This window comes from Zea mays, chromosome 2 (assembly GCF_902167145.1).
Source record: "Zea mays cultivar B73 chromosome 2, Zm-B73-REFERENCE-NAM-5.0, whole genome shotgun sequence".
In the NCBI taxonomy this organism is placed as follows: Eukaryota; Viridiplantae; Streptophyta; class Magnoliopsida; order Poales; family Poaceae; genus Zea; species Zea mays.
The window spans coordinates 169,419,082-169,491,170 of record NC_050097.1 but is presented as its reverse complement, the minus strand read 5'-3'; the positions used below and the strand labels follow the sequence as shown (position 1 = coordinate 169,491,170).

General features: G+C 43.7%; 2 protein-coding genes across 3 annotated transcripts; one reads left to right on the top strand and one right to left on the bottom strand.

Moving 5' to 3' along the window:
* The first annotated feature begins 35,739 nt into the window (after positions 1 to 35,739).
* On the top strand, positions 35,740 to 37,731 carry LOC100285779 (uncharacterized). 2 transcript variants are annotated; one of them, XM_008669928.4, is made up of 2 exons: positions 35,740 to 35,925; positions 36,160 to 37,731. In XM_008669928.4, the coding sequence occupies exon 2, from the start codon at positions 36,287 to 36,289 to the stop codon at positions 37,445 to 37,447; it is 1,161 nt and encodes a 386-aa protein (XP_008668150.1). In that variant the 5' UTR covers positions 35,740 to 35,925; positions 36,160 to 36,286; the 3' UTR covers positions 37,448 to 37,731. The 2 variants fall into 2 exon arrangements, with proteins under 2 accessions (XP_008668150.1, NP_001152141.1); NM_001158669.2 differs by lacking the exon at positions 35,740 to 35,925 and adding an exon at positions 35,948 to 36,059 and having other exon boundaries at positions 36,160 to 37,695.
* Positions 37,732 to 45,248: 7,517 nt separating this feature from the next.
* On the bottom strand, positions 45,249 to 50,499 carry LOC100283614 (calmodulin-binding heat-shock protein). Its single transcript, NM_001156515.1, is given in 5 exon segments — positions 45,249 to 45,705; positions 46,560 to 46,695; positions 47,082 to 47,210; positions 49,296 to 49,354; positions 49,446 to 50,499. Coding segments are annotated over 5 exon segments (1,359 nt in total). The 5' UTR covers positions 50,160 to 50,499; the 3' UTR covers positions 45,249 to 45,384.
* Positions 50,500 to 72,089: the final 21,590 nt, after the last annotated feature.

Sequence of the window (72,089 nt, the reverse complement as noted above, 5' to 3'; positions counted from 1 at the left end):
AAACCTACGAATAATGCGACTGCAAATAAAACAAGGGTATGATTAGAGTAGTAAATATGGATTAAACATGAGAAAATACGTTTTCCAATATTGTTTCCTGTTGGCTTCCAAAGAAAAACTTGAACCGGAAAGAGAAAGAAGATGTCAAGAATATGCTATATGATTTAGAAATGCAGTTGGCTTCCAAAGATAAACTTGAACCGAAAAGAGAGCAATTTCACCTGCACTAACTTTTTCATTTTCCATTCATTTGGTAGCGCCATGACAATACTTTTAGATGAGATTAACTGGCAAAAAACTACAGCAAGAGAAAGAAGATGCCATAAAGATGCTATATGATTTGGAAAAGCAGTTAGCTTCCGAACAAAAATTTGGAGCAGAAAGAAAACATGTTTTCCTGCACTAACTTTTCATTTTCCATTCATTTGGTAGCATATTGACATTACTTTTAGAAGAGATCCGACCAACTATAGACCACGTATAAATAAATTGGACTTAACGAAGGACATGAAACAGAAGTTATCCGTGTCCTACTACTACCTCAATGACTAATGAGGAAGTGCATGTTACCTTCAAAAGAGACCCAACCAACAATAGTTTTGTGCAAAAGAACTACATCACCATCCTTCTGTATTCAAGTATTAGTAGAAGAAATTGTTAATGGAAGGAAATAATCTATGAATAAGCATCATTGATTTTGAGTTAAAAAATCAAGGTCGAATAGAACCCTGCGTATATACAGCCATATCTGTTTGGCATTTACATGTCCACATTGGTAGATAGGATCATAACAATCGGAATAACATTGATCTGATCCAAAGTAATGTAATGTGTGATTAAGACACAAAGCAGTAATGACAATTTAGTAAGCAGTGGAGCCAATAAAATTCTAGACCAACTATAGGATGAGCAAGGGACGATAAAAAGGGGTCGTTGTCCCATCTCTTGACATGCGTGTGTTGTCCCATCTCTTGGCACTTGTAGGATGAGAGCGACCCCTTTTTATCCCTTGTTCATCCTACGTGTGGGATTAAAAAACATTTACAAGTGACAAGGACACTGTTATGTAGGAAATGAGAAGAGGAGCAATCAAACCTTAGAAACAAAATGGAATACTGATAAGCTTGACCGTAATGTTAAACAGACCGTGGCACCACCCTGATTATTTTTCAGACCATCTGAGTTCAGGTTATTGTATATGTTATATTCAGATCTCAGCCAAGAACAGAAAAAAGATTTCATACTGGATGAAGATCAACTGAATGTTGTTCACAACCAATAAACTCGTGTGTTAGAGAACAAACAGAAGAATAAAACCTATCAGTTGAATCCACCTGTCGAGTCTATTGAATTGAAGCTACTTAACATCTTCTAATAAATTTCACTAACATGCAGGACATAGGCAAAGTTATTGATATTTCACATACCATCAGAATGCTTCCTTGCAATGATGGTCACACTGGCTGTAGAATAAAATACATCCAAATCTGTAAAAAATAACACAAGCATGCCTATTTTTTAGTATCTACAGATCAAATTTGTACTCCTCTCATGTTCCCTTGTTTGCATCTTATTGTGATACTATTGATTTACAATGTGTACGGAGAATGAAATAACAAGGTAATTTGACTTCATATCCAAGCTCAATGTAACTTCTAAACAAACAAAGAACAAGTGGCACAAAAAAATATTTTGGACCTCAAAATTTCCTATCTAGAGTTTCTTTGCATGTATAACAGTTGATATATAAGGATAATGGTACTTATGCCATAAGTACAAAAGAAATTTCGACAATGGACATCCAAGAAAAATCACACTTTTGAAATGATCTAATGGCCTTGTTTCCACATCATATTTTCAGCCCAAACAATTGTTTCTAAGAAGATTATAGCATGCAATTGCACGAATCCTGTTGCTAGGCCAATTAATAATAAGTATGCTCCAACTGACAAGTCTAGCAATATATCTAAATTCTTTAACCTAAATCAGAATGACAAGCATGTACCATCCAGAACGACAAATAGTGATACATCAAAGCACCCATCAGCGCTTTCCATCTTGATGGCCTGCCATTGGTTACAATCTGGTCCTATCTGATCATATTTGTTTGCGAGGAATTCATGTCACACCTTATAATATCCGAATAAAATTTCTTGAATAAATAGTCAAATCTTGAACATAATTATCTCCCACTACCCAAACACAACAGAACACCCCAAACATTTGTAGTCCTTTAACTTACGCACTAAGATCCATGGATAACCACATGTTCTCAATTAACGATTTCCAGCTACAAATCAGCCTGGCAATAAATCAAATTGGAAAGCAATGCATGATAGGGCTAATCAGATATGGTCATTAAAAAATACCTAACCCAGATCAGGGTTGTTCTCGTGGAGCAAGAGGTGTGTACCTCGTACTCGCTACCGAGCGACTGGCGGTCCTAGAAGGCGAAGGTGGCTTCGGCAAAGGCGAATCTTGGCTCTGCCATAGCGGCTGACTTGCAACTCCATCGACGAGGGCCTCGCTACCGCTACACCACCTGTCGTTGTCTCGCACCTCACGGTATGGTCGTCGCACCAGGCACCGCCTTGCATCTACTGGAGCGCGCTGGTCTAGGCAGGCACGGACGCAGCGGGCGGCGACGGAGAGAGGCCCTGGCTGGGGAGGTCGAGAGCCACGGTGTGGATGCCGCATTACCGCGAGAGGAGAGCGAAAAGAGTACATGGCCCGGGGCGAGATGCAAGGAGGAGAGTAGGAGAGGAGGGGCAGGATGTAGGAAGTGCGAGGAGGGGTGTCGGCGAGGTTTCTGCGAGGGTGTCAGCGAAGCGCAGCTCACCATTGTGTCATTGGCTGCCTTCCTCCGTGGTTCGGCCGCCGGGTGTAGACTGGGGCGCCCTCCACCGTGTCCGTTGTGCTCCCCCATGGCAAGGAGGTCGAAGCACCTAGGGCAGGGCGTGGTGGAGACGAACCTCCCGCATTGCTTCTTCAGGTTGGGCATGTCGAGGAGGCCGACACGGCGGGGGAACGGGAGGGCGGACAAGGAGGGTGGATAGGGGGAGCGGGACTTGGGATCCAGGCGACGGGCGTCGCACCGCCGCCGCCTAGGGTTCGAGCGGAGGATGTCGCTTTGTTGATGGAAGGCTAGCGTTGTCGGTAGAAGAGGATTGCGGGGGTGGCCACGGACCATCACCACTTCCTTGGATGTAGCACGGGATCTGGGAGGTGAATGGAGAGCACGGGATCTGGGAGGTGAAGGGGATCGTGGGGGCAATCCCGTTGATTGCGGGGGCGGCCGTGGACGTGGAGATGAGCGGAGGATGTCGCTGGAGGAGGCAGAACCGTAGGTGTGGACGCCTACACTGTCTACTTAAGAGTAGTAGAGATAACTGGGATTCAAAATATTTCCTAGCAATGCAAAAACCTTGGCAATCATTTCTTTAAGTGAACTGAATACTGAAACATAATCTCTATGTGGAGTAGCTATGTTATTGGAACTAACAAACTGCTCTGATCTGTAGTCTTCAGATATGCACAGTCAATAAACCAGACAAAACACTCAGTAGTCAGGACAATTATTCCATATGAAAAGTGTCCCAAATTAGCAATGAGCTAGACTTCATTATTTGCCAACAGTCTCTTCTAACAATTCAATCTGCATTTGATGGTCCAGGGGGCATTTTGATGAGCTTACTCATTTTAGATGCCATCTAATTACCTCCCCCTCAGATTTGAAGATTACTTCTCCAATCGTGTGAAGCAGCTAACATTCACGTTTCCTGAAGATGCTGCCACTAGCATGGGAGCCCATTTCTGGTGTGCTCCAAAGCGTTTCCCTCACCCTCTGGAATTTTCAGCTGCTGATTCATCACACATTCAGTTTATAATGTCTGCTTCCATATTGAGGGCATTGTCTTTTGGAATCTCTATACCTGATTGGGCAAAGGACACTAATAATCTGGCTGATGCAGCAGTAAAGTTGCAGTACGATTGGATCAACCCATTTCATCCCACAAACCAAACAAAAAATAAGGAGCGAGAAGATAATGAACTAGCTTATTCCTCAAACCAAACACTTTATATGTGACTGTAATGTCCGTACTTAAAGTGACATATAATAATAATAACAATAATAATAATAATAATAATAATAATAATAATAATAATAATAAATTTGGAAAAGAGAGCACCGGTGTAAAGTTACATGTCAGTACTCAACTCGACATGTTATTTACCTTAGATTAAGCTTAGAAGGTACTTTTTGACTGTGCATAAACTATTTCTAGCCGTAGCTAATGGCACTGAATTCGTCTTGTCTATACTTTACATGTTGGGGGTCGAGGTTTTCCATTTTTTAATAATTTGATATATCAAACATATATGCATGTTGCTGTTTGACTACAATTGTGTCTGCTCTCTTTTCAGTGATGACAAAGATAATTAGGTGCTGGTGTAGGAACGTGGAACTTTTGCCTTCACAGTTGCAGCCATGTGTAATTAAGGGTTATCATCTATTTCTACTTTTCTCAAGTTGTTGTATATGTGTAGCATCCCAAAAATTCAAATCTTGAAATTTTCTCAAACTCGCTCTAAATTCAAAATGAATTTCAAATTTCATTTCAAAATGTTTGTTTGCAAGTTGATATCAGCAAATAAAATATAGTGGTCTATATTCTCTCTAAAATCCTCCTCAAAATATCCTACAAATATTTCCCCAGTGATCACCCTCAAACTCTTTCAGAAATACTGCCCAAATATTCCACCGATATATGTCCAAGTATTTTCTTCCTGAGAAATACCTTCAGAATCATTTTTCAAGTCCCTACAAATATTTTCTCCATAACTTTTCTCATGCTCATACGTATACGTATGCCTCCGGTGTCATACGGTGAGCTCTACAAGCTAATTACACTCATATAAGACAAATCCATGCTAATCTCCCACTAATCCTCTCATCCTCCCACTAATCCTCTCATCCCTCCCCCTAATCCCCCCCACCATGGCTATAAATAGAGGGGCAAGGGCCTCCTCTCATCCCACCCCAAGCCATTTCATGGCAACTCTCTTCCCCCCACACACACACGCACTCCATGTTCCACACAAGCACACACTAGCACAAGGATCGTTCTTCGATCGTTCGTCCCCCTGTTCTTAGTTTGTTCGTTCGTTCGTCCGATCGTTCGATCGTTCGTCCGATCGTTCATGGTTCGTTCGTCCGTTCGTCCGATCGTTCGATCGTTCGTCCGTTCGTTCGTCCAAATAATCTTTTTCCTGCCGTTATGCTGCCGAAATTCCGATCGTTCGTTCGTCCGATCGTTTGATCGTTCGTCCGATCGTTCATGGTTCGTTCGTCCGTTCGTCCGATCGTTCGATCGTTCGTCCGTTCGTTCGTCCAAATAATCTTTTTCCTGCCGTTATGCTGCCGAAATTCCGATCGTTCGTTCGTTCGATCATTCGATCGTTCAATCATTCGATCGTTCATCGTTCGTTCATAGTTCCTATCCATCGTTCATCGTTCGTTCATACGAACTATTCACCATCACTATTCACCGTTACTATTTACCGTTACTTTTTACCGTTACTTTTTACCGTTACTATTCACCGTTACTTTTTACCGTTACTTTTTACCGTTACTTTTTACCGTTACTTTTTACCGTTACTATTTACCGTTACTTTTTACCGTTACTATTTACCGTTACTTTTTACCGTTACTATTCACCGTTACTTTTTACCGTTACTTTTTACCGTTACTATTTACCGTTACTTTTTACCGTTACTTTTTACCGTTACTTTTACCGTTACTTTTTACTGTTACTTTTTACCGTTACTATTTACCGTTACTTTTTACCGTTACTTTTTACCGTTACTTTTTACCGTTACTATTTACCGTTACTTTTTACCGTTACTTTTTACCGTTACTATTTACCGTTACTATTCACCATTACTATTCATCAATCATCCGATCACCCCAAATTTCAACTACTCATCCATCATGCTGTCCAGTCCACCTAAGACCAGCCAGACCCATATCCCAGTTATACAAACTCCGGTGACTGTGATTTTCCTTCCAGTGGGAACTTCCCATATGGTCACCCATCCTAGGTTTCTCCAAGTTGAGCACGCTTAACTTGAGGTTCCTTCGAACCAGGCTTCCAAACTCAGATTCCAATAATTCTCGTTTCTAAATTCTTATCGAATTATTCCCTATCCAACCATGTCATCCCATAAGCATGGTTCATAATCCAGAAAACTCCTAAAATACTCTTATCCCATATTCTGCCTATAATCTCTCTGTTCAGACTAAGTCAGACGATTCATTCGTCACTATTCTCACCAACAGTGAACTTCACTGTGCTACACCACATACACCCAGCTATAAATACACCCAGCTACCCTCTCCCTCTCCACACACACTCAACACCCTCAGCCAAGGCAAACGCCCACCCACTCAGTTACTCCGCTCTACCGGCTACACGCATAGTGTCGCTTCGCCTCCAGTCCACCCTCCTGGTAAGCACCTCCGCTCCACCACTAGTAGTATCTCAACACCACATGACGCAGATTCTACTCAAGACTCTACCCATCCATATATCTCTATTCTGGCCACTATACTAAATATTTGTTGGTATACTTGCTTGTTTGTATGTTTGCTTGTTCATGTTGCATAGTTATCGGAGCGTTCGTCCTGTCTCGTGGAGGCCAGATCTACAAGTCTACGCCAGGAGCCAGAAGCCAGTTCCGCGAGCTCTTCTTCCCCCTTCGCCGGATAAGCACGGCAAGCTCACTAGATCCCTTTGATGCATAAATTACCTATGATTTTTCAACCACAACCCTCAGCCTGTTATTTTATGCATGATATGATTTTGAGACAAGTTATTATGGCCACCCAAGCCGCTTGCCGCAATCAATCCTTAATATATTTGTTACAAATGATTTGAGAAAAGGTGTGAGTTTTTCAAAAGAAAATGCTTTTCAAAATGTGTATGATGAAGGGTTTTCACCCTTATCACCTTGTGAGTGGGATAATCAGGGACTCCCTGGTTTAGGGGAGGGCCTAAGGTGATGGCTCAGCTGGTTTAGGCGTGAGCAGAAGGATTGTCCCCTCGTATAAGGACCGGTTTGTCATCTTTCACTACCTGTACTCATGATAAGTACAACCACTCGAGACTGTGTGGGCAGTCACTCAATCTGAACTCGTACGGTCCAACCCTAGGGTTATGAAGGCTGGGGAGCACCGGGAGGATAAGGAGGGGGAATGTTTTGTCCGGTTTGGACATGGTGGTGGCCTGAATCCTTCCGGTATAACCGTTAAGGTTAGGACGTGCGAGGAAAGAAAGAGATTCGGATTCGGGTCTCACTAGCTATGGGATCGCAGAGCCGAACTAGTGGGTAAAGTGTACACCTCTGCGCAGAGTTTGAAAACCTATTTGAATAGTCCGTGTCCACTGGTATGGACGAGTCTGGTATGGTATGGCAATTAAGGTTTTGTTTTTCAAAAAAAGGGGTGCTTTTGAGAAAAGTGATTTTTAAAAGGTCCGGCGGTTGAGCCGTGAGCTATGGTGGACGGGAAGTCCAGTAGCTGTTTTTGAAAAGGAAAACCAGTGGGAAACTGCTGAGATACCTGGATGGTTTAGTCCAGGGGATTTTGTTATAATACTGAAAAACTTCCTGCTCCTTTGGGAGAGGATGCGCTTTGAAAAATACAAAATGTTTTACAAAACAACCCTGCATAAAATATTGTTGTTTCTGCAAAATATCCTGAGCTCCAGATATTCCATGCATTATATCTGATTTCCCCATTCCGCGGGTGAAGGTGGGTTGCTGAGTACGTTTGTACTCACCCTTGCTTATTTATTTTTTTTCAGAAAAAGGAGATCGGGTAAGAGTTACGACTGTTCCCAACCTTGCCTGTGGCTGTTGGACCGCTGATTTGCTTCGCTGCGTATATCGGGCTGCTTCAGCCCCACTCTGATGATATGTCCCGAGTTGTGGACCAACTCTTAAAGTTGTTCGCCACTTTATAGGTTTGTATCGTTTAAGCAGATCTGTAATCATCTGATGTATAAATGTGTTTACTAGCCTCCTGGGACTAGTAATTGTATCACATTTGAGTTCCAGAGGATTGGGGACGCTTCAGGTGGTATCAGAGCTGTTAGGTTGGCCGCAGGACGTAACCCTTAGCCTGATCAAAAGTTTTTGAGTCAAAACTATTTTCTTAAAAAGAAATTCTTGCTCTCATCCGTTCATTTCAAAAATGCTTTCCCCCTTTTCTTCTCTCAGAAGTCAGATGGAGGTCCGCTGCCAAACCAGCTTTTGCCAGAATGAAGATGGTTTCCCCAAGTTGTTGAAATCATGCACAGTTCGCCTCGGAATCAGGAGCCAGCCGGAGTATGATGGTCGTGAATTCGTCGAGCATGGCACAGAGAAATGTGTCGTGACTGTGTACATTGGATCCAGTCTGCACCATGTGGAATGGAGTGTCACTGCTGCAGGGCACAGATTCAAAGACACCTGTCAAGTCGTCGCTCGCAAGGCATTGAGGGCCCTGTGTCAGATCTATGAAGAAGAAGTGGCCGACACACCGCTCGGATTCTTTCCGCCCTTTCAGAGAGACCGTCCAGTTTGGATGGCTAGGATGCGTGCATTGGAAGAGCAGCAGCTGCTTGAGGATGACCCCACAGTCGTGTACCTCACTGCATACCTGCTCACCCTGGATGCACAGTATGATTTCTTGGCTCGGCACCACCGTCAGATGATTGCTCGAGCAGAAGATGAAGAGAAGCGCAACCGTCAGCTCTATGTGGATCTCACCACAGCTCAAGCCCGTGCAACTGCCTTGGAAAGTCGTGAAGTCATTGCTGTTGAAGCCCTGAAGCAAGCCAAGGATGAGCACGTCCAGAAGTTGATGGAGGCCTACTTGGTAACCCATAACCAACGTAGAGCCCTGCGGATCCAAGAGCCCGCTCCATCCAACCCAGTTCAACCAAGGAGAGCTGAAGACCCCCAAACTCTTGAAGGTCACCCGGTCTCTATCAGAGGAGAGAAGAAGTCTTGGGAACTACCGGAAGAAGCCATAGTCTTGGAAGGAATTCCAGTCTCCCCTCAGGCTATGTGTAAGCAAGAGCACCACGAGTCCTCCCAAGATCCCCCACCAGAGTTGTTTGAGCCCCTCACCATGAAGAAGATTTCAGCACCATCCCTTGAAGTCAAGGAAGAAGCTGCAAGCACCCCACCAGCACCGCCGCCCTCTGAGGAGTTACAAGAGCCAGTCCCGCTTGAAGAAGAGTTCGACCCCGTCTTGCCATCTCAGTCTCCGCCAGAAGAATTCATCAACATCAGCTCCCTCTTGACCCATCCAGGAGATGTCTCAGATTGAAGTTGTGTGCAAGCCTTGCCAGAAGAGAAGTTGTCTGGTCTGAAGCTAGTTATGCCCAGTCCTCTGCGTGCATTGGGTAGTGAAGTTTTTCTTCACTTTGGCTAGAGTCCTGCATGTATGAGAAGTAATCGTGTAGAATCGTGTTTTGCAAAACTCTAATTGTGTGGCCCCCTAGGGCATTTCAAAATGAATTTCGCTTGATGTTTTCTCCTCTTTTTGAGTGCATATGTGATGCTTTAACGTTAGTGCTCATAAGTCGCATTTAGCATAGTTCTCAATTCAGGAGCCAAGCAATAGTAGTTATGCTTAGCCCCCGAATCTGAGTAGTCCGTGCTTTGGAAAAACTCTATCCTTCCCTTATTCAAAACATTCGATTTGTTTGTGCTTATCATTGCTGAGCTTGTGTGTTTTCCTTCTTTTTAAGAAAGGTTTTCTCTAAAAACATAGATCACAAATTAGATCCAATCCTTACCTTATGCTCCCATTCTCACCTTAACCCATCTCAAGAGAAAAGTGCCTTATCGAAGAAGATACCAGGAAGCTTACCCTTGAAGCCTGGAATAAGCTATAGAAGAAACCAGTCCAGCTGCTCAGTCAAAAGGACCGACCGTGAGAATCAAAGCACTGCCCCTGAGTCAAAGTAAATAGAAAAAGAGGACAGAAGGAGTTATTACCATACAGAGAGGCAAAGATTCTTGGAACCAGAGACCACAAACATCAGGGTCATTGACCCCACCACTCACCTGTGCCCCCCGCACGCGTGCTCGCCTCCATGCGCACTACCACCGCCCCACGCCCCCTTTGCAGCGCACCCACTACCACCATCGTCGCTGGCAACAGCCCCCCCTTCCCCTTGTCGCACCTGCTGCCTTGTGTCACCTACTCCATCACTACCACTCCACCCCCCCGAGCACCCCCGCTCGCCTATAAATCCTCCCCACCAGCTCCCTCAACTCCCATCTCGCTCAAAGCAAAGCACACTCCAGATAAATACCCTCTGCCAAATAGCAAGCAACCCCATTTCCCACTCCCTCGCCCCTAAGATCACAATGCTTGGTGATTCTTGGGTTGAAGACTGTTGTACATGGTTCAACATCTTCGGTTTCCTCCTCTGTATGATGGTAATACTCTTTGATAGAATCCTCCAGTGGGAAGAGCAAAGAGAAAGAAAGAGGCAGTGAGAAGAGAAAAGAAGATAGTGAAGAGAAGATAAGAAGAAGGTTCTCCCGGAATCAACCCTATGTCAGTCATCTCTCTGCAGCCTGCTCAAGCAACCCGAAGGATCCGTAACACCCTTGTTATGAGGTACTTCAAGGAGTTCAAATCCCCAAGATTCAAGAGTTCTACCCTCATTCTTTTTAAGTGGGGTAGTGTTCCAGCAAGGTTCCTGCTATGGAGAAGAAGAAGAAGGCATGTAGCAAGCTTGTGGAAGACCAGATCATCAAAGCATATAAGTTTCTAGATGAGAAGTGGTCACCCAAGTTTTGTTAGTAAAGCACCAGAAGACTAATCAAGGAAGGAATCCATGTGGGAGTTCGCAAGAGAAAGGTTTGTATGTTAGCATCGATGCTTCCTCAATAAGCTAGCTGCCAAGCGAAACCTAGAAGCCTGAAGATGATCTTTGAGTAGCCAGAATCAGCATTTGCAATCAGCAACCGGATGCCCCTCAAAGGCCAGATTTTGTTGAAGTTTCATCTCCTTGAAGAGTCTGCAAAGTGAAGATATGTAGCTGAAGTAAAGCTATACCCATAACCCTTCTAAGCCGAATCTCGAGGACGAGATTCCTTTTAAGTGGGGTAGATTTGTAGCATCCCAAAAATTCAAATCTTGAAATTTTCTCAAACTCGCTCTAAATTCAAAATGAATTTCAAATTTCATTTCAAAATGTTTGTTTGCAAGTTGATATCAGCAAACAAAATATAGTGGTCTATATTCTCTCTAAAATCCTCCTCAAAATATCCTACAAATATTTCCCCAGTGATCACCCTCAAACTCTTTCAGAAATACTGCCCAAATATTCCACCGATATATGTCCAAGTATTTTCTTCCTGAGAAATACCTTCAGAATCATTTTTCAAGTCCCTACAAATATTTTCTCCATAACTTTTCTCATGCTCATACGTATACGTATGCCTCCGGTGTCATACGGTGAGCTCTACAAGCTAATTACACTCATATAAGACAAATCCATGCTAATCTCCCACTAATCCTCTCATCCTCCCACTAATCCTCTCATCCCTCCCCCTAATCCCCCCCACCATGGCTATAAATAGAGGGGCAAGGGCCTCCTCTCATCCCACCCCAAGCCATTTCATGGCAACTCTCTTCCCCCCACACACACACCCACTCCATGTTCCACACAAGCACACACTAGCACAAGGATCGTTCTTCGATCGTTCGTCCCCTGTTCTTAGTTTGTTCGTTCGTTCGTCCGATCGTTCATGGTTCGTTCGTCCGTTCGTCCGATCGTTCGTCCGTTCGTTCGTCCAAATAATCTTTTTCCTGCCGTTATGCTGCCGAAATTCCGATCGTTCGTTCGTCCGATCGTTTGATCGTTCGTCCGATCGTTCATGGTTCGTTCGTCCGATCGTTCGATCGTTCGTCCGTTCATTCGTCCAAATAATCTTTTTCCTGCCGTTATGCTGCCGAAATTCCGATCGTTCGTTCGTTCGATCATTCGATCGTTCATCGTTCGTTCATAGTTCCTATCCATCGTTCATCGTTCGTTCATACGAACTATTCACCATCACTATTTACCGTTACTATTTACCGTTACTTTTTACCGTTACTTTTTACCGTTACTATTCACCGTTACTTTTTACCGTTACTTTTTACCGTTACTATTTACCGTTACTTTTTACCGTTACTTTTTACCGTTACTATTTACCGTTACTTTTTACCGTTACTATTTACCGTTACTTTTTACCGTTACTTTTTACCGTTACTATTCACCGTTACTTTTGACCGTTACTTTTTACCGTTACTATTTACCGTTACTTTTTACCGTTACTTTTTACCGTTACTTTTTACCGTTACTTTTTACCGTTACTATTTACCGTTACTATTTACCGTTACTTTTTACCGTTACTATTTACCGTTACTTTTTACGGTTACTATTTACCGTTACTATTCACCATTACTATTCATCGATCATCCGATCACCCTAAATTTCAACTACTCATCCATCATGTTGTCCAGTCCACCTAAGACCAGCCAGACCCATATCCCAGTTATACAAACTCCGGTGACTGTGATTTTCCTTCCAGTGGGAACTTCCCATCTGGTCACCCATCCTAGGTTTCTCCAAGTTGAACACGCTTAACTTGAGGTTCCTTCGAACCAGGCTTCCAAACTCAGATTCCAATAATTCTCATTTCTAAATTCTTATCGAATTATTCCCTATCCAACCATGTCATCCCATAAGCATGGTTCATAATCCAGAAAACTCCTAAAATACTCTTATCCCATATTCTGCCTATAATCTCTCTGTTCAGACTAAGTCAGACGATTCATTCGTCACTATTCTCACCAACAGTGAACTTCACTGTGCTACACCACATACACCCAGCTATAAATACACCCAGCTACCCTCTCCCTCTCCACACACACTCAACACCCTCAGCCAAGGCAAACGCCCACCCACTCAGTTACTCCGCTCTACCGGCTACACGCATAGTGTCGCTTCGCCTCCAGTCCACCCTCCTGGTAAGCACCTCCGCTCCACCACTAGTAGTATCTCAACACCACATGACGCAGATTCTACTCAAGACTCTACCCATCCATATATCTCTACTAGTCGGTTACCCGTGCGTTGCGACGGCTTACAACAATACCCATATAAACTATCCACACAAAAAATAATATTTTTTTATTGATTGTCTCCGCTCTCTGTATAATATTTTTTTGATTTGACTAACTGATGTTATTATTTACTCCATCCAATATGTCTTGTTACAACACAGCCAATGAAGTGAGCGATTAGAAGAGAGTTCACAACGACTGACTGAACGAACAAAGACTATAAAATGACATAATTCCACCATATAGAGACCAAATAAGAGAAAGTTTGTGAGCTCAAGTTTTTAAAATAAGTCACATAAACTCAAACTTATAAAAAAGATAGATCAAAATATGGAGTGATTACTAAAGTCAGGCATCAATAAAAACTGAATGTGCTCCATATAAATATACTACTTCGTAACAATTACTAACGTTTAAAACCAACAAATAACCTTTCATTTTACTATTAGTGTGACAAATCATTGTTGTTACATCCAATTCAACATCCTCAAACACCATAGTCTATTGCGTCAATGTGGTCTGAGAAACGACCTAATGCTTGCAAGAGCCAAGAACGTCGTGTCGTGCTTGGGCTATAACCTCGACCCGTAGTGTTGGTCCAGCCTGACACGATTATATTTTTTGTATTTTACAAAAAAACGTATATACATACATATAATTTATAGCCGTTTGGTCATCTATAGGCGTGCAGCGAGTTAATTTGAAATAGTTGTAAGAGGTTATTTGTAAAAAGATGACGTATGACGACCGTTGAAACTGGTGTTTTAAATATAGTATAGATTCTGGCCACTATACTAAATATTTGTTGGTATACTTGCTTGTTTGTATGTTTGCTTGTTCATGTTGCATAGTTATCGGAGCGTTCGTCCTGTCTCGTGGAGGCCAGATCTACAAGTCTACGCCAGGAGCCAGAAGCCAGTTCCGCGAGCTCTTCTTCCCCCTTCGCCGGATAAGCACGTCAAGCTCACTGGATCCCTTTGATGCATAAATTACCTATGATTTTTCAACCACAACCCTCAGCCTGTTATTTTATGCATGATATGATTTTGAGACAAGTTATTATGGCCACCCAAGCCGCTTGCCGCAATCAATCCTTAATATATTTGTTACAAATGATTTGAGAAAAGGTGTGAGTTTTTCAAAAGAAAATGCTTTTCAAAATGTGTATGATGAAGGGTTTTCACCCTTATCACCTTGTGAGTGGGATAATCAGGGACTCCCTGGTTTAGGGGAGGGCCTAAGGTGATGGCTCAGCTGGTTTAGGCGTGAGCAGAAGGATTGTCCCCTCGTATAAGGACCGGTTTGTCATCTTTCACTACCTGTACTCATGATAAGTACAACCACTCGAGACTTTGTGGGCAGTCACTCAATCTGAACTCGTACAGTCCAACCCTAGGGTTATGAAGGCTGGGGAGCACCGGGAGGATAAGGAGGGGGAATGTTTTGTCCGGTTTGGACATGGTGGTGGCCTGACTCCTTCCGGTATAACCGTTAAGGTTAGGACGTGCGAGGAAAGAAAGAGATTCGGATTCGGGTCTCACTAGCTATGGGATCGCAGAGCCGGACTAGTGGGTAAAGTGTACACCTCTGCGCAGAGTTTGAAAACCTATTCGAATAGTCCGTGTCCACTGGTATGGATGAGTCTGGTATGGTATGGCAATTAAGGTTTTGTTTTTCAAAAAAGGGGTGCTTTTGAGAAAAGTGATTTTTAAAAGGTCCGGCGGTTGAGCCGTGAGCTATGGTGGACGGGAAGTCCAGTAGCTATTTTTGAAAAGGAAAACCAGTGGGAAACTGCTGAGATACCTGGATGGTTTAGTCCAGGGGATTTTGTTATAATACTGAAAAACTTCCTGCTCCTTTGGGAGAGGATGCGCTTTGAAAAATACAAAATGTTTTACAAAACAACCCTGCATAAAATATTGTTGTTTCTGCAAAATATCCTGAGCTCCAGATATTCCATGCATTATATCTGATTTCCCCATTCCGCGGGTGAAGGTGGGTTGCTGAGTACGTTTGTACTCACCCTTGCTTATTTATTTTTTTTCAGAAAAAGGAGATCGGGTAAGAGTTACGACTGTTCCCAACCTTGCCTGTGGCTGTTGGACCGCTGATTTGCTTCGCTGCGTATATCGGGCTGCTTCAGCCCCACTCTGATGATATGTCCCGAGTTGTGGACCAACTCTTAAAGTTGTTCGCCACTTTATAGGTTTGTATCGTTTAAGCAGATCTGTAATCATCTGATGTATAAATGTGTTTACTAGCCTCCTGGGACTAGTAATTGTATCACATTTGAGTCCCAGAGGATTGGGGACGCTTCAATATGTTAGTTGGATGATGGAGATGTGGTACATACTTTTGTCCGCAATAGCGCTAATGGTTTGCCTACACAAACCTGCCAAGGTACATATCTTTTATCTTATATCAAAACAGTCATGGACTGTGACCTATGATGCCCACGACTATTTCGCTCTATTCTTTTACAAAAAATGTTGTTTCAAAATAGTCCTTCACAATTGTACATGTTCAATGAGGTATTAATTTTTTGGTTCGATGTTGGCTTCTTCCTAATCACAGTAATAAAAATCAATTCCATATTTCATAAGGGATTGTATATTGTTAGTTGCCTACTTACAAGGATGCGCCTATTGGCTAATAGAGTTTTATCAGTATTTTGTATAGTTTTTTACTATGTGTATTCTTTTGGTAATATTGTCCAACTGTATTTCAGGTTAACTTTGATCAGGATGCTACGCCTATCACGCTTTTCATATCCTGGCGGCCAACGTGAATGCATCTCACTTAAAATCGTGTCGGTTACATTTCCTCCCCTGATGTTCATCCTTAGTGACTTGTACTATGTAGTGGTAGAAGAAAAACCTACTCTTTTGTATATATCAACTGCCTGTTGTTAAACCTTTTTCTACATTGCACGGCTGCAAACTGTGCTCTACTTATTTGTGTGGCTAAAGTCTTTTGGCAACCTAGAAATGCATTTTATTCCATGACTAACTTATATGCTACCAATGCCGTATTTTTTTGCACCTCTAGAGGTTGGTAAAAAAACTCCCTCATCTCTTCCCTTCTCTCCGACTCCCCAAACTTTGAGGAGCATGTAAGTACCTGTTGTTTTCACCTCATTTTCTTTAAAACTGGCTTTCAGAATGCTTGTCGTTGTGTACCCAGGTTTTGAATGTAGCGTCTGGTGGTAGTGTATATTTCATTTGTGATTCTTGTATCCGATTAATTAGTGCACCCATCCCATAATGAAGCTAGCTGATCCGGTTAGCCTGAAATGCAGTATGTTGTTCGTTGGATTCTGACCCCTACTGGACGCCCCTTTCTACATGCGTGTTTTATGCCGCATCTTACTTTTTTTGTCCCATCACAAGGATGAACGGGTGGGGCATGTGTGTGTGTGTGTTTTTTGCCGTGTGTGTATGTATACAACATGCGATTGTATGTGTAGATCAAGCTATATATATAACAGATTGTGTGTTGTTCTATTATTGCCCTCATTTCAAATAGGCGACAAGTATAGCGCCCGATAGGGCGCTACCTTATTTAGTATAATTAAACTCACCTAGGCATGTCCCAAATATATGTGACCATTTCCTAGCTATGCAATACCTGAAGCTACCTAAGTTATTGACCAAATTTGCTGAGCAAATAAAACAGTGATTGGAAAATAAGAGCTTAATTCTCTCATCTTTGTGACAAAAGCAACAAGTATTGTTCCTTTACCAATTATGCTTAGCTAGATTATATTTAGTTTGCGCTATTCCCCTATGAATATACCATAAAAACATTTTGATCTTCAAAGGATTTTTAGCTTCCATAATCATTTATTTAAATTCGGCACCTCTATGTGTATAAGGGCCTCGTAATGTGATTTCACAAACAAGTGCCCATTTTTCATTAGATTCCAGCAGAACACACTAGTTCCTTGTGTAGAATCGAGATGGTAGACTAGAGGGAGTGAATAGTCCATTCTAAATTACAATGGCTAACTGAAATGAATGCATAATTAATTAAAACTATCCAGTCTAGCCAAGATTACACCCCTCTATCTATCACAAGCACCTTGCAAAAGATCTTAATTGAAGCAACTAAGGTGTCGAGCTAGTGAGAGCTCTCCTGCACATGTCTAGTTATCAAGCTCGCACAAACCTATGCAGCTAGTATTCTAAGAATAACGGGAGCTCCAACACATACTAGTAAGCAAAGCACAAAAAACATAAGCACTACTAGCACTACACTAGCACCACTTCACTAGTTGCACTACACAAGCACAACTAGAGAGAAACAACTACCTAGCTACACAAGCTAAAGCTAAAAGGATTAGTTACACGGGCTAATAACAAGTGAGCAACTACTTTACAACATAAGTATGACTAATTATACAAGAGCAACAAGTACTCACTAGCATAAGTATAAGAACAAGTAAATACAAGATAGTAAGGGGAATTTGCAAACCAATGGGAAGACAATGACACTTTAACACAATGATTATTTTCCGTGGTGTTGATGACTTGTTGGTCCGCCCTAATCCACGTTGAGGTGGATTCAAAGCATCCAACCGCTCCTCTATCAAGTCTCTGCTTGATCTATGAGCCAAATTGGTCAATAAACCTCTCAAACCTTGATTCCATTAGAGTTTCTTTTTACCACTTCGACGAGGCAAGTATGACGACCCTCACAATCACCACCATGACTTCTTCACAATCTTCTTTGAAGACCTCGAGGGGAAACCATCACCAAACCGTCTAGGAGGCAGCAACCTCCAAGAGCAACAAGCCAACGACATTGCTTGATGATCTCCCTAGTGACTTAAAGCTCATACACTTTATGCAATGCACTATGTTGCTCTCAATCTCACTAGAATGCAATTCCATGCAATATGGGAGAGAGAGAGAGAGAGGAGAGAGAAGGCGCCAATATACTCACAAGTGTTCCAAATGGCCTCCTTTTAAATGTCTAACCCTGGGCACCAAGTATATATAGTCCCCCTCTCTAAAACTAGCTGTTATGGTCACTTTTTGAGCAAACTAGGCATTCTCGAACTGTCTGCGGTTCCACCTAGGCCATCCTAACAAGAACCAATGGGTATGAATGACTATAAACATGTCAGAGTAGCCAAAAAATACTTGTGGATGCTCCGCCTCACAAGGTTGGATGGTCTGCAATACATAAAATTGCATAAAACCGAGGCATAAGAAGCTCTGTAGATTAAGCTTGGTTACAAAAATTTGTACTGCAGAAGGTCCATAGTTCAAAATAATTAGTATTGTAGACGGTCCACACCTAGACGCCAGACAGTCCACAGTTCAAAGTAGAGAATCAAAATAGAACTTCCTAAGTTCTGTCCAAACGCAAGTCCTTCAACCGCGGACGGTCCAACATGTGGGCACAGACGGTCCGCAACACAATGTGACAAAATCACACAGATCCATGTCCATGCTCTTGATGAGTATTGCAGATGGTCTACACCCATGTGTTGGATGGTCCAAAGTTCAAAGATATAAACCAACATGAACCACAACAAACTGGTGGGATTTTGAAATCACAACTACAGATGGTCCGCCCATAGAGCCCGAATGGTTTGTGGTACTCGACATATGCACAACACAAAAACTAGAAGTTTCTGCCCACTTCAAAGATTAGCCCTGCGTATGGTCCGCCATACTGACCTAGATGGTCCATCATACACAAGTTCAGACCATTTTCAAAACAAGCTTTCTAACAAGAATTTCCTTTCATAATCTAAATTGTTGTTAGCCCTCATGCAAATGTATCAACTATATGAACAAGGAGGCACTAATGACATGTCAAGTCAAATAATTGACCCCTCTTGATAGTACAGCTATCTAGCTTACTAACCTGGTCAATTTTCTACCTTTAAGCATCTCTTGACCGGTAAAACAAAAACCTATTATTATACCTTTACCTTGCACACTCCATTCTATATCCTCAAATGATGGTGCTTTGATTGTTGCATATTGCCTGAGATTCCTCTATTATTCTTCATCAAATGATGAACAATGACCATCCATAGTGTACCATCCATGCTAACTTTTTGATCATTGTTTATAGTATGAAGTTACTCTATAATCCTTCACTAAATGATGAACAATGATTATTCATAGTGTAGCCAGCCATGCTACCTTTTATCATTGTTCATAAAATGAATTTCCTCCATCATCCTTCATCAGACCACTTGATCAATAACTTAAATCAACACTTGGCTTGATATCCCTTTAATGATATGATCCACTTCATGTAATCATATGGCCTTATTGATTCATCAATCTCAACTTAACTTGCTCTTCACCATTGCATTTGGTCCATTAGTGCTAAGTTCTTGCTCTTGCTTCACCGTCACACGATCCATCACACATGAGCCTCTGACTTGCCCTTCACACTAGCAACTCTTGGTCCATCGTATCCAAATCATGTCTCTTGATCTTCTCTATATAGCCACATGACACCATGTCATGTTTCATATGCAATGAGCACCTTTATCACACTCGTTGAGCATATCAATATAACCAAGCCACATCAACACCAGGGCTCAAATATCTCACACTAGTGTACGTGTGGACTAATCAGCTGTATATCTCAATATAAACACTTATTAGTCCACATAAGTTGTCAATCAATTATCAAAACCAAACAAGGTCCTTGCACCTTGCTCGAGTGTGATATTAGTACTTGGTAAAAGGTTACTCAAAGCTAGTAACTTTGGCCCTAAGAGATTTCTATACTATAAGAGGTTATAAGGTGTTGAGCTAAGTGGGTCTACTAAGGTTATTTGTTTATGCCTGGCTATATTGTAGAGGCAATAATATTGTTCACACAAATTTACTATACCTAGCCACTTATCTGCTTAGAACATAATATATTAACCATATTTTACAATGAAGGATCCAAAGCGAGAAAACCCCACTTGGCATTCCTCAAATGAGACTAAAAGTTTGAATTTCTAGCTTTCCACTCCACTTGCGCTAGTGGTTTAGAGTTTAAATATTTGTGGTGCAATATCTGCTACCATGTACCATCTAGTGTGAGGAGCTCGAGTAACCATTTGTTAAGCAATGCTCTATTTTTAGTGTCAAGATCATATATTCCTAGACCACCTTAGCCTTTGGGTTGACAAACTAGACTCCACTTGGCGAGATGATATTTTTATGTTCATCTCCTTATGGATAAAACCTGGAGCAAAAGTAGTCCAACATTTTTAGTACACCCCTTGGTATAGCACAAAAGGATGGTACATTGAATGTCTACTGAGCATTGAATTTGTCATTGTCTTTTGACCTCCTATTGAGAGTTTTTTACCTTTTCAGCAGTTGAGTTGTTTCTCTAATTGCTCCTCAAATTTTCTCTAATCCAAGTTTCTTAATATTTTAAAGTGAATTGAAATGTCTAAATAAGTTCACCACCCTTTGAACCAAAAGGTGATCTATACTGGTCTAAAGTACCATGGGCTTCACCAAAACAATACAACCCACTATTATGGAAGTTAATTTTAAGGCCTTAAGCTTGATCGAATGCGACAAGAAATAGTTTCATGTTGTAGGCCTTTTCTGGATCATGCTCCATAAAAAGAATCATGTTATTTGCATATTGGAGAGTAGATAAGCCTCCATCAACTATATGTGGCCCTCTTTTTTATGACCGCTAACAAGTCAACCATGAGATTAAAAAAGAGCAGATTTAGGGGGTCTTCCTATTGTAGCCCTTTTCTAGTTTGGAAAAATGGCTTATGAAATCACTGACATTGACAACAATACTACTACCTAATATGACTCCACCTAAGATATCCACTTAAACGAGAAACCTTCCAAATGAAGGTCTATAACATGAGGGGACACCTTACTTTATCAAATGCCCTTTCAAAATATATTTTGAAAATTCCTCCAATTTGTTTCTTACAATGTGATTGATTGATTATCTCATGCAAAATTGTGACTCCTTTTATGACGTTTTCCCTACATGAATGTTGTTTGAGATGGATTGATTACAGTGTCTACCATTATTTTTAGTATCAAACCCAATTTTGAGGACAAAATCAAGTGCACATCATATGTGCATATGATGGCATCATTATGTATCATTGCAATATTGAAGTCTTAAATATAAAACTTGATTACAAATAATCTATGGGACTAAAACAAAATTATATTAACTTATTAGGAAGATTCTAGTAGAAAAGGCACCATCTTCATAGGAAAGTCGATCTAGCGTAGAACGAGTCTAGAACTCATTGGCATCAAAGCTAGCCATCATCTTCAACGAACTCCTCTTTAACCATAGCATCTATGGGTGATACCAGGGAGACAAAAAGAAATGGTGAGTACATCAAAATATACTCCACAAGAGTAGAAATAATATAGCATGAGGCTATAACAAGGTAAGGCTACTTTGTTTAACACTAGCACCTAGGCAACTACTCATCCTATTCTAGGTGATAACACCTTCCCCTCAGGGAACTAAACCAACACTTAGATTCCATTCAAGCTCCTAACTGACCTTTTCCTTACCAAGAGAACCATAATCATCTAATCAAGAAGTCCAAGTTCCTCATGAATGTGAGCACTATATATCAAAATTACACTCTATTAATGTTGCACACTTTCACCATGAGTAATGTCCCCTGCATCACACTAAATACTACCTAGGTGTTCAACATGGTCACACTATAAGGACTTTGCAAAGCCTCTCAAAGTCCTTTTTACACCTCCACTAAGGTTTCACTACTAAGGATCTCCGCCGGCCAGCTACTACTACATGCCGGCGTTGTCAATGCTTTTAAAAAATGGGGCTTGACTACTGAGAGTCGGTCCATTACCATATTTCTCCTGCTATTGGAGTAGCTCATGATCTTCAGTCTTGTTCTTATCATGAGTGGCATGTTCTGGTCGCTGTGGTGGGCGTGCTCCACCTCACACTTTGACCTATATTCTAGCCTTGACACAAATCCCTCTGGAATGAATGCCCATGTTTGGTTGTCGTAGATGGGTGGAACCTCGTGCGACATCCTAAGAGAGGCCAAGACAGTACATGATGAACTCCGCCATTGTTCCCTCTGGTATGCTAATCTGCATCGGCTCCATTGGCCGCGTATAGAACAACTTCTCATCTTGATATGACCCAAACGTGGGCCCTAGTGTAGTATAGCTTCTGCTCAAAATAGATCTGGCCACTTTTGCCATAACCCCCTTCATGGAGTTGAGGAGGACACCAGATTGCTGCACCATCGTCGAATGGATCATGTAGTTCATCTTCTGTTGGAGGGAAGCATCCTTCCCGCTCGTCACTGGTTTCGAGAGCATCCTTCTATGGCATGTTGTTGCTGATGTGAGCCAATGTAGTGGTCCATGTAGTTGAGTCGACGTAGTGGTCCTACCAAGTTTGCCAAAAATGTGTCATCGTAGGAAACCTGTGGATGAACGCCTAGATAGTTAACACATATGGAGCTAGGAGATACGTTGCTTGCTGCTGCAATCGTTTCTCTTGAATACAACTCTAATCAAACTCCGAGTGCTAGATGTAGTTATGGTTCTAGGCATGCCATCTGGCTTGGCCTATCAGCTAGGGAGGATGTGCGGTGGTCAGTGGATCACTCTGCACATGCACAATAGCAAATAAAATATCAAATGCCAGCCATATCGCGTGGATCGCCTCATGCTAGCTGCACTGATCAGCTCTCTCTTGAGTTATTTGTCATTTTTCCAAGTCGGTAGAGAATAAGTAGATAAACATAAATGTGCATTGTAAGTGATCAAAAATGAAATAAACCTACCTAAAGCATCATTTAGATGATTATTGGTCCTAGAGCTTCTTTGCCGAGTGTTTTCGTTTACCGAGGGTTTTTTGCTTGACACTCGGTAAAGATCTTCTTTGTCGAGTGCCCGAAAAAAACACTCGGCAAAGAGCTAAATTTTGGTACTGATTGCATGCCATGCTTATAACCAAAAGTGAGGAAATAGACCAAAAAACATCAGGACTGCTAGCATCGTAGACCAAAACTAGGACTACTTGCATCATAGACTAGAACCATGGCTAGATAAATAGTAATATGTCCATAGGAACATTCCAAATTTGATCTAAACCCTAGGAAAATATGTGACCACGAGACGATGATCACACACACGAACATGGATCAGAACCTCCAAAAAAGTTCATCTAGAACAAATAACGCGACTAAAACATGCGAGGTAGGGTGCCAGATTGCATATCAGGCCCTCAAATTGTCATTCACACATGTTGCAGCCGTATGTCATGGAATGTAGCAATAGGGAGAGTGGTACACATCTAGCCATGTATGATCCTTCTAATAACATGAAGTTTAAACCGTGTATGAAATGGTGATGTCTAAGAGGGGGTGAATTAGGACTTCTAAAAACTATCTCTAAACTAGGCCACAAATAAATCTCTAGACCAAAACCTATGCAAATAAACAATCTAGAATGTGTAAACTAGGTTTAGTCTATGTGTTGCTATCTCTACCGCAAAACCTAAGTTTCAATCCTAAATATTCAAACTAGAAATGAGAGATTGAAACTTAAGTACTTAATGTAAATGCAGAAGGTAAAGAGCAAGGGTACACATGCAACCTCCCGTGGACAAGACCGCTATTTTTACCGAGGTATCTGGAACCACGCAAGGTTCCGACTAATCCTCGTTGGTGCCCCTACATAAATGGTAGCCCACGCGAGGGCCAAGCACCTCGATCGAGTAACTCCGTAGAGAGCCGCGGGCCTTCTCCACGCGTAAGTGGTGCTCCACTTCCGGCTCCTCTCGGACGCTCCCCTCTGTCTCCACTATCGAGCTTTCGACCGAAACGCCGCGGGCCTCGTTCCCTCCGGTACACGGTGGCGGCCGTGACACAAACTCGGTTGTCACGGTCTCGCAAGACTCTCGCCCCACTCAGTACAATATTACAATGGCTCACACAAGAGCTGAGGGGTTTTGTGGGTTTTTCTAAACTCACTCAACTTACTAGGAACAACATAGAGCAAGCGCATAAGCGGTATAACTAACCTAAGCACTTCGCAAAGCACATACTCTAATCATCATGTGATTCTATTAAGAACTTGGGTGTTTGAGCACTTGGAAATGTCTATAACATGTGTTGGTATGTTGCTTGGGCTCCCACACCTTTAAATGGCCGGTTGGGTGAAGTATATATAGGCTCCAACTCGAAACTAGTCGTTGGAAGGTAGTTCTGCAGCTTTCTATGGTGCACCGAACAGGTGCACCAGACAGTCCGGTGGTGCATCAGACATGCCACGTGTACTAGTCGTTAAATATAGTTGTTAGATCTTCCAAAGATGGCGCACCGGACAGTCAAGTGTGCACCGGACATCCCATGCTTGCTTGTCATATTTTGGCTATAACTTTTAGCTCCGAACTCCGATATCGATGATCTTGTACTTTTTGGAAAGCTTATGAAATTCTCTACACCCTATAGTTAAAGCCATCCCATTTTGGGAAAATTTGGCACACCGGACTGTCCGATGAAACCGCCCCTATGTTGCTGCAGTTTTTCACCAATTCCAACTTTGTATTGTGGGCATAACTTTTAGCTCCAAACTCCGATTTTGATGATCTTGGACTTTTGGAAAGCTTATAAAATTCTCTACATTTCAGAGTTGAAGCCATGTCAGTTTGAGTAGATTTGATTTTGTGGAACACTTCTAATTTAGTCAGCCCTTCCTCTCAACTTTGTTAACTTCACTTTTGTTTTGTGAATTTGCATCCCACTTCTACTTCTTGATGTGTTGGACTCTTAGCATATATAAAGTGTCTTCAATGTGAATTGGTAATGTATTCTATGGGTCTTATAATGTCTTATTTGAGGTGTTGCATCCTCAGAGCCTAAGTCCAATCCACTTCGCATCCTGTGAACTACAACACACAAACACTTAGGAAATATTAGTCCACAAGGTTATGTTGTGTCACACCCGGATTTAAGGGATAAAGTCGGGTGCGTCTCATATGTGCGCCAAAGAAGAACATCACATATAATGATAAAGTGTATATAGATAAATGTCACAAGTATCATTATTACATAGCGGAAGTCTTACAAAAATAAATGATAACAATAAAATAGACTAAATATTATTCCTCGGCGCCATAAAGTTGACTGGGAGACGCCACCTAGATGTGCTCATACTCCTCGTTGTAAGGCTCCTTCTGGACCACCTGTTCCTCTCCTATGGGGGGTTATATATATCGTAAGAGTGAGCTCACAAAAGATCATAGCTCAACAAGTTGTGGGGAATAATGTGCATGAACTCGCCAAAGGCTGATGACCACCTGTTCATGTGAAGTGTAAGGCTGATCAATAAATAAGGGTTAAAGCTGAGTGTTGCTTTTAATAAGTTGGTCAAATTTTATTAGCGATTACTAAATGTAAGTAGATACCAAACCAGAGTAATAATAGATCAAAATTAATAATAAATCACAATGCGATGCAAATGACAAATTGAATTTAATTCCATAAATTAATCATGCGAGAGTCTTGAGCTGCTCATGACCGCGAGCACGACTAGTATACCAGTTTTACACTCTGCAGAGGTTGTACCCTGTACCCACAAGTCGTGTATCCCGTCTAGCCTAGGTTAGCAAGGCCCTTAGACACTTCCGAGGTGAATGGCTAGGTGAAAGGGAAATGTGCCCTTGGGCCATTTCTATAAGATTTTGGTGATTAAGTGCCCAACACACATTAAGGGAATGAGTAAATGTCAAAGGGTGGACAAAGTGCAAATAAATACAAAGGTATGATTCTAGACTTAGTACATTGGTTTTTATGTGCTAACATATTTGTCTAAGTGCTAGAATCAGAGAAAAGACAATTGGAAAAGACTTGGCTCGAGCAGCCAAGACTCTGCTCAGTCTGGGTGCACCGGACTGTCCAGTGGTGCACCGGACAGTGTCTGGTGCGCCAGGCTGGCTCTGGTGAAAAGGCCGCTCTCGGGATTTTGGCGGCGGCGTACGGCTAAAATTCACCGGACTGTCCGGTGTGCACCGGACTGTCCGGTGAGCCAACGGTCGGCCGCGCAATCCGCGCGTGACGCGTGGTCGGGCCAACGGTCTGAAGGGGGCACCGGACTGTCCGGTGTGCACCGGACAGTGTCCGGTGCGCCAACGGCTCCAAACCTTCAACGGTCGGCTGCGCCAGAATAGGAAAGAAATCCACACCGAACAGTGTCCGGTGGTGCACCGGACTGTCCGGTGCGCCAATCGACAGAAGGCAAGAATTGCCTTCCTGGAATGCTCTCAACGGCTCCTAGCTGCCTTGGGGCTATAAAAGGGACCCCTAGGCGCATGGAGGAAAAAAAGCACAATTTGAGCATTCTTGATCATTCACACTTCGTCTTTGCGCACTCGTTTGACATTCTTAGTGATTTGAGCTCCGTTCTAGTGAGAACTTTGAGATATTCATTTGAGCTCAAGTCTTGGTCGTGTGTGTGTGCGTATTGCTGTGGACTTGTGTGTGTTGCTCATCCCATCCTTACTTCCGTGTTCATTTGTGATAATCTTTTGTAAGGGCGAGAGACTCCAAGTTGTGGAGATTCCTCGCAAACAGGAAATAGTGAAAGGAAGAAACACCGTGGTATTCAAGTGGATCTTTGGATCACTTGAGAGGGGTTGATTGCAACCCTCGTCCGTTGGGACGCCACAACGTGGAGTAGGCAAGTGTTGAACTTGGCCGAACCACGGGATAAATCACTGTGCCTCTCTGTGTTGATCTCTTTGTGGTTGGTGTGTTTTACAAGAACTCCTCTCTAGCCACTTAGCTTTGTTGCTCTAACACTTAATCAAGTTTGTGGCTGTAAGTTTGAAGTTTTTACAGGATCACCTATTCACCCCCCCTCTAGGTGCTCTCACTAGGGATCCACTATGAGGCCTTTACAAAGTTCCACTAGCTTCAGAAAACCCGCTACAATTTCTAGGAAGAGCAATACAGGAATCTCCCGTCTTACCGCCGTCGTAGCAAAATCAACCCGAGAACCTCCCTACATGCCTACTCCCCTACTGCCCTTGCCCCTTTCGAGTAAGGTAGTCCTCCACTAGCTTTCCTAATTAGTCAGCCAAGGGCGTCCCATTGCACCCTTGTGGTGGCACATGTTTCTCAAGTTAAGCTCCATGCTCCAATTAACATAATAGTCTTATCATGAACAGAAATAGAACAATAATAAATAATGACCATGTGTAATAGTTATCTCAACACCCAAAAACATATATAGCAATAGCAAAGATTACCCAAAAGTTCAGGGATAAACAAGGTGTAAAGATGACCAAACTAGGGTGACCTATTGGGTCCCATCAAAATTAAGCCTATGCATGATAAAATGATTATAGAGAAAATTATTGGGTAAATAAAAGTGGTCAAGGGCACAACTTGCCTTCAATGAGCTCCTGCTCAGCAACTTCTACCTGTTGAACACCTGAATCCTCGGCCAATGGCTCGTCTACTCGCCACAATACAAACAAACATGGTACAAGGGAGAAATTAACATCACATCAAACATGAATACAGAATACATAATAATAATCCACGCATCGAAACGAGATCGTAGGAATAAGAATCACTAAATACGGAGTTACGAATTTAAGTTATGATTTTCCGAAGTCCTTTTGTGTTTGGTACAAAATTAATTAATTGATCAATTTTAATATGGGTTTCATGCTAAAACGGTGTTACTAAGTGATAAACAATATTAATACAAAATTATAGGAACTCGAATGGGTTAAAAAAGAGTAAAATGAATTTTCTATGATTTAAACAGGTTTCTGCAAATATTTTTACCTTAAAAATCATTTTCGAAATGAATTATCTGGGTTTTTCCATTTCTCTGGGCTGCGCGCAACATTACAGAGAACTGCAGGGACTGCTACGTAAAAAGTTCACAACTCAGAGCGCCTTGCGCAGGACCGCGGGTTGATTCAGCTAGAACAAGGGTCTCTTATGCAAAATGTCCGGGCCGAAAGGGTATCTATGAATCCCGACCATTGGATTCATCTCAAGGGCTCGGATTAAATTGCGTCAGGATATGGGATCGCGCCCCTGGGATCTAGATCATACGGTTCTACGTGTTATGAAAACAGGATCTAATCACGACCGCACGATCCTTATCTGACCACTTGCATTCGATGAAATAAAGGGGGTACTCTAGATCAGATCTACGCCACCCATCAAAGATCCCACGGTTCCCACCATCATGACCCTTCATCAAATCTTGACCGTTAGGCATGAGATCGACGACCTAGGACTTGTCTTCTTCCCCCCGGCCAACCGCGGCGGCGCCACCCGAAGTGCACGCGGAGATGTCGTCGGCACACCGATTTGCCGCCCTGGTAAACTAAAACTCCTACCGTTAGGTGCTACATGTAGCTAAGGGAATAGCGAACTCGATAAAGCACTCATACATATGGATCACACAACATAGAGACTGAATGCCCACTTATGGCGGCTGGCGGCGAAATCCTAGCACCGGCGAGCAATACCGCTCTCACCGGACCCGTGTCGTCGTAGACCCTTTCCCCGCAACACCCGTCGAGCCGCAACGAGCTTCCCGAAGTGATCTTTGCGGGTAGAACGAGGACGAAGTCGCCGGTCTCGGCCGACGTATCTCCTTCACTCACCTTTCTCTCATCGGTGACTAGCAATTTGGTGGAAGGGTTGGCTCGGTCCAGAGGCGAGGGGGTAAAGTACGCGGATACCAGAACCCTTTAAAGCCCACAACAACCACCATCGCGCAAATCGCTCAACCAACACAAGAATCGGACCACGACGACTCCTGTTCCGATTTCCCCGGGTAGACGATGGCGGCTGACGCTTTGGGTCCACGTGCCAGAGAGACTGAGGTAACACGCGACGTGGGAACTGTCCGCTGGGCCCCACATGTCGGCACGACCAGTGCGGGATATGGGCGTGTGGCACAGACTGCCATGTGGGCCCCATCTATCAGCTGGTGCGCACGACGCTGGGCACGCGCGCACCCACGGGCTGGAACCGGCTCGTAACTGGGCCGACCAGTGGCAGATTCTGAGCGATTTCGGTCGCGGGGAAGAGAAAAGGGAGCCCGACGCAGGTACTTCCTTTCCCTTTTTAATTTCTATTTTGTTTTCCTTTTATTATTTAAATTTCATATTTGAATTCAATTTTGATTGTGATCTTGCACTCCTATTAAATGTGCAAATTGAACATACTAGTATAGAAAGGTTTTGAGTACTTATATATTTATTTTTTTCTTTGCTTTGTATAGTATTATCCTTCTCTTTTTTCCAAATTCCAGAATTCAAAGTAGGTATTAATTCCAAATTGGGTCATTAATGTATTTGTATTAATATTATTATTATTAAATGCACACACAAATAAACTCCAATATGATGCATAGAATATTTAGGTGTTTTTGGCTAATTAATTACTTTAAATGTGGTTGTTCACATGTTCTAATAAATAGAGGCAAATCATATAAGGAGATCAATTCTCTTCTTGTACTTTTACAAACTGAGTATTACATGTTGATCATCAAACACCAAAATCACTTAGCCAAATGGGTCAGGGTCCATTTTCCTTACAATCTCCCCCTTTTTGGTGATTGATGACAACACAATCAAAGCAAGCAAATATAACAAACATTTTGATGGAAATATGCAATGTACTTGCTAGGATGCATGAATGTCCCCACAATGTGAGATTATGGAATTAAGCCTCCCCTAACTCCATAATCCACATACTTCCTATTTTAGACCAAAGATATCTGTAGAACTAAAACCACTTGTAAGATCAAGATTTTAAATTTTTGAAATTGGGTGGGGTTTAGTGTTCGATATATTTTGAGTTGCTTTGGTCACTAAAACTTCTCCCCCTTTGGAATGAAACACTGAAAAAGAAAACATTAAAAGCATATAGGAAGCAAAAAGACTTGCCCTCTAAAGGATTTACTACTTGTAGCTCTAAAATCTTACCCCCTAAACGATTGTTCTCCCCCTTTGAAAGAATATTCTCCCCTTTGTCATTGACGAAGATATACTCCCTCTGTCGGAGATCCTCTACTTAGGAAAAGCACATGAGAAAGAGAGAGACAATACATGATTGATTAGACTAAAGGGGTGTTTGAATACACTAGAACTAATAATTAATTGACTAAAAACTGTGAGTGAAATTAGCTAGCTAACAAATAACTAACTAACTATTAACTAATTTACCAAAAATAGCTAATAGCTGAACTATTAGTTAGAGTGTTTGGATGTCTCAAGTAATTTTAGCCACTAATTGTTAGCCCTAGTGCATTCAAACACCCCCTAACTCCCCTATGCATAGGTAAAAGATATATTTTGACAACATATGCATATATAGCAACACGGGAAGCATAAGATTTGTAATATAGTATAATCAAATTCTGGAGAAGAAATATGCCTTGATTTATGGTGTTCGTGACTACCATAAAAATCAAATTCCCTGATCAACTCAACTAATTAAATCCCCTAATCAACTCTCCCAATCAAATCCCTTGATTTATGGTGGTTGCATGGACGTGGAGGCTGTTGTTTGGAGTGAATCAACATTTATACTATATCTGACATTATTTACGCTAAAACGTGAAAACAATTACGCTCAAATCTGGGTTGCGCCCATATGGTGTCCCACATGGAAATTTTTCACATGCACAATAATTTTCGAATCTGCCATAATTTTTGGATCTGCCATAATTTTCAGATCTGAAACCACACCTACCATAAAAATCGAAAACAGCATGCACGCCTGCTGCGTGATGATTGTACCTTCATAAAAATAGGACCCACATGCAGGTGACGGGGAAACATGATTTTATGCTATGTCTGACACTATTTACACTTAAATGTGATGATTTTTACGCTCAAAACATGACATTGTATCTATAACTGCCATAAAAACGGATCCTTAAAATAGCACACCCACGTGATCAGGGCGTGGGATGTGGGCTGGTGGGGCCGTACGGGTGTGGAACGTGGGGAAGGGAACCGACCAGGGCTTCCTCTAACTATTTGAAGCCCTGGACTCCTAATAACCAGATCATATATATATATATATGGTGGGTATATTAGGAGCCCAGGGCTTCCAATAGTTAGAGGAAGCCCTGGCGGACCACCCTGCGACCTGGCTGGACCGTGTTGGCGCGCCCACCCACGCCCTACGCCAGGTTGTCGGGTACGGCCCCGGACATGCACCAGGTCACAACTGCCCTCACGTGTAAGTCAAACTCTCGGTCCAACACCCAACCACACGCGTGAGATGCACGCCATAAATTACAGTTCTGTTTTTGCATAATAGAGTAAATAGTTCACAGAAATAGTGTAAGTAGTTCATAGAGATATCATAAACCCCGCCCAGCCATTGGACCACGTCCACACGCGCAGACACATGCATGCAGATCCTATTTTTATGCTAGATCTGATTATTATGACAGATCGTGAGAGTTTCGATTGCATGCGCGCAAATTTTCGAATACATTTTCGTTTCCATTGCATGCCCGCAAAAAATGGATGGCTCCATAAATATAGTATTGCTACAACAATCATACAGCTAGGCCCGTTAGAACTAGTTTATGACATCTACTAATACTAATTATGCTACACGGTGTAGGTATATATGCAATTTGGTACGATGCCTAAAAAGGTTATTTCCTGTTGCATGTGCACAAATTTAGGATGACAGGAATGTGCGATGAAAAGAAATGAATTGGCATGCATGGAAACAAAAGATCTTATTTAAATGCTTTATTTTCCTGCATAAATATAAGATCGCTCCAACAGCCATGCAGTTAGCATGGTTAGAACCAGTTTATGATATGTACTGATATTAAATATACTACACGATGTAGTCATTTATGCAATGCGGTATACTGCCTAAAAATCTGGCATATGATTCACTAGTGGACACATCTCCATATCCGAGCATAAAAATCTTTAGTTTTAAGCATAAAAACCTTCAGCTTTGAGCGTAAAATATTGATCCAACCTGAAAGTTGTTGCAAACCACTTGATGTTGGCATATATATGTATACAAAGTGACATAGAAATATGTACACGATTGTTTGTCGTCCCTCCACCAGAAATATGCATTCAGTCGCGTCCTCCACTAGACACATACATGTGGTCCTTTTTTTGGTAGATCTGAACAATATGGGAAGCACTAGGCACATGCATGTTGTTCCTATTTTTATGCAGATCCGAAAATTATGATAGATTGTAGGACTTTCCACCGCTTGCGCACAAATTTTAAACGACATTTTCGTTCCCACATCATACACGCAAAAGTTGGATGATTGATATCGCGCAAAGCATAAATCGTTATAGAAAGTTGCATAAATACCTACACCGTACATCATAATTAACTAAAAATCTTAGTATGGGTTCAACCGATAGCCGCATGCATAAACAAAGGATTGGAGGAGGTCGTCGCTAGAGGATGCCACTGAGGCCACCAGATCGGAGGAGTTGGTCATCGAATGACGCCGGAGCCACCTACGCTTCGAGTGGCTGCCTTCGCTGGAAATGATCGCGTCTCGCACAACTGGGGAGCCACCTGCGTCTCCCATGACCGCCACCACCGTCGCTGAAGCTTACCGCGCCTCACGCAACCGTTATCACCATCGGGCCTAGGGTGCGTCGCCGTCGCTTGGTCCTAGGGGAGCATTGCCGCCGCTTTCTCGCCCGCCTCGGAAGCGCTACCGACGGTCGCTCGCCTCGGGCCACCGTCGCTCGCACGCTCGAGGAAACCGCCGCGGCCGCTAAAACCTAATCCCTAACACCCTGGAGGTGTTTTTATATCCGCTCGAACCTGGTTTGGCTGAACCGGATAGCACCGTTGGGGCAGTATTTCCTCTAGCTATCTGAAACACATGGCTTGTAATATATATATATATATATATATATATATAGGGAAGAGGTAATGGAAGCCCTGGGCTTCCGTTAGTGGGCGAAGCCCCAGCCATGAGGCCGATCGGATCGCGTTCGGCCCACTGGACGCCAGCTTGCGTCAGCCATGCATAGGATAGCCATGTATCCCGGCTGAGACGCGACATGCGATATACGCACGCATAAATATATGTACAAATGTGCATAACTCATGCATAAATGGAATCTTTTATGCCACGAATCACGGGAACGAATATTTGCATGTGCTTGCCGGTTACGACTGCATAACGCTGTGATACATGATAGCGTAAACCATGCAAACATTTAAAATCTCCCACCGGTTTTGAGATAAGGAAAGACGTGTTCTTCGTGCGCGTAAATAAAGGCGCAGTTACGGGAGGAAACAAATACGCACGCATAAATATATGTAGTAATATGCATAAATCATGCATAGAAGGGATCTTTTGTACCTTGACTCACGGAAACGAATATTACCATGTGCACACCGTTTACGACTGCATAACGATGTGTAACATGATAGCATAAACCATGCATTATATAAATCTTGACCGGTTTGATATAAGGAAAGACGTGCTGCATAATCGCGTAAATAAAGGGACAGTTACGGTTCGAGGAGCATTAGTAGAAGGAAATAAATTTTAATTTACAGCCGCAGTTCGCGGGTTCTGCTCGGGCAGATTCCAGCGTAAAACGTGATCTAAAACATCGTAAATGAGTACGAAATTTAGCGTAAATCATATATCTGTTTTGTAACAGCAAACGAAGCCCAAAATTACGGCGTGAAAATCGCGTGCACCCAATCGTGCGCGGGTTCTGACTAGGGCAGATTCCAGCGTAAAACGTGAGCTAAAACATCGTAAATGAATACGAAATTTAGCGTAAATCTATATTAGCTAAAACAGCGTAGATTGATCACGTTCGATCGTGCACGGATTTTGGCTTGGTCAAATTTCAGCGTAAAATGTGAACCAAACAGCGTAAATGGGTACAAATTTTATCGTACATCATCAATCTATTTCGTAACAACGAATGTGGCCTAAATTACGACGTCAAAATCGCGCTCCGGTCGTGCTCGGGTTCTAGGTCAGTTGGATTTAAGCGTAAGACGTGATCCGAAACAGCGTAAAAGGATACGAATTTTAGCGTAAATCAATGATCTGTTTTAAAACGACGAATGTGGCACTTGCTTTTGAGTGGAAGCGTAAAATGCAATAAGAAAGAACCCAAGATAAAATCTTTTTTTGCCGACCTATACATGCGACATGAGGTGAATTAATAACTGAACGAACCCAAGACAAGAAAGAAAACGATGAAGCCATTTGCTGTTCCTGAATCTTGATCCGTCACGCTCACGTCCGGCCATGGAACTGAGGTCAGAAGAGTAGCCACTAGACAATACAGAGGGCACGACGGTCAGAAGAACAAGAACTTGGACTTGGAGATGCATCTGAAGGGGAGCACGGTGCCGTTGGGCCAGAAGAAGCGGAGCTGGCACGCCATGTGCGTCCACTGGTCGACGACGACGATCCTCGCGACCTTCCATCGCGTCCGGGCCTCCCCATCCACCCGGAACGACACCACGCCGTCGCGGAGCGCGGCCTCCATGGCGGCGCTGCCGTCGTCGCCCAGCGGGGCGCCCTGCGCGCGCGCCACGTACGCCAGAGGGAGGACGCCCCTGGCGGGCACGCGGAACGGGTAGGCGCGGAGCACCGCCAGCCCGCCTGCACTGCCACGTACGGCACGCGGGGCTGCAGCAGCAGCACCACCACAAGGACGGCCACGGCGCCCAGCAGCACCACGGCCGCCAGCACCATGAACAGCACCACCGCCGCCCACTTCGCCGCGCCCGACCGGTGCCTCCTGAAGCTGTACCGCTGCGGACGCTGAGGCTCCTCCTCGCGCCCCCTCCATGACCGCCAATCCGCCGGCTGGAGAGCGCCGCGGCGGCCGGTGCTCTCCTGCTCACGGGCGTCTGCTCGCACGCCCGAGGGAACCGCCGCCGCCGCTAAAACCTAATCCCTGGCGGCGTGGGCTGTTTTTATAGTGACGGCGTGTGACTGGATAATTGTGAGCGCGTGGGCAGGATCGTGGGCCCGATTCACGTAATATGCGTATACACACATCAGCATAACTCGTATTATAATTTAGCGTAAGCACAGGTAGGTACAATAAGCCAAAAAGGGTCCGGTGCGGTCTGCACACCTGGTCAGGCTTCCTGTAGTTAAATAGAGCCCAGGGCTCTAAATACTATATATATATATATATATATATATATATATATATATATATATATATATATATATATATATATATATATATATATATATATATATATATATAATTTAAAAGTAACTTGTCTCAATAATAGAACAAACTTTAAATAAATCCTAATGTTATTCCTTAAATAATAAAAGAACAAACTAACTCTCTTAATGCCATATTTAGGGTTTACAGCATTGCAGCTTGGTAGGAAGCAATCGGAATTTAGAACTGAGTTAGAGCCTTTGCATTTCAACCTTCTCCCCACGTTTCGATCGAACACATCCATCAGACGCTCCTCGTGGCAGCACGCGTCAGGCATCCAGCCGAGATTCTTCGTCTGTCCTTCCTCCATCCTCCTCCACGGACAACCGCGGCGGCAATGTGAATCTCCCGAACAACGCACGCCACGAGGAGAAAATAAAAACACAAAAGGAAAGGAAACGCGAGGCTAAGCGGAAAAAAATAAGGTAGGCAGTTTCCCGAAGCAACCTCCCGTTCCTCCGCGACCCAGCGACGCCTCCGCGGCCGTCCGATCGCCCTATCCGCCGCCGGTACCGCCTCCTCCCTCCTTATCTCCTTGCCTCGTCCGCTTCCCCTTTCCTCTCTTTCCCCCACCCAATCATTGATCTCGGCTTGAGCTTCAACTACGGATTGATTGATTGATTGGGTTCCTGGCGTTAGTTTGGTAGCCGTGCCCTTCCTCTTGCTTGTTGGTTGCCTTCCTCATCTTCTTTCATGTGTTGGATTGGAGTCTCAGCTATTCGTTTCTCCCTCTTTTCTTGCAGCGCGATTCCGGCAGAGGAGTAGACGGTTCCAGCAAATTTGGTCCAACAATTCTTTGTTTGGCCGCTTGGGCTCCGGTCTCTCGATTCTTCGTAGCTTGGTGGGAGGGCGCCGGATCCAGCGGCCATCATGGTTGTCGACACGGTCAGCGCGAGCACCTCCATAATAGCCCCCCACCTGTTCGACCACAGGTCCAGGGGCGCCGGCGCTTCCCACCACCACCTCCGCCGGACGTTCCATGTCGTCGCCTGCCGACCCCTGCCCACCGCCTTCGCCGGCCGCCGCCTCGTGGCCCGGGTCACCAGGCAGCCGTCGTCGCGCCTCGCCGATTGGCCGGTCAGGGCGCTGGCTATGGGGGTCACGAAGGAGGTCAGGGCCAGCCCTCGCAGGGAGTACCGGGGGATCCCCGGGGATGGTGGAGACATGGGGGACGTTGGGGTCACCAGCCCCACGCCGTCATGGCCTCCGCGGAACAGGGCAGATGACCCCAAGCTGCATAACCCGCTGCTCCGCCTCGAGCGCATGGGCTGCGGGTGGCTCGGCGTCATCTTCGAGTGGGAGGGGGTCATCGTTGAGGATGATGCCGAATTGGAAAGGCAGGCGTGGTTGACCCTGGCACAGGAGGAGGGCAAGTCGCCGCCTCCCGCTTTTCTGTTGCGGAGAGTCGAAGGGATGAAGAACGAGCAGGCGATTTCTGAGGTTCTCTGCTGGTCTCGGGATCCCTCCGAGCTTAGGAGATTGGCCCTGAGGAAGGACGAGATCCACAGCAGCCTTCGAGGTGGCTCCTACCACCAGATGAGGAACGGTTCCAGGGAGTTCATGAGCACGCTCGCCAATTACAAGATCCCTATCGCTGTGGTGACCACACGCCCACGGAAGGTTATTGAGGAAGCCATTGAAGCTGTAGGCGTGCGCAGCTTCTTCGATGCGGTTGTGACAGCAGAAGACGTGTACCGGGGCAAGCCTGACCCAGAAATGTTCCTGTACGCTGCTCAGCTTCTCAGTTTCATCCCGGAGAGGTGCATCGTGTTTGGGAACTCCAATTCGGCGGTGGAAGCTGCGCATGACGCACGTATGAAGTGTGTCGCGGTCGCAAGCAAGCACAAGATCTACGAGCTTAGCGCTGCAGACCTTGTGGTGAAGCAACTAGACGAGCTATCCGTCGTTGACTTGAAGAACCTTGCTGATATTGAGTCCCCGGAGTTTGGCATGGAACCTGAACCAGAGATGGAGGAGGAGGAAGTGCCCCCACCATCGACGTCTGTGGGTATAGATGATCTATTCTGGTAAGAGACCAAATTGTACATTTGATTGATTCCTCTCCAGAACACAGATGTATTGTTGTCAACTGTCATAGTGATCAGAAAGAAGGGCTTATCATCCTTCTGTAATCAGTAGAATGTGATATGTAAAAAATGTTGTCTAGAGCTCACACACTGTATATACATACTCAGAAAGAAAGCTGGGAACTGAATATATGAATCAGAACATTTGAATCTGCAGTTCCTGAAACAATGTAACACCACAAGGTTTCTGTCGCCGAATCAGTATTCCGGATGCTGATTATATTGTTCTCTGCAGTCTTCTTGCCAAATATTGTGATTGAAATTGCACTTGGTGGAAATAATTAGAGTTTGAATCACCATTATGGATGTTTTGATTGGCATGGTGACTTTGTTTAGAGTTCTCCTTATTTAAGTATCTTAGTAGCCTTCTTCTAAATTCAGATTTGATTTGATAGTTCTGCATACAACGAAGCCACAGCTGAAGATGTTACATGTATGTGAAAACTTGTGACCTGAGAATTTATTTTTGATTTTATAGTACTTAGAGCTCACCATGGTACAAGGTGTCAGTTCAGGATAAGGACTCTAAAGTCTAAACTGATATGCTGGATCTGGGTTTGGTATCTGGTGAGTTGATCTACTGAATTGAATTTAAATTAGCCTTGTCAAATATGAATGTGCACCCGTGCTGCTTGTGCACGTGATATGCTAGAATTCAGCAATATGCACCACCAGTGCATCCTGAGTGAAGGCTCGTGAAGTACACCAGTGCATACTTATATATTAAGAAGTTTTAGGTTAAAATAGACCAATACAAAAGTGCTGTGGCCCACCAATTTATGGCGGCCAGAAACGACAATATATATAATAAAATTATCTAACATCATAGCAATGCAACTAACTACAACTGGCATCCAGGAATGGGAGTAGTAAAGGAGCGAGAGACTCCTAGCTCCAGCCAAGTCCTGATTAAATTGGAAGATAGTAGCCCCCATGTTAAGAGGAAAACTATCAAAGACACATCTATTCATATATCTATTCATATGCTTCCACAATGTCCAAGCTCCAAGGATTAGCAAGTAGTTCATCTCCGTCTGCGCAATCCCAGAAATTCACTCCTGCCATACAATAATAAAGCTCCAATTTTGAGGCCGTGGAGACATGCTCTGGAGATTGGCGGACGTGGAACCAAAATTCCCTTGCAAAGACACACCTAACCATAAGGTGACCAATCGTTTCTTGTCGTTGATCAAAAGTAGACATCCCCCTTTTGCTTAACCGGTCAGCTGTCCAGCACTTTTTAAGAGCAGAAAGCCAAATGAAGAATTTACACTTAGCTGTAGCCCAAGACTTCCAAAATCGATTAGCACTAGCAGGCTCAAAGTGGACAGACCCAATGAAGAGTGCCTCATACACAGCCTTAGATGAATACTGTCCATTGGCAGCTAGCATGAAAACATGCCTATCTTCAATTTGTTCATATAACTCCACCTCCAGTAATTGATCCCATATTTCCAGAAACTCTACTAAAACCCCAACCAGTTATATCGGCAACCCAACGTCCCTCATTGAAGGTCTCAAGAACTGTTCTAAACTTGACATCTCTTCAAGCATCCCCAACAAGATGACTCAAAATAGTGCTCTAAAAATTAAAATACTACATCATTCAAAGTGTTTAGGACACTAAAAACAAATTGTGTTCTACTCCCTCCGTTTCGTTTTAATTGTCGCTGGATAATGCAAAATTGAACTATCCAGCGACAACTAAAAATAAACGGAGGGAGTAACATTTAAGCCCTATTCATATATTTTTAGAAGTGAATTATATTATTATGAAAAAAATATTGAGAATGATGTAGCAAACAAAGTTAGTGCACTAGTGTGAGATGTCTTATATTTTGGGTCACTTCATGGAGCACCCTATATTTTTTGATAAAATATTGTAAAATAAGGTACTGTTGGAGTTGATTTTTATGAGTTGTGCCCTATATTTTAAGACAGGGTATTGTTTTAAGGCAATGTTAGATATGCTCTTATAGACACGGTAGCAAATAGTCTTGGAGCAAGTTGATCGATGCTGAGCATCTCCAACGGTGTCTTAAATCAGTACCCTATCTTGAAAAATATAGGGCTCACAGTGCCCTATTTTACAAATCTTTGTCAAAAAAATATAGAACACACCATGAAGTGACCCAAATATACTACACCCTAAACTAGTGCATTATCCTTGTTTTCTACATCAATCTCAGCATTTTCTTTCCTAATAACGTAGTTTACTTCCTACAATATATGATTTAGGGCTTATCTAGAGCGCAATTTGTTTTTTGTGCCCTAAACACTTTATGATGTAGTTTAATTTTTGGGACACTATATTGAGTCACCTTGTTGGAGATGCTCTACGTAGCCATTTATCTTTCCAGAATAAGGTTGTGGCTCCATTTCCAATTTTCCCATAAAGCCTTGTTCGTTTGCAAGTGGAATGGAGGGGATTAAATCCCTTCTTATTCAAAACAAACAAGCTCTAAAAGAAATTGGAGCGGTCTGGGGTCGAATAATTGAGTTATAGTAAAGTAACCAAGTTTGAGAGTAGGGAGAGAGAGAGAGAGAGAAAGACTCTTCACTTGATTGCTCACTTGAAATGTGTATTAAACTAGGAGTAATATGTAAGTGAAGTTTATGCTCAAAGAAAAATAGAAATCGCAGTAAAGAAAAAAAAGACAAGAGACTAGGTGATTTTTATCCCGTGGTTCGGTCAAATGTAATATGCTTGCCTACTCTATGTTGTGGCGTACTAATGGACGAGGGTTGCACTCAACCCCTCTCAAATGATCCAAAGATCAAACTTGAGTACCACAGTTTTTCCTTATACCACAAATCTCTTGTTGTGGGGAATCTTCACAAGTTGGAGCCTCTCACATCTTACACAAGACGATCACAATCCAAATCAAAGTAAGGGAGGGAGTAGAGTACACACACAAGAGCACAATTGCAGCAACACACGCACAAATGCAAAAAAGAGACCGCAACAACAAATCGACAGAGTAACGACTAAGAAAATGCGCTCAAATCTCTCTCAAACACTTCAAATGCGTGGTCGCAGAGTCTCGGAGTTGTAGTTTTCTCTTATAATGCTTTTGTGTGCTGGTAAAGGCGCCCAAGGGCCTCTTTTATTGCCCCAAGGGCCAAGGGAGTCGTTGCCTTCTCCACAAGGAAGCTGAAAAACTTCCCTGTCTGCGAGCTCACTAGACAGTTTGGTGCGCCACTAGAATCCCGACTGCCAACAATCGCCCGACAATCTGATTGGGTGGTTTCCTTTTCCGGCGTGGCACCGGACAGTCAGGTGTGCCACCGGACAGCTGCCACGTCATCTAGCCATTGGTGGCTGGCGGCCGCGGTGGAGAGAGCCGTTGGAGCATATGTTCGGTACACCGGACAATGCACTGTTCACTGTTCGGTGGATTTTATAATTAAAATTCCAGAGGACAGCGGCTTCGGTCGTACGCCTCACTGGACAGTCCTGTGGGTCCCTCCCAAACTTCTCCAACTTCTTTTGACTCTTCTTGAGAGGTTTCCTGGCACTTAGAAAAACATAGTTAGTAACTAAAACAATTAACTAAGTGTAGGAACCATACCTTTTTCATTCCTTTTCAAAAGGATTTGCAATATGCCCAAACTCAAGCCCAAAAAGTACTTTTCTCTATAAAACGAGTTAGAGCCCAAACACAAGTACTAGAAACATTGTTAAGGACATATGCAACATATTTAGAAGTACAAACCTCACACTTGTAACATTTCTCCCAAAGTTGCATATTTAGGTCTATGTTTTTGCTCTTTTAGACTTGATGTCTTCAATTTGCTTTTTATACAACTGTGCTCATTTTCATTCTAGGATGGTTAGTTCAAAGTGATGTGCTGGGCAGTTAATCATCAAAACACTTAGAACGGGCCTTAGGGCACATTTTCCTTTCAAGTAGTGACTGCAACTTCATGGCACACTCATGGGCTGGGCGACCGATGGTGCCTCCTCCCTCTCTGCTTGTTCCCCTTCCCTTTCAACTAGCTAGCCTTCAATGGTGCCCTTTTGCTTCATCTCCCCACCAGCAGTCACCATTAGGGCTTGTCCGGTTAGAGATGGATTAGAGAGAATTAAATCTCTTGCTACTCAATTTTTAATAGGAATGAATTTAATTCCCATCAATCCTCTCCAATCCACATGCCACCGAATAAGACCTTAAAGAGAAACTCTTCTTCTCCCCTCTCCATCCCTTATAAAAGGAACAACAGGACCTTCTCACACCATTCTTCCCTTCCCTTCCCCACACTAGAGAGCGCTTTTGTGCTGCTCCAAGTTGCTGGCAGGTAGTCGATGTTCTTCATCCTTCCTGCTCATAGTAGCCAACCTGGCCAAGTCCCAGCGCCACAACCTCCTCTGACTAGGTTCTAGCCAGCCATAGCTCCCTCTAGCCAGGCCACCACAGTTGGCCCAACCACTCCTGCCTAGCCATTGTTGGCTAAAAATCTTTTTTGAGCTAGGCACTGCCAGCCAAAAGTTTCTCCATTGCTGAAGGACCATAAACTCGTGTTTTCGTTATTTTTATTTTCACTAAAGTTTATATATATTATTTTTTGTGTGTATATTGTTTGTTGTTTTGTTCCTTGTTTTGCTTGTGTGATTGTTTAGAAGTCGAGACGAAGCTCAAGAGCAACAGTTTGAGGAAAAGCCACAACAATTCTTTGAAGAAAACAAGTTGATTTCCCCTTGCATATTCTTTTTCCAATCCAGAAATAACATCGTAATTCACTTTACTTCTATGTCATATTGCATAACTTGATGGGTCCTACTAAGGTTTGCCTAGATTCATAATCATATCTTGTTAACCTAGGTTTATCTTTCAAGTTGGGTAGGACGGCTAGTTGTTTTAATTTGGTTCTTGGTGTTTTTAATAAACAATGAGAACCATGTTTATGATATGCTTTGATAATCAGAAGATCATATATGTTAATTGGAACATGGAGAAGCACCCGAAAAAATAGTGAAACCATAAGTGTCATATGACTCTGATTTTGGCTATTAACTTGATGAACTTAGTGCTTAATAATCTTATCTAGAAAAGGAAAGGTTCTCTTGGATGGTATGCTTGGTTAAGGTAATGCACACATTAGTGAGGATCGTACTCCACGGTGACTTGAAACCTTAGCTGATTATTTTATAGTAAATGCATCTTTCTAAAAACATTAGGTGAATCACTAGTCATTCACCTCAGTAGTGTTTAAGGGCTTTGCAAACCTATGCTACAAGGGATACATAACTTATGGTAAAAGTGACACCTATATAGGGTGTAAAACTGATATATCATTCATGCTCACGGTTAAAATCGGTATAGACCCTCACATGATAACTAAACTCAAAGATGGAATTAAATTGTGTTTTCTTTGATTTTGAGTTAATGTTGGTAATTCTTTTAAGCTTGAGTGGGATGGTATATACTTATACCTAGTAATTAGGTGAATGATAATAAAATATGACTAAGTAAAATGTAATAGATATAAACCCCTATTAGTTTCTCTTTGAAAGCCTTGCATTTTTTTCTCGCTTGCTGAGTACCAACCGTAAGTATACTCACCTTTGTCTAATATGATGTTTAGAAGCTTTTGATGGAGTGGAATACTTCGACGACTCTGAAGAATTGTATGGCTTGCGTTCACCAATCAAGTGACTATTGGAGTTTTGTCTTCGTATCTATTTATGGGAGTGTAATAATGTTATGTAATCTTTTATTTACGTTTTGAAAAATGTCTTTTGATATATACACTACTAACATCAACATATGTGTGAAAACGGATCCTTGACACATATGGCATGTATTTGGTTTGTTTTTAAAATCGGGCGTGACACCTAGTAAAAGGGAAATTGGGTTAACCATTTCCTATAACTAATTTTGGTGGTTAATAATCAACACAAACACATGGACTAACTAGTTTGTCTAGAATTCATGTATTAACAGGTGCATAAGATTCAGCACAAACCAAGAAAGAAATCAAGTTAGGGCCTCAATTTGAAACGGAGCAAAGAACTTGAGTGTGCTGAGAATTGGCGCACCGGACTGTCCGGTGCACCAGGACCGTACAGATGTCAACCAGCCACTCTCGGGAATTCCAGGGCGCGCTCCGCTATAATTCACCGGACTATCCGGTGTGCCACTGGACTGTCCGGTGAGCCAGCGGACAACGGCTATCCAACGCTAACGGTCGACTCTGTAAAGTGCTACAGTGCCGCGACAGAAGTCAGAGCAGCGAAGTCAGAGGGCACCGAACTGTCCGGTGCCGCAAGAGGACAAAGCCTCCAACGGTCGACTAGCTCCGAACTCTAACGGTTGGGTGACGTGACAGCGCACCGGACAAGGAATAGTGCCTGTCCAGTGGCGCACCGGACTGTCCGGTGCGCCCATCGCCAGCAGCCTCCCCAACGGCGACCAAAGTGGTTGGGGGCTATAAATACCCCCCAACCTCCACAACCTTTGGCATCCAAGTTTTTCAGAGATCACATTCAATACAAGAGCTTGTGCATTCACTCCAAGACACATTTACAAAGATCAAACCCTCTCCAAGCCTAGAATTCAACTCAAACATTTAGTGACTTGTGAGAGAGTGTGTTCGTGTTCTTTTGCGTTCTTGTTTCTTGAATTGCCTTTCTTCTTTCTCATTCTTGTTCTCAAGTGACTCGTAATCAAAGCAAGAGACACCTAAGTGTGTGGTGGTCCTTGCGGGGTCTTAGTGACCCGATTGATTAAGGAGAAGGCTCACTCGGTCTAAGTGACCGTTTAAGAGAGGGAAATGGTTGAAATAGACCCGGTCTTTGTGACCTACTCAACGGGGACTAGGTTCTTTGGAACCGAACCTCGGTAAAATAAATCGCCGTGTTCACTCACCTTGATTCTTGGTTGATTTGTTTTCCTCTCTCTTCCCGACTTGAATTTAATTCTAACGCTAACCTCCGACCTTAGTGCGTGCTTAAGTTTATAAATTTTAGGTTTCGCTTATTCACCCTCCTCTATACGACTTTCACCTAGTCACTAGGAACATTGCCCAAATAAAAAAAAGGAAAGAGTAAGTAACAAGCTAGCTTAGCCATATTGGCAGCAAAGCCACGGAAGACACGTTATGTTTCCAAAGTGTCCAAACCCCTAGGATAATGGGGGACTTTATGCCTCGCTGCAATTGTCCATCGACCATACCATTGTCCAAGCATCACTCATCATTAAGCTGAGAGTTTCCAGCCCAAAGTGACACAGGAGTCATTTCCACTTGTCTCCTTGAGAAAGTCTGTTCGGTTTAGATTAAAGTCGGCTGTTTGGACTAGACTGCAGCAACTACAATTCATAGAGATAAAAACACTATAGAAGCAGTAGAAGCCGGTACGAATTAAACCCAAGCGAACTCTGGATGATAACTGGAACCTGAGAAACTGAGGGTGTCTTCACATGCATGAACTGATGAAGTGATAAGTTATGTATACATTGTCATGTATGTATGACGAGACTATTTTTGATATGCTTACTAGCTGATGAGGGTGTCTTCATCATGAAGCTGTGTGCGTGTTTTGTATTCTCTAGCGAGCAAACACGTGTTACGATTTGGTAGGTTTGCTCTGAATGATGTTCAGCAATGCAGGTTTTGATTTTGGATCCTAACTTTACATATCAAAATCAACAGGAAAATGATTTCAAAAATTGATCTACTCTACCTTGATAATTTATTCACAAAACTTGTCTGCACGGAGCTGATGTCGCTAAATGAACCGCGCATGAGAAAAAGAATCCTCTTCAATGAATGAAGGAATTACATTGAACAACCAATAATAACACAGGAAAAATGGGGGTACTACAGGGAGAGGCAGCACAGCTACAAGACCAAAGGAATTTACAACGGCCCAGCCGCCCGTCAGAGAAGAACCGAGCTGCGCAGCACGATCTGGCCGTCCTCGTCCTTGTCGAACACTCGCTCGATCAGGTCGTTCCAGCTCATGCGCTGCCTGGGCCCCGCCGGCGGGAAGCTCTCGCTCCTCTCCGGCTGCTGGCGATGCTGCTCCACGTCGTCAAACGTACCGTACGGCGACGGTCGCCGCCCGTCTGGCACCGACAGCGTGACGGCCCGGCGCAGAGCGGCCCTGTGCTCCTCCACATGCTCCCTCTGCAGGGTTTCGTTCCGCTCCATCCGCTGCTCCGACGGCACTGCCAGCGTGTTCTCCTCCTCCAGCATCAGCTGCACACCGGCGGCGGAATCATGTAACAACTCCATTTCCAAACATGTTAATTCTACAGACCTAACCAACGTGTAACTATATTTTGAACAAGGTTTTTGTTGTCACTACCTTAACCTTAGTTGAGTTAGTTCTTCAAAATTTCTTCTTGTATTTTAACATTTTTAGTTTATATAATGCTAAGAATAAAATCTAACACCTTCTCTATGTGTAGCCCTTACATTTTAAATTTCTAATACTCCCTACGTTCCATTTTATTAAAAAAAAACTTGACCCACGAACGAGGTAAAACAGCCCCCCAGGTATTATATTAACAAGAATCGAACTCAACTAAGGAATACTATTAGACCACCTAACCAACTCAGTTAGAGGCCTTTTCGCTACGTCCAGTTTTATGAGGCGTAACTTGGAATGACATGGTTTCCTAAATTACACTTTGACCATTCATTTACTTTGTATTATATTGTTTATATTTATGATTATTGGATAGTACAATTGCTTACAAATCTAACCGTACCAAGTTTATATTGTCGTAGTTAAAAATTGTTAGCCAAATCATTGATCAAAGGTTTTAAAGTTTGAAACTTGATATGTGTGTGCCTTATAAAAGGGAATAAAGGTAGCCATAAACAAGCACAATTAAGGCCTTGTTCGTTTTATGCCAATCCATAGGGATTGAGAGGGATTAAATCCCAAGTCAAAATCCTCTCCAATCCCTTCCAATCCCCCTCAATCCCTATGGTTTTGGAATCAAACGAACATGGCCTAAGGGGGGAAAAAGTAGGATACAAGGAGGTTGATTAAGGATAGAGAGTAAGCATGACTAGAAAAGCATATAAGATTGTAAGAAACTCACATCCAAAGCCTTCTGGGCCTCCCTCTCAATCCAAATAATGGCATGGTCCGCTGTGGCATTGCAGGAAAGAACTATGTGCTCAAATCTACCATCCACCGGCACAGCTGTTTTGACTACCGGTGGATATCTTCCGCACCTGTGCGTTTCAAGGAATTCAGTGTGTTTTCGGAAACTTCACTAGCAACAACCAGTACTCTGACCAAGAAATGTAAAACAGCTGTGCAAGTTCAATATCAATGGTGTACCTAGCAGTATCAGTATGGGTTTACAGTCATTGGTGTTACATGATAGTTGAACACTTGAACTACATATTGGCAAAATAAAGAGATGATGGATTGATGGTCCTATTAAAATGATACTATTGAATATTTGAACTACTAGCATAACCTGTTCTCTATTTTCCAGACAGGTGTGAGAACGCCTCTATAAATATGCAAATAAAAGATACTATGCATACAGGTTGTATAATAGCAGCCACATGATGTTCCTTGCATTCTAGAATGCCAAATGAGGAAAAGGTACCTGCACGTTCTTCTTTCGACTATGTGATAAATCCGGCCTGGTGCATAAAGCCTCCTTGGATCCTTAAGCATAGCGTCTTCAGGTATACATGTATCCCTCAAACATCTCAAACCTAGGAGGCAAGGCAAGCTGTCCAAGAAGAGAAGATAGCATAATGTCAAACTTACTTGAGCCCAGTAAGCAGAAAACACACCACAGCTGCAACATAGTTAGCAGAAACATAAACTGAAAAATCAGCAAATAAGATAAATCACCCTCAGCTATAATAAAAATTCTTGGTGTACCGTGTACACAGCTCACAGGACTGACATACAAAGTGTTAGGTTGATCTCATCTGGTTCAGTCAAGGGACCAAACAAGACTCACCTCCCGTGCCTTGATCGGTGGCACAACAACCTTATGGTTGCGCCCTCTTCCACACCGCGTACATTAAATAGGGAGAGGACCAGCACATGAACCGAAGTTCACTGAAACCCCCTCTACCAAACACCAAAAAACGTGAGATCTGATCTATCTCTACGTGTTTAGGAAAGTGAAGGTCGTCACCGTCTAGTCGTCTACCACGCCATCTCTGAGCCGACTCTCATCGCCCTAATGGCATGAACAGCAAACACCAAAGGTAGATTTCAGAAAAATCTAAGGATGGAACACTGGAAAAAATTTAAGGAAGTCTTGCAATATTTGCAAGGTACAAATGGCCTCATGTTAACATATAGAGAAACGAGTAGCCTTGAGATCATACGATACTCATATTTAGATTATGTGGGGTGTGAAGAAGATAGAAAGTCCACGTCAGAACATATCCAGACTCGATAAGGTGTGATGAGTTTACTGCATGTTATGAGAGAACAAGATAGACTGTGTGGCTTAAGAAGTTTGTAGACAGTTTAACAGTGGTAGACAACATATCAAAACCACTACAACTATACTGCGATAATAAACCACCAATATGTTACTCCTATAACAAGCCAAATGTTGCCGCCAAACACATTGGCATTAAGTATTATATTGTAAAAGAAAAAGTCTAGGATCAATCAATTGAACTTGAGCATAGAAACACAGAGCAAATACTTATGGATCCACTCACTAAAGGGCTTCCATCCAACGTGTTCAGAAAACATGTAGCCGACAAGGATTTAATGGAGCACCTATGATTCTAGATTAAGAGATCGTCAATGCAACCATCTCCCTCAATAATAAATTCTCTAATTTGAGATAGAAAGGTGTATTATAGTTATTGAGTTCATAGCGCTTGACTAACTGTGGTAACACCTTGGTCTTGATATACTAATATTTGAGGAGTAATCTTTAAGGAGTGAGGATTGTAACTTAAGGAATTAAAAACGGGGATAGGCCCAATGCCGGAGGCTCCCACATGAGTGGGGTCTAGGGAAAGGATAAACTGAGGCAAGCCTACCCCCCTACCCCCCAATGCAAAGAGGCTGCTTCGAACCCGCAACTTGGTGACTCGGTGAGATAGCTCTCACCATTGCACCAAGCCTGCCCTTCAAAGTTAAGGAATTAAGTCATAATGAAATTAGTTTTTAAGTATAAGCAAGTAAGTACGAGATCAAAGGGGAGAATGTTAGGTTGATCTCATTCAGTTCAGTCAAGGGACCGAACCAAACTCACCTCCCACGCCCTAATTTGAGGCACAACAACCTTATGGTTGCGGTTTCCTTTCACACCGTGTACATTAAATAGGGAGACGGCCGGCACGAGAATAGAGTTCGCTAAACCTCCCCCCCCCTCCCCTCCTCCAAACACCAAAAAATGTGAAATCTGATCTATCTCTATGTGGTCAGTGAAGGGAAACCGCCGCTATCTACCCCGCCATCTCTTAGTCGACTCTCATAGCTCTAATGGCGTCAACAACAAACACCAAAGGTATAAACTCTGTTCTAAACCTAGTGGTTAGGATTCGTGATCAAGGTCAGTTTAGAACTAACACAAAACACTAAACGCAGGCGTGATGTTCACTAACTGATGATATCATATATCCTGAAACAGATGTACAGTTGCTGTTTCTGACAAGCGGAGTAATTTGTTCATAAAAAAATGGAGCAACTTGGATTATGCAAGAGGAAAGTTCGAGCCAGTAATAAAGCACATGACAATTTGGGAAACTAAACCCTTTCAACACTAGATGACTAGACACAAAAATATGTAAATCCTTTGTTCATAATCAAGAAAAGAACAAAATATATAATGTACCAGAGGATCGACTTGAAAATGTCTTCAAGAGGAGTAGCCGTCCGGGGCAAGAAGTCGTCCTGCCATTGGGAAATAAAGGTGGAGAATGGTTGAAACCAGTAGGGAGTAGTCAGTGGACATAATTAAGAAACCTGAGTGAGTGACCGTAACCTGAAGGACGACCGAATTGATAACGTCAGCATATCTGACGGCGAGGTTGAGCGACATGCACCTGGCCGGCGCCATGGCGTAGCAGCGTGTGCGGGTCCTGTCGATGTTGCCAATCTTGTCGAGGTTGAGGACGACGACCATGGTGAGCATGGCGGCGATGCCGGCGCCCAGAGAATGACCCGTGAAGGTGAGCGTGTAGTCGGGGTACGTCTCGAGGAGTTCCCTGAGGAGGTCGCACTCAGCATCGAGCACCCAGCCGGCGGCCCTGAGGAGGCCGTTGTGGACGTAGCCGCCGTCGAAGCGGCGCTTGCCGAGACGGTTGTCGAGAAGGAGCGCGTAGTCGGACTCCTTGACGAGGTTGAGCCCGCGGAGCGCGAGGACGATGTCGGCGTGGGCGTGATCGAGGTAGAGGAGGTAGGGCGTGACGCGGCCGCGTGTGTCGGCGTAGGTCCGGCGGCGGAGGACGCAGGCGGGGTCGATGCCGTAGCCGCCGGGCGGCGCGAAGAGGAGCGGGGCGGAGGGGGAGAGATCGGGTTCGTAGTTGGCCATGACGAGGCGGCACATGCGCGGCACGGGCTCGAAGTCGTCGGCGGAGGCGAGGCCCCAGGTGGCGCTGTCGACCTCGCCGCTGTGGAGGCAGCGCTTCCATGCCCAGCGCGCGCAAGCGAGGCAGTAGACGCACTCGAGCAGCGGCAGGCCGCAGGCCAGCGACATGGCCGGCGCCGGGCCGGAGCACTAGGAGGCGGCGATGGCAGGTTGTATCTGGGAGGGAATTACCTCGAACAGGTGGCGCGCCGCGTGGATCGAGTCTGGAATCAGAGTCTTCGGTACGGGTGAATGTTCAGAGGGAGGAAATGGAGATCCAAGCATCCAACCAAACGTAAGGGTAGGAATCTTCTAAGCGAGCAAGGATTGTCTCGTGCGGATCAACGATTCCACTCGTGATTTTTCTTTTCTTTTCTTTTTTTTTCCCTCGCTTTGTGATGAGGCCACGAGGGCGGGGCGGGCGCCGGAGAGGCATTCACTGTGGTGAGGTGGTGACCTCTTTGGTGTGATGTGGAGGAGTGAAAACTGGTTGCGCTGAGTAAGTTAGATATCTCAGTTATAGTGTATAGGGGAGTTGGATAGGGAACTCCTAAGGTCTTGTTCGGTTATTGGTATTCCATGTGGATTAGAGTGTATTGGGTGGGATTGAGATGTATTTTAACTTGCTATGGATTTAATCCGACTCAATCACATCCAATACACATGGATTAACGTAAAACGAACAAGCCCTAAAGAGGAGGTGAAATAGGGGGAAGAATTTTTTAGGGAGATTTATTTAAATATGAATAGAAAGTATGAATATATGGATTTGCAAGGGAGTTTTTTGCGATTATGATACTGCCAAGAGTTGGCTTCATTGGAATGGTACCCCCAATGGATATCTCTCTAGAATTATAAGTGTAAGCAACCTCTTAAGGGTTTTGGTGATCAAATGACAAAACAAATAAAGATTATAACAAGTTTGTTTCAAGTGTGCAGTATAGGAGATCATGTCGATTGAAAAATAAGCATATGACTTAGTGGAATCACACAATACTTCAATGGTTTGAGATATATTTCTCGTGGTTCTAGACAATCATGACTTTAAATGTTATATATTTTTAAGTATTAGGAATCATCGTACTATATAGAGGGATCTGCAAAAGATAAAGGTGTTTGCTAAAAGGCTCCAAATTTCAATTTCAAAACTCATTTTGTCTATGGTCAACTATGAGTGAAGTGTGCAGTTCAACCTGTCTATAGGTGACTTGATCTGGGTTAGTCTCTAGTGAAAGGCGGTTGAACCGACCCTAGGGGCGGTTCAACCGGTCCTACACCGAGAAACCCTCTAGTGAATGGTGATTGAACCAGTCCCTAGGTGGTTAAACGAGTCCACCACTGGTTGAGTTGGATGGTTCATTCTCTCAGTTCACTTGGTTCTGCTAGGTTAGCCCCTGGTGCATGGCGGTTCAACCGATCTAGGGCCGATTGAACGAGTGACCTGAACCGATTTTCACTGTGCAGAAAAACGATTCAACCGGTTGAAAGGGAAATGTGCCCTTGGGCAATTTCTATAATGTTTTGGTGATTAAGTGCCCAACACGTTTAATTAAGCTCTTATGTGTCAAATAAAGAGAGAAGTGCAAATCAAGGCAAAAGGTATGTTTCTAGACATGGTGAATTGTTTTATGCACTAACATGGTTATCCAAGTGCTAGAAACAGTGACTAAAGAAGAAGAGAGGAAACGGCAAAAGACTTGGCTGTGTGCAGCAAAGTTCCAGTTTGGCCTGGCACACTGGACTGTCCAGTGGTGCACCGGACAGTGTCCGATGCGCCAGGCTGGTCCTCGGTGAACTCGCTGCTCTCGGGATTTGACGGCGGCATACGGCTAAAAATTACCGGACTGTCCGGTGGTGCACCGGACTGTCCGGTGAGCCAACGGTCGCCTAAGCAATGGTCGACCGCGCAATCTTCGCGCGACACATGGACTGCTCCAACGGTCAGCTGGTGCACCGGACAGTGTCCGATGCGCCAATCAGCCTAGAGGAGCAACGATCGGATATGCCAAATTTGGAAGGAGATCACGCACCGGACCGTCTACAGGACTTGTCCGGTGGCACACCGGATTGTCCGGTGCACCACTCGACAGAAGGCAAGAATGGCCTTCCAAGTTTGCCTCCAATGGCTCCTAGTTGCTTTGGGGTTATAAAAGGGACCCCTAGGCGCATGGAGGAGATATCCAAGCATTCTCTAAGTATTCTCAAGCATTCAGACTCCGCTCTCACACATTCGTTTCATTGTGTTAGTGATTTGGGCTCCATTCGAGTTGTGCACTCCGTGAGTTGTCATTTGAGCTCAAGTCTTCACTTGTGTGCGTGGTTGTGCTGCGTATTTGAGTCTTGTGTGTGTTGCTCTTCCCAACCTTACTCTGTGCTTTCTTTATGATATCAATTGTAAGGGCAAGAGGCTCCAAATTGTGGAGATTCCTCACAAACGGGAAAACACTTGAAAGGAAAAGACCGTGGTATTCAAGTTGATCATCGGATCACTTGAAAGGGGTTGAGTGCAACCCTCGTCCATTGGGACGCCACAACATGGAAGTAGGCAAGTGTTACTTGGCCGAACCATGGGATAAAATCGTGTGTCTCTTGTGTTGCTTTCTCTGTGATTGTTTTGTCCACAAGAACTCATCTCAAAACTACTTAGTCGCACTAACAATTCTATAACTAAGTTTTTGTGGCTATTTAGTGTTTGATTTTACAGGATCACCTATTCACCCCCCTCTAGGTGCTCTCAATTGGTATCAGAGTCGTACTCTTCATCTAAGAGACTAACCGCCCGAAGAGATGGATCCTAAGGGAAAGGGGATGGTGGTCAACGACAAGGAAAAGGAGTCCGTCCTCAACGAGCCAAGAGATGGCAAGCCTACTGACTTAGGCTCGAGTCAAAAGAAGAGAGAAGGGAAGAAGAAGAGGCGCATTAAGAAGATCATCTACTACGACTGCGATGCCTCGTCCTCTTCGCCACACGACGACAACGACTCTACAAAAAGGAAAACGGTCAATCAAAACTATTCATTTGATTACTCTCGTATTCCATTTAATTCAAATGCTCATTTGCTATCAATTCCACTTGGGAAACCTCCACACTTTGATGGAGAAGACTACTCTTTCTGGAGTCATAAAATGCATAGTCATTTATTTTCTCTCCATCCTAGTATTTGGGAGATTGTTGAAAACGGAATGCATTTTGATAGTACTGACAATCCCGTCTTCATAAATGAGCAAATTCATAAAAATGGACAAGCTACTACTGTCTTGCTAGCTTCACTTTGCAGGGATGAATATAATAAGGTGAGTGGCTTGGACAACGCCAAGCAAATCTGTTACACCCTCAAGATATCTCATGAGGGAAACGACACTACCATGATCACCAAAATGGAGCTGGTAGAAGGCGAACTGGGGAGATTTGCGATGATTAGGGGAGATGAGCCAACTCAGACCTACAACAGGCTCAAGACCCTCATCAACAAGATCCGAAGCTATGGAAGCACAAGATGGACGGATCATGATGTCGTCCGACTCATGCTAAGGTCATTTACTGTAATTGACCCCCATCTTGTCAATCTTATTCGTGAAAACCCCAGGTACACCAAAATGACGCCCGAGGAGATACTCGGAAAATTTGTGAGCGGGCACATGATGGTAAACAAGGCACGATACGTGGATGACGCCTTGAACGGTCCACTACCCATCTACGAGCTGCAGCCCGTTGCTCTCAAAGCAACAAGCAGCAAGGAGGCGCTACCAAGCAAGGTAGCTCAAGTGGAAGCTGCCGGACTCAATGAAGATGAGATGGCTCTTATCATCAAGCACTTCAAGACCGCGCTCAAAGGACGCAAAGAATACCCCTCCAAGAATAAAACAAAGGGAAAGCGCTCCTGCTTCAAATGCGGTAAGACTGGTCATTTTATAGCTCAATGCCCCGATAATGATAATGACCAGGAACAAGAAAAGTATGGGAAGAGGGAGAAGAAGAAGGTTTACAAGAAAGCGAAGGGCGAGGCGCACCTTGGAAAAGAATGGGATTCGGACTGCTCTTCATCCGACTCCGACGATGAAGGACTAGCAGCCTCGGCCCTCGGCCTTCAACAAGTCTTCGCTCTTCCCCAACGAACATCACACTTGCCTCATGGCTAAGGAGAAGGTACGTATTCGAGATTCCTCGAAGTACTCTTCTTCTAGTGATGAGGAATTCGATGATGAAGTAGATTACTCTATTTTATTTAAAGGTTTAGATAGAGCCAAAGTAGAGAAAATTAATGAATTAATTGATGCTCTAAATGAAAAAGATAGACTGTTAGAAAAACAAGAGGACATTTTGTATGAGGAACATGACAAATTTGTTAGTGTACAAAAGTCTCTTGCTTTAGAAACTAAGAGAAATGAAATACTATCTTCTGAATTATCTGCTTGCTATGAATCTATATCTAGTTTAAAGAATTTAAATGATGATTTAAATGCTAAGCTAGAGGAAGTTAGTAAAATAAATTCATGTGTAGAGCATGTTAGTATTTGTAATAGATGTAAGGACTTTGATGTTGATGCATGTAATGAACATCTTATTTCTATTACTAAGTTGAATGATGAAGTGGCAAGTCTTAATGCTCAACTTAAGACTTGCAAAAGTGATTTTGATAAATTAAAGTTTGCTAGGGATGTCTACACTGTTGGTATACACCCCTCAATTAAGGATAGACTTGGTCTTCGAAGGAAAACCAAGAACTTAACAAGCCAAAAGGCTCCCATTCTCACCAAGGAGAAAGGGAAGGCCCCCATGGCTAGTAGTCCTCAAAGAAACCATGCTTTTATTTGTGATAGGAAAATTGCTAGTCATCCTCATCATAATAAGAGTCATGTTCATGTTGCTTATAATGATTCACATGCTATGTTTGCATCTAGCTCTACTTTTGTGCACGGTAGAAGTAGGCCTAGGAGAAATAAGGTTGTGCCTCATATGCCTAGGAAAATGTGCAATGAACCAACTACTGTTTTTCATGCTTGCAACACTTCTTTTGTTCTTTCATGTAAGAATGTAAAAGTAGTTGCTAGGAAGTTGGGATCTAAATGCAAGGGAGACAAAACTTGCATTTGGGTTCCAAAAGTTATTGTGACTAACCTTATAGGACCCAACAAGAGTTGGGTACCTAAAACCTAAGTGTAAATTGCCTTGCAGGTTTATGCATCCGGGGGCTCAAGGTGGATTATCGACAGCGGATGCACAAACCACATGACGGGGGAGAAGAAGATGTTCACCTCCTACGTCAAGAATAAGGATTCCTAGGATTCGATCATCTTTGGAGATGGGAATCAAGGCAAGGTTAAAGGATTGGGAAAGATAGCCATTACATCCGAGCATTCTATTTCCAATGTGTTCTTAGTTGAATCGCTCGGGTACAACTTATTGTCTATGAGTCAATTATGTAACATGGATTATAATTGTCTATTTACAAATATAGATGTATATGTTTTTAGAAGAAGTGATGGTTCACTAGCGTTTAAGGGTGTACTAGATGGCAAGCTCTATTTAGTTGATTTTTCAAAAGAGAATGTCGATCTAGATGCATGCTTAATAGCTAAGACTAATATGGGCTGGCTTTGGCATCGCCGTCTAGCACATGTTGGGATGAATAACCTTCATAAGCTTCTAAAAGGAGATCATGTGTTAGGACTAACCAATGTCTGTTTTGAGAAAGACAGACCTTGTGTAGCATGTCAAGCAGGGAAACAGGTGGGAAGCACTCATCACGGCAAGAATGTGATGACAACATCAAGACCACCGGAGCTTCTTCACATGGACCTCTTTGGACCTGTTGCCTACCTTAGCATCGGAGGAAATAAGTATGGTCTTGTAATTGTTGATGATTTTTCCCGCTTCACTTGGGTGTTCTTTTTGCAGGATACATCAGAAACCCAAGGGACCCTAAAGCGCTTTCTAAGGAGGGCTCAAAACGAATTTGAGCTAAAGGTGAAAAAGATAAGGAGCGACAACGGGTCCGAGTTCAAGAATCTGCAAGTTGAGGAGTATCTTGAGGAGGAAGGCGTCAAGCACGAGTTCTCCACTCCCTACACACCACAGCAAAACGGTGTGGTAGAGAGGAAGAACAGGATGCTTATCGACATGGCAAGAACGATGATTGGAGAGTTTAAGACGCCCGAGCGGTTTTGGTCGGAAGCTGTGAACACAGCTTGCCACGCCATAAACCGGCTCTATCTGCATCGCCTTCTCAACAAGACCTCCTACGAACTCCTTACCGGTAACAAACCCAACGTCTCCTACTTTCGTGTATTTGGGAGCAAATGTTACATTCTGGTGAAGAAAGGTAGACATTCTAAATTTGCTCCCAAGGCAGTAGAAGGGTTTTACTAGGGTATGACTCAAATACAAAGGCGTATAGAGTCTTCAACAAATCATCGGGTTTGGTTGAAGTCTCTAGCGACGTTGTATTTGATGAGACTAATGGCTCTCCAAGAGAGCAAGTTGATCTTGATGACATAGATGAAGATGATGTTCCAACGGCCGCAATGCGCACGATGGCGATTGGTGATGTGCGACCATAGGAACAACAAGAGCAAGATCAGCCATCTTCCTCCACAATGGCTCATCCCCCAACCCAAGATGATGGACAGGTACCTCAAGAAGAGGAGCGTGATCAAGGGGGAGCACAAGAAGAACAAGTTAGGGAGGAAGAAGCACCACAGATCTCTCCAACCCAAGTCTGAGCGACGATCCAAAGAAATCACCCCGTCGATCAGATTCTGGGTGACATCAGCAAGGGAGTAACTACTCGCTCATGCTTAGCTAATTTTTGTGAGCATTACTCGTTTGTCTCTTCTATTGAGCCTTTCAGGGTAGAAGAGGCCTTGCAGGATCCGTATTGGGTGTTGGCCATGCAAGAATGAGAGCACCTAGAGGGGGGGTGAATAGGTGATCCTGTAAAACTTGAAACTTAATGCCACAAAACTTGATTAGGAGTTAGCACAAGAACGCCAAGTGGCTAGAGAAGAGTCTTTGCAAGACACGATAACCACAAGAAGATCAATCACAGATAGACACAGTGGTTTATCCCGTGGTTCGGCCAAGTTCAACACTTGCCTAGTCCACGTTGTGGAGTCCCAACGGACGAGGGTTGCAATCAACCCCTCTCAAGCGGTCCAAAGACCCACTTGAATACCATGGTGTTTTGCTTTGCTTTACTATATCCCGTTTGCGAGGAATCTCCACAACTTGGAGCCTCTCGCCCTTACACTTTGAAGTTCACAAAGAAGCACAGAGTAAGGGAGGGATGAGCAACACACACAAGACACGAAATCAGAGTATCAACACGCACACAAGCCGCAACAAGAGCTCACAACACAACTCAGCGAGTTCACAACTCAAATGGAGCTCTAATCGCTATCGCAAAGAATCAAATGCGCGGAATCGAAGTCTTGGTGCTTAGGAATGCTTAGAGAATGCTTGGTGTTTTCCTCCATGCGCCTAGGGGTCCCTTTTATAGCCCCAAGGCAGCTAAGAGCCGTTGAGAGCATTCCAGGAAGGCAATTCTTGCCTTCTGTCGCCTGGTGCACCGGACAGTCCGGTGCACCACCGGACACTGTCCGGTGCGGATTTCTTTCCTTCTTTGGCGAAGCCAACCGTTGGCGCTTTGGAGCCGTTGGCGCACCGGACAGTCCGGTGCACCCTTCCGACCGTTGGCTCGGCCACGTGTCTCGCGTGGATCGCGCGGCCGACCGTTGGCCCGGCCGACCGTTGGCCCGGCCGACCGTTGCACACCGGACAGTCCGGTGAATTATAGCCGTACACCGTTAATCACTTCCCGAGAGCAGCAAGTTCGCCTGAGCCAGCCTGGCGCACCGGACACTGTCCGGTGCACCACCGGATAGTCCGGTGCACCCAGACAGAGCTGACTTTGGCTGAACAAAGCCATCTTTAATTTCAACTTGATTTTTCCTGTTTCCAGCACTTAGACACAATACATTAGTCTCTAAAACAATGTACTAAGTCTGAGAAACATACCTTTATACTTGATTTGTACTTTGTCCACCATTTAACACTTAGGCACTTGTGTTGGACACTAAATCACAAAAATACTTAGAAATGGCCCAAGGGCACATTTCCCTTTCAATCTCCCCCTTTTTGGTGATTTATGCCAACACAACATAAAGCAAGTAGAACAAGTTCAAAATCAATTCAAATAAGAACTCAGAATTGTTTTGATTCATATTTGGCATATATGGATCATTCTTTGCCACCACTTGGTTTGTTTTTGCAAATCAAACTCAATTTCCTATCTCTAAGTTAAACACACATGTTGAAACATAAAGAGAGATATTTCACGAGAAATTGATCAAGGATTAAAAAACTCCCCCTTTTTCCATAATTAAGCCTTCTCCCCACAAGAGACCAACTTTTGACAATAAGAGGCAAACAAGAGTATTTTGACAAACAAAAACTCTAACTCTACTATTTTCAAAATTCACAAGTGGTAGCTGATCCATTTATTGCTTTTGGCCTTATTTTCTCCCCCTTTGGCATCAAGCACCAAAACGGGATCAATCTTGGCCCTTAAACCCCATTGCCTCACCAAAATCTTCAACTAAGAGTAAAAAGGCAATAAGAGTACAAAGATGAACTTGGAATAAGTTACTCTTTCATCGGAGTGCAGTGGAAGTCTTGCATGGTCCAAGTCCACCTTTTCCCTTTCAATTCTCCTTTGAGACTAAATTAAGAACACTCAAGCACATGGTTAGTCTCAAAGGGTCAAGTTGTAGCACATCTCCCCCTAAATATGTGCATCACTCGCAAATGGACTTATGAGGTCCGGGGAGTGCTTGTACAACTTGAGCACTATACATAAACAACAAAATGCATAAGGAACATGATCAAGACATAAAACACATGTATGCTATAAATCAATCCAAGTTCCGCGAATCTAAGACATTTAGCTCACTACGCAACTTGCAAAAGGTCTGCTCATCTAAAGGCTTGGTAAAGATATCGGCTAGCTGGTTCTCGGAGCTAACATGAAATACTTCGATATCCCCCTTTTGCTGGTGGTCTCTCAAAAAGTGATGCCGGATGTCTATGTGCTTTGTGCGGCTGTGTTCAACAGGATTATCCGCCATGCGGATAGCACTCTCATTATCACATAGGAGTGGGACTTTGCTCAAATTGTAGCCAAAGTCCCTGAGGGTTTGCCTCATCCAAAGTAGTTGTGCGCAACATTGTCCTGCGGCAACGTACTCGGCCTCAGCGGTGGATAGGGCAACAGAAGTTTGTTTCTTAGAACTCCAAGACACCAGGGACCTTCCTAAGAATTGGCACGTCCCCGATGTACTCTTCCTATCGACCTTACATCCAGCATAGTCGGAGTCTGAATATCCAATTAAGTCAAAGGTAGACCCCTTTGGATACTAGATCCCGAAGCAAGGCGTAGCGACTAAATATCTAAGAATTCGCTTCACCGCCACTAAGTGACATTCCCTTGGATCGGATTGAAATCTAGCACACATGCATACTCTAAGCATAATATCCGGTCTACTAGCACATAAATAAAGTAAAGACCCTATCATAGATCGGTATGCCTTTTGATCAACGGACTTACCTCCTTTGTTGAGGTCGGTGTGACCGTCGGTTCCCATTGGAGTCTTTGCGGGCTTGGCGTCCTTCATCCCAAACCGCTTGATCAAATCTTGCGTGTACTTCGTTTGGGAGATGAAGGTCCCATCCTTGAGTTGCCTCACTTGGAACCCAAGGAAATAACTTAACTCGCCCATCATCGACATCTCAAACTTTTGAGTCATCACCCTGCTAAACTCTTCACAAGACTTTTAATTAGTAGAACCAAATATTATGTCATCGACATAAATTTGGCACACAAAAAGATCACCATCACAAGTCTTAGTAAAAAGAGTTGGATCAGTTTTCCCAACCTTGAAAGCATTAGCAATTAAAAAGTCTCTAAGGCATTCATACCATGCTCTTGGGGCTTGCTTAAGTCCATAGAGCGCCTTAGAGAGCTTACACACGTGGTCGGGGTACCATTCATCCTCGAAGCCAGGGGGTTGCTCCACATACACCTCCTCCTTGATTGGCTCGTTGAGGAAAGCGCTCTTCACATCCATTTGGAACAACCTGAAAGAATGGTGAGCGGCATATGCTAGCAAAATGCGAATGGACTCTAGCCTGGCCACAGGAGCAAAAGTCTCCTCAAAGTCCAAACCTGCGACTTGGGCATAACCTTTTGCCACAAGTCTAGCTTTGTTCCTTGTTACCACCCCATGCTCGTCTTGTTTGTTGCGAAACACCCACTTGGTTCCCACAACATTTTGCTTGGGACGAGGCACCAGTGTCCAAACTTCATTTCTCTTGAAGTTATTGAGCTCCTCTTGCATGGCCAACACCCAGTTCGGATCTAGCAAGGCCTCCTCTACCTTGAAAGGCTCAATAGAAGAGACAAAGGAGTAATGCTCACAAAAATTAACTAATCGAGATCGAGTAGTTACTCCCTTGCTAATGTCACCCAAAATTTGGTCGACGGGATGATCCCTTTGAATCATCGCTCGGACTTGAGTTGGAGGTGCCGGTTGTGCTTCTTCCTTCATTACTTGATCATCTTGTGCTCCCCCTTGATCACACGCCTCCTCTTGATGAACCTGTTCATCTTCTTGAGTTGGGGGATGCACCATTGTTGAGGAAGAAGGTTGATCTTGCTCCTTTTGTTCCATTGGCCTCACATCTCCGATCGCCATGGTGCACATTGTGGCCGTTGGAATGTCTTCTTCATCTACATCATCAAGATCAACAACTTGCTCTCTTGGAGAGCCATTAGTCTCATCTAATACAACGTTGCTAGAGACTTCAACCAAACCCGATGATTTGTTGAAGACCCTATACGCCTTTGTATTTGAGTCATAACCTAACAAAAACCCTTCTACGGCTTTGGGAGCAAATTTGGAATTCCTACCCTTCTTCACTAGAATGTAGCATTTACTCCCAAAAACTCGGAAATACGAAACATTGGGTTTGTTACCGGTTAGTAGCTCATACGAAGTCTTCTTGAGGAGGCGATGAAGGTAGACCCGGTTGATGGCGTGGCAAGCCGTGTTCACGGCTTCCGACCAAAAGCGCTCGAGGGTCTTGAACTCTCCAAGCATCGTCCTCGCCATGTCTATAAGCGTCCTGTTCTTCCTCTCTACCACACCATTTTGCTGTGGTGTGTAGGGAGCGGAGAACTCGTGCTTGATTCCTTCCTCCTCAAGATACTCCTCCACTTGAAGGTTCTTGAACTCGGACCCATTATCGCTTCTTATCTTCTTCACCTTGAGCTCAAACTCGTTTTGAGCTCTCCTTAGGAAGCGCTTGAGGGTCCCTTGGGTTTCAGATTTATCCTGCAAAAAGAATACCCAAGTGAAGCGGGAAAAATCATCAACTATAATAAGACCATACTTACTTCCTCCTATGCTCAGATAGGCGACGGGTCCGAAGAGGTCCATACGAAGTAACTCCAGGGGTCTTGATGTTGTCATCATATTTTTGGCATGATGAGAGCTTCCCACCTGTTTCCCTGCTTGACAAGCTGCACAAGGTCTATCTTTTTCGAAAGTAACATTTGTTAGACCTATCACGTGTTCTCCTTTTAGAAGCTTGTGAAGGTTCTTCATCCCTACATGTGCTAAGCGGCGATGCCACAGCCAGCCCATGCTAGTCTTAGCAATTAAGCATGCACCGGCCTCCTCTTTTGCAAAATTAACTAAATAGAGTTTGCCGTCTAATACACCCTTAAAAGCTAATGAACCATCACTTCTTCTAAAGATAGACACATCTACATTTGTGAATAGACAATTATATCCCATATTACATAATTGACTTACGGATAGCAAATTATATCCAAGCGACTCAACTAAGAATACATTAGAAATAGAGTGCTCATTTGAGATTGCAATCTTGCCTAAGCCTTTAACCTTGCCTTGGTTCCTATCACCGAATATGATTGAATCTTGGGGATCCTTGTTCTTGACGTAGGAAGAGAACATCCTCTTTTCCCCCCGTCATGTGGTTTGTGCATCCGCTGTCGATAATCCAGCTTGATCCCCCGGATGCATAAACCTGCAAGGCAATTTTAGGCTTGGGTCTTAGGTACCCAACTCATGTTGGGTCCTGCAAGGTTAGTCACAATAGTCTTAGGGACCCAAATGCAAGTCTTGTCTCCCTTACATTTTGCCCCTAATTTTCTAGCAACTATCTTCCTATCCTTTCTACAAATTGCAAATGAAGCATTGCAGGCATGATAGATTGTAGAAGGTTCATTCATTATTTTCCTAGGAGCATGAACAATATTTCTTCTAGGCATAGCATTTTTCCTAGCAACATTTCTATCATACATAATAGAAGAGCTAGAAGCAACCATGGCATGAGAATCAGAAGCATCATAACTTCTAAAAGCATTCCTAGAATGTCTCCTATCATGATACATGAAAGCATGGTTCTTATGAGCACTACTAGCCATAGGGGCCTTCCCTTTCTCTTTGGCTGAAATGGGAACCTTATGGCTTGTTAAGTTCTTGACTTCCCTCTTGAAGCCAAGACCATCCTTAATTGAGGGGTGTCTACCAATTGTGTAGGCATCCCTTGCAAATTTTATTTTATCAATTTCACTCTTGCTAGTCTTAAGTTGGGCATTAAGACTAGCCAATTCATCATTTAATTTGGAAATTGAAACTAGGTGTTCACTACACGCATCAACATCAAAATCTTTACATCTGTTGCAAATTGTAACATGTTCTACACAAGATGTTGATTTATTTGCTATTTCTAACTTAGCATTTAAGTCATCATTTATGCTCTTTAAGCTAGAAATAGAGTCATGACATGCAGACAATTCACAAGAAAGCATTTCATTCCTTTTAATTTCTAAAGCAAGGGATTTTTGAGCCTCTACAAACTTATCATGTTCTTCATACAAAAGATCCTCTTGCTTTTCTAATAACCTATTCTTATCATTCAAGGCATCAATTAATTCATTAATTTTATCAACCTTGGTTCTATCTAGGCCCTTGAATAAACACGAATAATCTATTTCATCATCATCACTAGACTCATCCTCACTTGAAGAAGTATAAGTAGTATTCCGAGTACATACCTTCTTCTCCTTCGCCATGAGGCATGTGTGACTCTCGTTGGGGAAGAGGGATGACTTGTTGAAGGCGGTGGCGGCGAGTCCTTCGTTGTCGGAGTCGGACGAGGAGCAATCCGAGTCCCACTCCTTTCCAAGATGTGCCTCGCCCTTTGCCTTCTTGTAGTTCTTCTTCTTTTCCCACTTTCCACTCTTCTTTTCCTGGTCACTATCATTATCAGGACAATTAGCGATAAAATGACCAATCTTACCACATTTGAAGCAGGAGTGCTTCCCCTTTGTCTTGTTCTTGTTGGGGTGCTCCTTGCGACCCTTTAGCGCCTTCTTGAATCTCTTGATGATGAGGGTCATCTCTTCATCATTAAGCCCGGCCGCCTCAACTTGCGCCACCTTGCTAGGTAGCGCCTCCTTGCTCCTTGTTGCCTTGAGAGCAATAGTTTGAGGCTCTTGGATTGGTCCATTTAGTGCATCGTCGACGTATCTTGCCTCCTTGATCATCATTCGCCCGCTTACAAATTTCCCAAGAATTTCTTCGGGCGACATCTTGGTGTACCTAGGATTCTCACGAATATTGTTCACAATATGTGGATCAAGAACAGTAAAGGACCTTAGCATTAGGCGAACAACGTCGTGGTCCGTCCATCGCGTGCTTCCATAGCTCCTTATTTTGTTGACGAGGGTCTTTAGCCGGTTGTACGTTTGGGTTGGCTCCTCCCCCCTTATCATCGCGAATCTCCCAAGTTCTCCCTCCACCAACTCCATCTTGGTGAGCATGGTGACGTCGTTCCCCTCATGTGAGATCTTGAGGATATCCCAGATCTGCTTGGCGTTATCCAAGCCGCTCATTTTATGGTATTCGTCCCTGCACAAAGAAGCTAGGAGAACAGTAGTAGCTTGTGCATTTTTGTGAATTTGCTCATTAATGAACATGGGACTATCAGTACTATCAAATTTCATTCCATTCTCGACTATCTCCCATATGCTTGGATGGAGAGAGAACAAGTGACTATGCATTTTGTGACTCCAAAATCCGTAGTCCTCTCCATCAAAGTGAGGAGGTTTGCCAAGAGGAATAGAAAGCAGATGTGCATTCGAGCTATGCGGAATACGAGAATAATCGAAAGAGAAGTTTGAGTTAACCGTCTTCTTTTTCTCGTAGTCGTTGTCGTCATCCTTTTGGGAAGAGGAGGACTCGTCGTTGTCGTCGTAGTAGACGATCTCCTTGATGCGCCTCGTCTTCTTCTTCTTCCCATCTCTTCGTTTGTGGCTCGAGCCCGAGTCGGTAGGCTTGCCATCTTTAGGCTCGTTGACAAAGGACTCCTTCTCCTTATCGTTGATCACAATCCCCTTGCCCTTAGGATCCATCTCTTCGGGCGATTAGTCCCTCTCTTGAAGAGAACGACTCTGATACCAATTGAGAGAACCTAGAGGGGGGGGTGAATAGGTGATCCTGTAAAACTTGAAACTTAATGCCACAAAACTTGATTAGGAGTTAGCACAAGAACGCCAAGTGGTTAGAGAAGAGTCTTTGCAAGACACGATAACCACAAGAAGATCAATCACAGATAGACACAGTGGTTTATCCCGTGGTTCAGCCAAGTTCAACACTTGCCTAGTCCACGTTGTGGCGTCCCAACGGACGAGGGTTGCAATCAACCCCTCTCAAGCGGTCCAAAGACCCACTTGAATACCACGGTGTTTTGCTTTGCTTTACTATATCCCGTTTGCGAGGAATCTCCATAACTTGGAGCCTCTCGCCCTTACACTTTGAAGTTCACAAAGAAGCACGGAGTAAGGGAGGGATGAGCAACACACACAAGACACGAAATCAGAGTATCAACACGCACACAAGCCGCAACAAGAGCTCACAACACAACTTAGCGAGTTCACAACTCAAATGGAGCTCTAATCGCTATCGCAAAGAATCAAATGCGCGGAATCGAAGTCTTGGTGCTTAGGAATGCTTAGAGAATGCTTGGTGTTTTCCTCCATGCGCCTAGGGGTCCCTTTTATAGCCCCAAGGCAGCTAGGAGCCGTTGAGAGCATTCCAGGAAGGCAATTCTTGCCTTTTGTCACCTGGCGCACCGGACAGTCCGGTGCACCACCGGACACTGTCCGGTGCAGATTTCTTTTCTTCTTTGGCGAAGCCGACCGTTGGCGCTTTGGAGCCGTTGGCGCACCGGACACTGTCCGGTGCACACCGGACAGTCCGGTGCCCCTTCCGACCGTTGGCTCGGCCACGTGTCTCGCGCGGATCGCGCGGCCGACCGTTGGCCCGGCCGACCGTTGGCTCACCGGACAGTCCGATGAATTATAGCCGTACGCCGTTAATCACTTCTCGAGAGCAGCAAGTTCGCCTGAGCCAGCCTGGCGCACCAGACAGTCCGGTGCACCCAGACAGAGCTGACTTTGGCTGAACAAAGCCATCTTTAATTTCAACTTGATTTTTCCTGTTTCCAGCACTTAGACACAATACATTAGTCTCTAAAACAATGTACTAAGTCTGAGAAACATACCTTTATACTTGATTTGTACTTTGTCGACCATTTAACACTTAGGCACTTGTGTTGGACACTAAATCACCAAAATACTTAGAAATGGCCCAAGGGCACATTTCCCTTTCAAGGAAGAGCTCAACAACTTCAAGAGAAATGAAGTTTGGAGCCTGGTGCCACGTCCAAAGCAAAATGTTGTGGGAACCAAGTAGGTGTTTCGCAACAAGCAAGACGAGCACGGGATGGTGACAAGAAACAAGGCTCGACTTGTGGCAAAAGGTTATGCCCAAGTCACAGGTTTGGATTTCGAGGAGACTTTTGCTCCTGTGGCTAGGCTAGAGTCTATTCGAATTCTATTAGCCTATGCCGCTCACCACTCTTTCAGGCAATTTCAAATAGATGTGAAGAGCGCTTTCCTCAATGGGCCAATAAAGGAGGAGGTATACGTGGAACAACCCCCTGGCTTTAAGGATGACAGGTATCCCGACCATGTGTTCAAACTCTCTAAGGCGCTCTATGGACTTAAGCAAGCCCCAAGAGCATGGTATGAATGCCTTAGAGATTTTTTAATTGCTAATGCTTTCAAGGTTGGGAAATTCGATCCCACTCTTTTTACAAAGACTTGTGATGGTGGTGCCAAATTTATGTCGATGACATAATATTTGGTTCTACTAACCAAAAGTCTTGTGAGGAGTTTAGGAGGGTGATGACTCAAAAGTTTGAGATGTCAATGATGGGTGAGTTGACCTACTTCCTTGGGTTCCAAGTGAAGCAACTTAAGGACGGCACCTTCATCTCCCAAACAAAGTACACACAAGATATTCTCAAGCGGTTTGGGATGAAGGATGCCAAGCCCGCGAAGACACCTATGGGAACCGACGGGCATGTTGACCTCAACAAAGGAGGTAAGTCCGTTGATCAAAAAGCATACCGGTCTATGATAGGGTCATTGCTTTATTTATGTGCTAGTAGACCGGACATTATGCTAAGTGTATGCATGTGTGCTAGATATCAATCTGACCCCAAGGAATGTCACCTTGTGGCCATTAAGCGGATTCTTAGATGTTTAGTTTCTACGCCTTGCTTCGGGATCTGGTATCCAAAGGGGTCTACCTTTGACTTGATTGGATACTCAGACTCCGATTATGCCGGGTGCAAGGTTGATAGGAAGAGCACATCAGGGACGTGCCAATTTCTAGGAAGGTCCTTGGTGTCCTGGAGTTCAAAGAAACAAACATCTGTTGCCCTATCCACCGCTGAGGCCGAGTATGTTGCCACAGGACAGTGTTGCACACAACTACTTTGGATGAGGCAAACCCTCCGGGACTTTAGCTACAATCTGAGCAAAGTCCCACTCCTGTGTGACAATGAGAGTGCAATCCGCATGGCAGATAATCCTGTTGAGCATAGCCGCACTAAACACATAGACATCCGGCATCACTTCCTGAGGGACCACCAGCAAAAGGGAGATATCGAGGTGTACCATATTAGCACCGAGAACTAGCTAGCCAATATCTTTACCAAGCCATTGGATGAGAAAACTTTTTGCAGGTTGCGTAGTGAGCTAAATGTCTTAGATTCGCTTAACTTGGATTGATCTATAGCATACATGTGTTCTATGCCTTTGATCAAGTACTTTGAGCATTTACATTATTCTTTGTATATTTATGGTGCTCAAGTTGTACAAGACCTCCCCGGACTTCACAAGTCCATATGCAAATGGTGCACATATTTAGGGGAGATGTGCTACAACTTGACCATTTGAGACTAACCTGGTTGTTTGAGTATACTTGATGTAGTCTCAAAGGTGCATTGAAAGGGAAAGGTGAACTTGGACAATAAAAAAACTTCCACTGCACTTCGGTATTAGTGTACTTACTTCCAAGTTCATACTTGCAATCTCATTGCCTTTTGCTCTTAATTGACATCTTTTGGTGAGGTGATGGGGTTAAAGGGGCCACAAATGATCCCGTTTTGGTGCTTAATGACAAAGGGGAGAAATTAAGGCCAAAGCAAATGGATCAGCCAACCACTTGTGGATTTTGAAAATAATAGAGTTAGAATTTTTGTTTTGTCCAAAATACTATAATTGCAAAATTTGGTCTCTTGTGGGGGAGAATTTTGATTATGGGAAAAAGGGGGAGTTTTGGCACTTGATCAATTTTACTCTTGGAATAACTCTCTATATGCACAAACAAGTGTGTTTGACTTAGAGATAGGAAAATGAATTTGATTTGCAAAAACAAACCAAGTGGTGGCAAAGAGCGATCCAAATATGCCAAATTATAGTCAAAAACAATTTGGTCTTCAACTGCATTGATGTTGCACTTCTTTTGGTTGCTTTTGGTTGTGTTGGCATAAATCACCAAAAAGGGGGAGATTGAAAGGGAAATGTGCCCTTGGTCAATTTCTATAATGTTTTGGTGATTAAGTGCCCAACACGTTTAATTAAGCTCTTATGTGTCAAATAAAGAGAGAAGTGCAAATCAAGGCAAAAGGTATGTTTCTAGACTTGGTGAATTGTTTTATGTACTAACATGGTTATCCAAGTGCTAGAAACAGTGACTAAAGAAGAAGAGAGGAAAAGGCAAAAGACTTGGTTGTGTGCAGCAAAGTTCCAGTTCGGCCTGGCACACCGGACTGTCCGGTGGTGCACCAGACAGTGTCTGGTGGTGCACCAGACAGTGTCCGGTGCGCCAGGCTGGTTGTTGGGGGCCTTCGTCCTCCGAAGGTCCTCAAAACGTGATTTAACAATATCTTCCAAGTGTGACATATAAACAGGTACCTTCGGACTCGGGCTAAAAGCATGAACGATGTAAAGAGCATGATCATAACGAAGGTTGGAATTGCTCCGAAGCTACACGCAAAGGGAGCTTCGGCTAAATGGCGGAAAAAGGATCCGACTTAAAGGGGAAAAGGCTATCTAGTCCTCATAGAATTGTATATAAGTCAATAAGTGTGAAGGGCATGTATGTAATTTCTCACAGGCTGCGTCCTGTGCCTATAAATAGATGAACAGTATTCCCGTACTGTTCACGCTGACTTGTACTTGCTTGTGCGTCACACTCGTACTTTTACCTTCTGTCAAGCCGAAGGTACATTTGTAATACAATATTATTTCTGTTTATTCATGATAATATAATTAATAATGTTGTATGATTATTCATGTTCTCTCATAGTCCACATGTTTTTCCTTTTATTAGCATATATCGCGATGATGAAGGTATGTCCTTCATGACCTTCGTCTGAGGATTATTATATCCAAAATGGAAATAATGCTTCGAAGGATGAAGGGTATTAACATTTAACATTTTGTGTTGCCTTGTTCTTAATTTATAGCACTTGAGAACAAGTCCCCAACATTGGCGCCCACCTCCGGTGAACCCTTCTCGACCACTTTCGGCAAGCACCGACCTTCGACATGTCATCGAAGAAAGCTTTAGCGACAGGGGCTGCTGCACTGCAGCCACTGGACCCAAACCAGGAAACTCTTTCTCTCCGAGAAGCTCGAAGCTAGAAAAGAAAGGCCACCAGTCCAACGCTTCAGGAGGAGGAGTTGGACCAAGAGATCAGGGATATGGAGATCATTCATCAGCAAGTACAAAGAAAGAAGGAGACGATGGCACGACTGGCTGATCTTCAGAGGAAGATCGACGAAGCCACTGAAGAAGTACGTCATCTTGCTCAAGATGAACAAGAGCAAAGGCCCCAACACAGGGAGCTTTGTCAAGAAGGCTTATTCAACGAGGATGGATGGTATGATGATTTTAATCATGATGCCTTTACTTTTGATGATGTTTCTCCCTTGGCAGTAGAACTGCAGGCTACTCCATGGCCCCCGTCATACAAGCCACCTCAGCTTCCCATGTATGATGGGCATTCAAATTCAAAACAGTTTCTGATGAGCTACGAAGCAACTATATCTTCGTATGGAGACAATACTGCAGTTATGGCGAAGTCCTTCGTCATGGCAGTCCGGAATGTAGCCCAAACATGGTATTCTTCTCTTTGCCCAGGGACTATCACGTCGTGGCAGAAGCTTAAGGACATGTTGGTTACTAGCTTCCAAGGCTTTCAAACGAAGCCGGTCACAGCTCAGGCTTTGTTTCAATGCACGCAAGACCACGAAGAATACCTTCAAGCATATGTACGAAGGTTCTTGCGATTGAGGGCACAGGCGCCTACGGTGCCCAATGAGATTGTCATTGAGGCCATGATCAAGGGTCTTCGCCCAGGACCTACTACCCAATATTTCGCCAGGAAGCCCCCACAAACTCTGGAGAAGCTGCTTCAGAAGATGGATGAATACATCTGAGCTGACAACAATTTTCGCCAAAGAAGGGAGGAAGCTTACAGATTCTCCGAAATGACTAGGGGCTTCAGAGGAAGAATCCATCCGAGGCATGTCAGGTCAATCCATAACTCCACTCAAAGTGACGACAAAGGAAGTCAGTCTCAGAGGTCACAGTATACCTCACAATCTTCGGGACAGCAGCAAAATTCTTTCAGGCCACCAGCTCCAAGGGGTAGAGGCGCCAAGGGCTTCGGAGGAAGATTTGGGGATCAGCCTAGAAAGATCTACTGCTTATTCTATGGTGAGGACAATGGCCATACTACAAGAATGTGCCACGTCACCATTCAGAAGCAAAAAGAGATAGCAGAAGCCAAAGCTCGGCAGAATCAGCCGAAGCAAGTCTTGCACACTGCTTCGTGTCACTCTCCTTACATACCAGAGTATGTGAACAATCATCCTGCAGCTTCTGTCGCTTCGGCTAGCTATTCACAGGCTTCCTGGCCACAACTCCCGCCTCCGCCACCACTACAACTGACCTATTCCCGAAGCCAGCAGCCAGAAGGGCACCAACACTCTCAATAGCAACGGGAATTCAGGGAGGAATCCGAAGCTCGCACAGTCAACAGTACTGTGCCAGAATCAAAGCACATCTATTGAGAGATATCCTACCTCTGAAAATTTTTTACGTTCATTGTCATTTTGTTTTTAATAAGGAACAATCAATGTAAATCTAGTTTTAATTTCTTGTAATAGCTTTGTTCCTGTCAGAATGAAATATATCTTCTTCACGGACTTACGAAGCTCAAAAATTGCTGAAGCTCAAAAGACGTTCCTAAGGGAATGCAGAGCTAAAAACTGCAGTGCAAATTTCACCGAAGCAACAAAAAGTCGTTCCTAAGGAGCGCAGCGTAAGTTTGCCGAAGCTACAAAAGTCGTTCCTAAGGGAGCACAGTGTAAGTTTTCTGCTCAAAAGTCGTTCCAAAGGGAATGCAGAGCCAAATACCGCCGAAATATAAGGCGAAGCGCGAAAAGTCAACACGAAAAATACCGCCGAAATAAAAGGCGAAGAAGTTCAAAAGACGTTCCTAAGGGGATGCAGAACTTACACCGAAAAATAAGCGGAAGCCCAAAAATAAGCGGCAAAGAGATTTTGGTCGTTCCTAAGGGGACGCGGAGATTGTGTGCTTCAGCGTGGGCGTGTGTCTTCGGCATTAGCATCATTCTTTGCATCATATCATCGCATCATCTCGCATAGCATCACATCATACATCATACCACACCAATGACACGAATTGGAAATGAAGTCAATCTTTGGAGAATGCTTTACAAAAATAAAAAGGTGCTAAGGCACAAAGTAAGCTGAGAATTACAGCTTCATCAGCTCTGATGTGTAAGAAGAGATCTATTGTTTACGAAGCATTAATGTTTTTACGGAGCTTGGATGTTCTTTACGAAGCGTGGATATTCTCATGAAGCATAAATATTCCTCTTTACGAAGCATGAAAAGAAGGGAAGGTGTTTTTTCGCTGAAGGCTAAAAAACGGTATGTATATAAAAGTTTCATGCATCGCAAAGAAGCAAAACACAAAATAGTTTACATATTAGATTCAAAACTATACACATCAAATATTACAGACTTAGTTCAATAAATGTTACATGCCTAAGAATGTTTTTACAATAACTACTATTCTTCCTTCAGAACCTTCTCCGCAACTTCGTTAAGCAATTTGTTAACGACTTCATCAACAATAGATTTGGCTATGTTGATGATTTCTATTGCTTTCTTCGTTTCTGGGTCGGCCAGGGGGTCGAATGGCTCCGGTGGAGGAGATAATTCAGCTGCGGTAGAAAAAAATCAATCAGTCCGAAGTCACGAAAACAAACAACGAAGCTAAAGGCCATTAAATGATACCTATTCGTCTCTTGCGTTCTGCAACTTCTTCAGCTTTTTTCGCTCCTTCTCGAGCGTCATGAATATCTTTTTCACTTTTCTTCATTATTTCGTGGGCCATTTCTCGGCCGCCATTTTCCCAGATGTCAGTGTAAAATTTTCCGCCCATTAAACTTGCTTCGGCCGAGGGATCCTTTGTGTCATCCACGGAGAGGACAGCTTCAGCCTAGGCCAAGGTTTTAA

Bases quoted from the DNA above. Each gene is read 5' to 3' on its own strand.
- LOC100285779 (XM_008669928.4), top strand. From the start codon at position 36,287: ATGGTTGTCGACACGGTCAGCGCGAGCACCTCCATAATAGCCCCCCAC.